This window comes from Gymnodraco acuticeps, unplaced genomic scaffold, assembly GCF_902827175.1.
Source record: "Gymnodraco acuticeps unplaced genomic scaffold, fGymAcu1.1, whole genome shotgun sequence".
Taxonomy (NCBI): Eukaryota; Metazoa; Chordata; class Actinopteri; order Perciformes; family Bathydraconidae; genus Gymnodraco; species Gymnodraco acuticeps.
The window spans coordinates 369845-441297 of record NW_022991286.1 but is presented as its reverse complement, the minus strand read 5'-3'; the positions used below and the strand labels follow the sequence as shown (position 1 = coordinate 441297).

Here is a 71453-nt window from a genome sequence, read left to right as displayed (position 1 = left end):
CTTTTTAGAAAAGCAGTTTTAGTCTGTGTCTCTTGGACGGAAACGATCATAACAAAGACCAAAAAGCCAGTTTGTTGGATCAGATTGGTTTGGAAGACCCTCTTGTTCTACAGCTATCAGCTTGAGCTGTACAACTAGAAGGTTGTGCTCTGCCTAGTGCCTAGTGACCAAATCTTCATTTTGACTCAACGGTTTTCAACATGGCGGACGGATCACAAAATGTATCTTTATGCTCCCTGACATGGATACATTGCAGTTTCTGTTTACATCAACCAAAGGATAATGAGAAGCCGGTTTTAAAAAATCGAATTAAGTGTTTTTTTCTCACCATTAAACCTTTTCCCCTCTGTTCCTCCCCAGAGTAACGCCAATGTCCTCCAGCCAAGTGCGCAGCAGCGACGCCTACGTCTTGTTCTACGAGCTGGCCTCCTCCTCGCGGATGTGAAGCCTCCTGGAAGACGACGGGCCACAACACCTCTCTGACCGACGGACAGACTGATGGGGAAAATAAAGAGAGCTGGTGGAGCTGAGCCTATTTTGGACTTGTGTTGGGACATATATCACACACAAACACACACACACACACACACACACACACACACACACACACACACACACACACACACACACAGACACACAGATCCCTACCAGCCTGGAGGCCAGAGAGAGGAACCCTCTGGAAACCACTGATCCACCAGCCCTGCTTTCTCTCTCACCGTCTCTACTCTCGTGTTCTGGGTGGAAGTGTGTGTGTACCGTGTGAGTGAGTGTGTGAGTGTGCAAGGCTGACAAAGGGCAATAATCCCATCTGACGACCTTCCAGTAAAGCTGTCCCTCTCTATGCACTGCGAGCATCCTGACCGCGCCTTCGCTTCTCTCTCTTCTCGTTTGCCTCGAACCATTAACACTCACTTGTTGCAATTTTGACCTTTTTGCTTTGAATTTAGTTTTGAATGTTTTTTTGGGGGGGGGGTCATCATCAACAGCACCCACACTTTGGACTGTGGAGAGTGACAGTAACAGGACTGCTGGTGGTTACAGGCGCCTGCAGCCCCCCCCGGCCCGCTCGCTGTTCACGGCCTTCCCTTCCCCCGACACCAACACACTCCCAACGTCTCCGCCCGACATCCACCTCTCGCTATTTCTCCTACGGTGGCTGGGAGGCCGATGGCACTGTGAGCGTGACATGTTTCAGAGGACGACCCTCCGAACTTGTGTTTTCTTTTCTTTTGTTTTCTCCCACGTGTGGCTGCTACTGATGTTTTGAAAGTGCTGTGAGCGGATGAAAGGACAGTGGAGTACGGATCTGCTAAGGATTAATAATATAGACGATAACCACGCTAACAATCCTCATTGTCAGCATGAGGTATTTTCTTCCTCTCTTGTTTCATGCCATTGAACAACACGGAAAGAATGTTTTAAAGAAGAAGAAGAAAAACACTATATCTGTATATTTTTATATCCTGATGCAAAATAGAGAATGTACTATTCAATGGTGCTGAAAATGACCCATAACTGTTTCAGTTGGTTTATTTCCCAGGTTTCAAGAGAGAAAAAAAATGATTATTTATGCTTACAGGTGATAATGTGATGAGTCACACTTTTTAACAGTAATATATATATGTATATATATTCATATATACACATATATATGTATGAATGAATAAAAGTTAAAAAAAAAAGTGGTTTTACTTGGAGTGTTTGTCTCTTTTTAGCTTCTATGATAGAGATTCAGCCGATTTAGATGACCACTTGCACATGAACGAGGACTAGAAAGAAAAACTTGTGATTGCAAAAAAAGACTGTTATCCCACCCTAGGGCAGAACCCCCAAATTGATGAGTCAGCTAAATCTGAGGGGTCATGAGGGGGGGGGTCTTCTTTGAAATGTATTAAAATGTTCAAATCAATCAATGACAATCGACTGTTTTGATGACATGATAACCTGGTCATAAGCAAACCATTGATCAATTAATGAAGCTATTGGAAAGAAATAAGAATTTTCTTAACAAAAAAGCAGAATTTTCAACAAATATTCATAAAAAATAGAAAATATATTTTAGAAAAATGCTATTAAAAGACGTGTTACCTCCTCAGCTGCATTGATTTGGAGTCAATTGTTCACATGACATGGAAGCTATAGACAAAGCAAGACTTCAAGAGGAATGGTTAATTTTCAATAAAATATTCATATAAAAAATGTAAAACACTAAAATCCATTTAGAAAATCCATATATCATATAGTGCAAAAATAAAAAGGTGTGTCCTGCTTTTCAGGAGTGATATTACAACTTGTAAAACCGAGTTTTGCAATGATGTGTTGATGTGATGTCACTTGGTCACATGACATGGAAGCTATTGAGAAAAAATGTACTGCAAAAGAAAAAAGGCTGAATTTTCAATAAAATATTTTAATTTAAAAAACACTTAATTTCTATTAAAAAAGGTGTGTCTTACACATGCAGCATAGTATAGCAATGCTGCATAAACGTGTAGTGACTTGGTCATAGCACATGGAAGCTATTTTCAAAAAGCTGGGAATTTTCCTTAAAGGTCCTGTCACACTGTCCCGAAATTAACTCCCGATGGACACACGAATATGGAATTGTGAATTTCGCACGAAGATGGCCCCGAACCACACACGAAGGCAACATTTACATTACATTTAAGACATACAACTGCAATGAAAGTACCAAAAACAATTATGTTACAGTACTATGATACTGTACTGATATCTTCAGACTTTGTTCTTTACTTTATCCGTCTTTATATGTAGAAAATATTACGTTTTCTCCGTAATGTTGTTTCCATAGAAACAACAACTTCCTGTCAACTCGCCTTCAAAATAATATATTATATCCTTTTTAGTTTCATGCCAAAGATTTTGCCACCGCTCACGAAGTTGCTGCCAGAGCCTGAGAAACTCCACCGGCAGTCATACGATGGCTTAAGATGCCCTCACGAATGGCCCGATGTTGCTACGATCACAGCCGAATTTGAACATTTCCTTTATCGTGTGTCCATCGGGTTGTTTTATTGCACAACAAAATCATGTAAACATATTATGTAAATAACCCAATTTGTGTTCTGTGAAACTAAAAAGGATATAATATATTATTTTGAAGGAGAGTTGACAGGAAGTTGTTGTTGCTATGGAAACAACATTACGGAGAAAACGTAATATTTTCTACATATAAAGACGGATAAAGTAAAGAACAAAGTCTGAAGATATCAGTACAGTATCATAGTACTGTAACATAATTGTTTTTGGTACTTTCATTGCAGTTGTATGTCTTAAATGTAATGTAAATGTTGCCTTCGTGTGTGGTTCGGGGCCATCTTCGTGCGAAATTCACAATTCCATATTCGTGTGTCCATCGGGAGTCAATTTCGGGACAGTGTGACAGGGCCTTTAGGGAAATGCTGAATTTTCAATAAATATTAATAGAACATTTTTTTAAACACTGAAATCCAATTCAAAACGGTTTGTACTGCTTGTCAGGAATATAATTCCATGCTTGGTCAAATTTCATTGAAACTATTTGACTTTTCTATTTGAAAAATGTTGAATTCTTGATAACAAATAATAATTTAAAGAATAAAACACACACAAATCAAATTAAAGAGGTGTGTCTTTGTCTTCAGAGTAGTTTACAATGCCACATTAATTTGGGGTCACTTGGTCACATAACATTGAGGAAAAACAAGACTTTGTAATCGAATTGGACGTGTTTGCCTCCAGGAAATCAAGCTCTCAAGTACATGAAAGCTTCTCTTGGCATAATATAACATACTGTTAAAGTCATATCATTTGTTTAAGTGTGTCCGTGTCACCTTTGAGATAACACAGCAAATGTGTGTGTAGTATATGTTGTAAAGCCTCTGTTTATGTGTGAGTCATTTTATTACCAAAGCCACTTCTCAGGAACTTCTCTTTGGTGAACTTTGAAACTCACACATTAAGTAATCGTGTGGGCTGGCTGCTCCAACCCTAATGCTTTTCCACAGAACAACAGGAAGTAAATTCAGAGTCACTTGGAATCACTTGTGAAGAAAAGATTGTGGAGAGACATTTCAGACTGTAGCTTGACACACACTGCGACTGTGGATTATATAAAACAGAAAACTTGACATGGCAGCCTCTTGGGGTGAGTCACTCTAAAGAAATGTAAGAAAGATGATGGGATAGATTATGTGTATGATCAGGGGATCCTTAACTTTTGTCAGGTCCAGAGTCAAGCCTGTCCCAGCTGGTGGTTCTGTTACTGGGTGAGAAACAAAGTGGGAAGAGCTCAGCAGGAAACATCATCCTTGGGAAACCTGCCTTTTGCAAAAAAACAACTCATAGCTCCAAAGACACCGGCACCATCTTTGGAATACAAGTAAATATACAATTTTAAAGCTTTGATTGACTAATTTTACCTCAAAATCTCCTCTTCACTCACTTCATTTGATCAATCAGGTGACAGTGGTGGACACCCCAGGGTGGCTGACCAGCTGCACCACTCCAGACAGGGTGTCCCAGGATCTGTGCAGAGGGGTGTCCCTCTGCCAGCCAGAGCCCCATGTCATCCTGCTGGTGCTGCCCACCACCTCCACCTTTGGCCCGGAGGAGTGGAGAGCCATGGAGGCCCAGCTCAGACTGCTCCAAACCCCCATCTGGCAGCGAGCTATGGTCCTCTTCACTCATGGAGACCTGTTAGGTAAACTAATAAACATTTTATATGACATAATGCTCACTGTTCATGTGACTGAGTCTAAATGCTAATTGGCCAAATGGCAATACGACTGACTACTAAATGTAGAGGCTAAGCCAACACTTTAAACCACTGAGGACCCGCTATATTGACGTAATTGACGCACACTTAACTCGCCAGTGAATAAAAGTCAGATAGAAAGTTTCCAGTTAAACACCTCTGCCAAGGAGGTTTGTTTGTCAACAAGAGTAGCAAAATATTACTGTCATGGTTTTCATAAAACTTGAAAGAACAACAACTCTAATCCTATACCATTTTATTACATTGCATTTCATTTAGCTGATGCTTATATCCAAAGCGATTTACAATAAGGGCAAAAACCGTAAAGATGCAAACTCTGAACCACAAGGAAAGTGCAGATATATTCACTTCATGCAAGATCATACCATAGTAAGTGCTGGTGAATTAGTTACAAGCCTAAATTAACTCAACAAGTACTTTGTGGGTTTTTTCCCCCAGCAACAATTGTATTGCCAAGGCAAGGCAAGGCAAGTTTATTTATATAGCCCCTTTCAACACAAGGCAATTCAAGGTGCTTTACAAAAATGAAAGACATTCAGACAAAGGCATTTAAAAACAGTAAAAGATAATAAAAGAAACATTAAAAGAAAAAATACATGAATAAAAAGTACTTGAATAAAAAGTTACAGAGCAGTTTAAGATATGAATAGTTCACATAGAAGTTCCACTTTACTGATGAACACAACGGCTCAGTTTCAATTAAAAGCAGCGACAAAAAGAAAAGTCTTCAGCCTGGATTTAAAAGTAGTCAGAGTTGCAGCGGACCTGCAGGTTTCTGGGAGTTTGTTCCAGATATTTGGAGCATAATAACTGAACGCTGCTTCTCCATGTTTAGTTCTGACTCTGGGGACAGAAAGCTGACCAGTCCCTGAAGACCTGAGAGATCCGGATGGTTCATAATTTAGCAGGAGGTCAGAAATGTATTTTGGGCCTAAACCATTCAGTGCTTTATAAACCAGCAGCAGTATTTTTGAAATCTATTCTTTGACACACAGGAAGCCAGTGTAAAGACTTCAGAACAGGAGTGATTTGATCCACTTTCTTAGTGTTAGTGAGGACTCGAGCAGCGGCGTTCTGAATCAGCTGAAGCTTTCTAACATATTTTTTAGTGAGACCGGTAAAGACACCATTGCAGTAGTCGAGTCTACTGAAGATAAAAGCATGGACAAGTTTTTCCAAATCCTGCTGTGACATTAGTCTTTTAATCCTAGATATGTTCTTTAGGTGATAGTAGGCTGATTTAGTAACTGTTTTAATGTGACTGTTGAAACTCAGGTCAGAGTCCATGACTACACCTAGATTTCTGGCTTTATCTGTTGTTTTGAACATTGCAGGCTGAAGCTCAGCGCTAACTTTTATACGTTCTGCCTTGGCTCCAAAAACCATTACCTCAGTTTTATCTTTGTTTAATTGGAGAAAGTTCTGACACATCCAGTCATTGATTTGTTCAATGCACTTACTCAGTGTTTTAACTGGAGAATAGTCTCCTGGTGAAATGGTTATGTGAATGTGTGTGTCATCCGCATAGCAATGGTAACTTATTTTGTTGTTCTTCATTATCTGAGCCAGTGGTAGCATGTAGATGTTAAAGAGAAGAGGCCCCAAGATGGAGCCTTGAGGTACCCCACATGTCATATTTGTCAACTCAGATGTGTATTTACCTATAGAAACAAAGTTGTTTCTGTCCTTTAAGTAGGATTCAAACCAATTTAGAACTGTTTCCGAAAGTCCCACCCAGTTCTCCAGTCGGTCTAGTAATATGTTGTGGTCAACAGTGTCAAACGCAGCACTGAGATCTAATAATACTAACACTAAAGTTCTGCCACTGTCTGTGTTTAAGTGTATGTCATTAAAGACCTTTACAAGAGCAGTCTCAGTGCTGTGGTTTGGACGAAAGCCTGACTGGAACACATCCAAACAGCTATTTAAATACAAGAAATTACTCAACTGTTGAAAGACTACTTTTTCAATGATTTTACCTAGAAATGGGAGGTTTGATATGGGCCTGTAATTGTTCATTACTGAAGCGTCTAGATTATGCTTTTTTAAGAGCGGTTTAATGACTGCAGTTTACAGGGCCTGTGGAAAAATACCTGAGTGAAGAGACTTGTTTACTATATGAAGTAGATCTGAGGCCATGCAAGGAAAAACATTTTTTAAAAACCCTGTTGGAATAATATCAAGGCAGCAGGAGGAGGATTTCAGAAGTTGTATAATGTCCTCTAGGTTTTTATCATTAATCTAATGGAATTGTGTCATGGTGTTTGAATTGATATTAGGTGGACACAGAGACAACACATTTGTTGTACCTGATGCAGAGGCACTGACTGCTTGTCTGATTTTCTGAATTTTGTCAGTGAAGAAGGAGGCAAAATCATTGCACTGACACTGGGGGGTTAGTTAGTCTGTCGACGGTAGCGAACAAGGCATGTGCGTTGTTTTTGTTTTTGGCAATGATATCAGAGAAGAAAGACTGTCGGGCAAATTTCAATTCCATATTATAAAGGCCAAGTCTCTCTTTATAGATTTCAAAGTGAACCTGGAGATTTGTTTTTCGCCACCTGCGTTCAGCTTTTCGACATTCTCTTTTTTCTGTTCTCACGGTCATGGCCTTTCTCCATGGAGATATTTTCTTGCCAGACACTTCCTTTACCTTAGTTGGAGCAATGGCATCTATAACATTTTTAATTTTTGAATGAAAATGATCTACTAGCTTATTTACTGAGATGTTAGCAGGGGCAAGTGTGGTAGAAAAATTCTGAGTAAACATTTCCCTAGTATTTTCAATTAATTATCGCTTTGTGGTTACCTCTTTTTGAACATTTTTGTGAACAGAAATAGAGCTCTCAAAGAAAACACAGGAATGATCAGAGAGTGCAACATCAGTCACCACAACCTTAGAGATATTCAGACCCTTTGAGATAATTAAGTCCAGAGTGTGGCTCCGTCACATGCTGAGTCAGTCCATAGCTATCAAGAACACAAAACAGTTATTTTGCCCCTCTGTCCTGGGGGTTGTCAACATGGATGTTAAAATCACCAACAATGACTAGACGGTCAAAGTCAATACACACTATAGACAGCAGTTCGGTAAAATCATCAAAAAAGCTTGCACAGTATTTGGGTGGTCTATAGATATTTAGGAACAGAGCTCGAGAGGAGCATTTCAGGTGAAGGGCCACATATTCAAAAGAAGCAAAGTTCCCATAAGATGTCTTCCTGCATTGAAGGGAATCATTGAACAGAATAGCAACTTCACCTCCTTTCTTATGCATTCTTTCCTGACTCATAAAACTAAAGTTGGGAGGGGTTGATTCGATAAGAACAGCTGCACTGTTATTTTGTTCAATCCATGTTTCTGTTAAAAACATAAAATCGAGATTGTGCTCAGTGATAAAATCATTGATTAAAAATGTTGTACCTGTCAAAGACCTGACATTTAATAAAGCTAGTTTAAGTTTGTGGCTAACATGGAATCACTGCTAAATTAGATAAACTCACACAAACTTTTGAGCGCTTCCTGTGTCTAAGCTTATTCACCGCTCTTAATCTATTACCTATCAACACAGATATCGGCAAAGCTACTGGCAGGCTGGGCCCCGGCATGTCCTGGAAAGAGTTGAGAGTGCCATACGCCCTTGAGCCTGGACCCAGCATATATCAGTCAGTGTTTGCGTTTTTTACACACACATCCTTATCAGGCTTCGGAGACAGCAGTCTTGAAGGGGGGGAGGACGTTTTGGTCCGGATGATTGTGGTAGGCATGATGACGGGAGTGTTGGTGCGCGTCCAGGGGGAGGAGGTGGTTGACGTAGGCACGGTGACGGAGACGGGGGAGGTGGTGCGCGTCTCTGCTTCTGTGATTTTGATGGCCGTCGTTGAGGAGCGGGGGTAAAGGAAATGCTGCCAGCCTTGCGTATCGCCTTAGTTTGGTTATTGAACTCCAGGAAGGAATCGGTGCCAACCCTTTGTATCTCCTTCATGTGTTCAGCGATCTCCAGAAGGGTGGGCGAGGGTGAAAGGGTGAACGGAGAGTAGAGAGAGCTGTGGGGTGAAGGAAGAGTATCCTCAGAGGTGGTAGGGGGGGTGACGGGCAGTGGAGACTCCTCCATGTGTCTCCCATAATCAGAAGATTCCTCAGGCGGGTGCAGTGATAGATTTTCAAGGTTTTCTGAGCGATGTGTTGTGTCTTTCTCTTTTGATTCCTCTTGTTGCTTATCCTTGGCAGAGGGAACTGATTGATGACGCAGGCAGACGAATATGTTAGAGATAAACAATTTCACTCCTGACTTGTTCAGACAAACTCCATTTGCCTTGAAAAGATGTCTGCGATCCCAGAAAAAGTTAAAGTTGTCAATAAAATGGACAGAATGGTCAGTACAGACAGTTGAAAGCCAGGTGTTCAGTGCAAACAATCTGCTGAATCTCTCCACTCCTCTTCTGACTGGCGGTAGAGGGCCACTGATGAACACCTCTGCATTTAGAGAGCTGACAGTTTCCAACAGACATTTAAAGTCTTTTTTCAGTACTTCTGACTGTTGTTTCACAACATCATTTGTTCCAATGTGCAGTACCACATTTTTTACAGTCTGATGTTCAGACTTGCCAAGGTACAATCGAAATAAAATTGATCAGAAACCAGGGGGGTGAGGGTATACATAAATCATTTTGACCTTTTATGAACATTTCAGATCAAAATATTGCAACAATATCATTGATTGGATTGAAACTGGGTTCAGATGTTTATTGACTTTGGTGGCCCCTAATCTGTTAAAACAGATCTCTGCATAAGAATGCAAAAATATGTATGCAACGGATCAAGATTTAGATACTGGAAGCTTTTTGGTTTCTGTTTGTAATCTGAGTAGTATTGACCAATCGTGTTTGATCAGTCCATGCATTTAAAGGTCCTTGTTGAAAGTAAAAAAGGCGGAACATATTGGCCAAAATGCAATGTTGGAACCCAACAGCTATTGTATTTTTATTAACTTAAAATAACCTTAAATATCTTGATGTTTGGATAGATTGACTATACATTTGGTTTAGATATTTGCGATATTCATCTCAGAATGAATAAAAGCTCCATAATCCAGTCAAAATGTCATCGTTTTGAACCAAATACTGCAAATCAGACTAAGCTGTGTGCGCTTGGGCTAATTAGCAAATGTTAGCATACTAACACAAAGTAAGATGGTTACCATAATACCTGCTAAACATCATTTTCATTGTGTCTTGCTGACTTTAGCATTAGGCTATAGACTTTCCTTCATAACTAAAGTGATGGTCCTTTGGCTCTGTCCATTGATATTTGACTCAACCAATGAGGTGATCTCTTCTGCAGGAGACCTCCCTATCAAGGAGCACGTTAGGCGCCAAGGTCAAACTCTTCGTTGGCTGCTGGAGCGATGTGGGAACAGGTACCAGGTTCTGAGCAACCAGCCTGGGGCCTCAGAGGCTCAGGTGGCAGAGCTGTTTCAGAAGATCCAGAAGATGATAGAGGCGAACAAGCGTCCCAGAGGAGTTCAGGACAGGATGTACACGCAGCTCAGACGAGAAGTGAGCTTAAGGGAGGCGAGGAGGTCGCAAGGAAGACAAGAAGACATAGAAATGAGAGTCATGCATGATATGCATGATGGGAGGCCATGGCAAAGAAAGCAGATGGCCTCCAAACAACTACAACTAATACCCAGAGGTAAGCCGGGTTCAGCGTTTTCGTTTCAATTTGTTGACATATGAGTTAAATGTTTTTTCACACTGATATTTTGTTATCTTCTTTTTAAATCATCTCTTTGTATCACTACAAAAAGCGTTACAAATAATATTCACCTGACTAAACATGATAGTGAAATAAATCAGGTTATTAATGATAATTGTATAGGATACAGTATGTGCTACAAAAGTGGCTGACTAATTTGTAAGAAACACTGTATTCACAGATGTGTTAAGGTAAGGTCATACCTTTTGCAAGAGACTAGGGGAGGGACATCATTCTAGATAATAAATATCACCATGAAACCCCCCTAAATCATTACTAACATTGAGGCGATATTTTTTTGTAAAACAAGTTTTCTGGAATTGTATATAATTTAAAATATGGAGATATAACGCTAACTTTTTGTGAACTCTACCGAGAAAAATATAAAGAGTTGCAGTGTTCGCATACTTGTTTCTAAATGTGTCTAATCTGAGATATTTCTAATTCAGCCCTTGATCGGAAAGGAACAAATATTTTAAATGTAAAAATCGCTGCACTATGTCATTGCAGGACTCCCAGCAGGGTCAGCTGGTATCAAACCTGCTCTTGCCCTCATCCTGCTGGGAAGGAGCAAGTCAGGAAAGAGCTCAGCAGGCAACGTGATCCTGGACAGTGAAGAGTTTCAGACCGACACAAAGACCACCAGGTGCTCTGTAAGCCATGGGGAAGTATCGGGGTGGCCTGTGATCGTGGTGGACTCCCCCGGGTGGAGCCTGTTTGGTCTGGCCAATTCCAAGCAGGTCAGGACGGAGATCAGTCGAAGCGCTTCCCTTTGCCCCGTGTGGAGCAAAGTCATGTTCATTCTGACTGTACCGGTGGGCTCCTTCAGAGAGAAAGACAGGAGAGCGGTGGAGATGCACTTCAGCCTTTTGGGGCAGGATGTGTGGAGAAGCACTGTGGTGTTGTTCACCTACGGAGAGGAGCTGAGAGGAAAGACAGTGGAGAATCACATCGAGCAGAGTGGAGAGCCTCTGCAGTGGCTGCTGGGCAAATGTGGACAAAGGCACCAAGTGTTTTGCACAAATACAGGAGACCGGACTCAAGTACAGCAGCTGCTGCACATGGTGGAGCAACTAGAGCAATGATATAGTTAGTGGTGCAAGAACGAGTCCGAAAACCTGGAAATTAGTTAACATTTTACAACTTCCAGTTCCCTTGTCTTGAATCAGACCTTTTTTGAACGTGTTTTTTGTTAAATGCCTGAAATAAGGTCTGTGGTTAACACAAGCTGAAGATATTTTAATACTTTGTTTTTACGACATAAAAGATGTCGGTAAATACCCAAATCGTGAATTTCCCAAAATGTCTTGTATGATAAAAATGGCATTTGCTAACAAGTGACTAAATAAACTACTAAACGCCATCACTAGTCTGCCTTAAGCTTAGCATGGGTGCAATTGTGATGCAGTTAGCCTAGCGTTAGCTTTTAACTTCTGGCATCTGCATTTACGCTTTAAAAAGCACAAAGTAGTGTTAATATGTAAAGATTATCCTGCTGAACAAAACGTTGTAAGTATTATAAAGATGTGTTAGCCAAACAGCATATTTCTGCAATATAACGAAATCCAATGGGAATCCATATAAGATATTTGTCATTATTTTAGAGAAAGTCTAGAAAAATGTAAATGTGTGCATTTTATTATAAAGTTGTGTATATTTACAGATTGTTGCAAAAACTAAGAAGCTGTTAGTTTTTGCAAAACCAAAAGAGCTTTACAAAAAAGTAACACAATTAAAGATGTTTGGAGTTTTATTTTAGTTATTCATTGTAATGTTTTGTCTAAAGAGATGCTGATTTGAAACCGTTGTTACATGTTACATGTATACAGTTACGGCATTTCCTGTTTCTGCCGGAGAGAGGGGAGTTTGTCCCAAAGCTTGCCGCTGTATTTACTCCCTCCATCTGACAGGAGGGAGCCTCGTTGAGCTGCGTGTGTGTAGGGGTAGGGTGTATGGCGTGGTTTGGGATTGGGCCATCCTGAATAATCATTCGAAGTCGGCGGCTACAGGAAGAGGAAGAACTCGGCTGAGACCTGAGACATAGGGCTGAGATCATGTTGACCGCCTTGCTTTGCGGAGCTGTCGTGTTTCCAGCACTTTTCTTTAGCTTCAGGAAAGGACTGAGAGACAGGTTCACACACTGGAATGAAGCTGACGTAGTTTGCGTCAGTGAGAGGTCAGCACACACACCGAACTCCATTAAGACATGCGCCGATGTAATGAGTTCTTGCTTATCTATCAATATAAATGCGTTGTGGAGATTTACTAACTGTTTGTTATTAGTTTATATAAAGAGCTTGTGAATTCGGCACGGATTTAAAATAATCATAATTGTCTTACAATACACAGGCTACACATGTTGTTATGAACCGTATGACAAGTTAGAATTTTCACAATTATTCGGTCTTATGTGTGTACTATGTTGGCCGAAGATATCACATTCAACCTCAGAAAGGAATAAGTACTAAATACATTTTTACTTATGTATGCACTCTGCCAAAAAGCAATACATCTATTAAATTCGCATGTATTTCAATGGAGTGTCGTGTCATTTTCCACAAGCCATGTGTTTGCTGTCTCTTTTTTTCTGCATAAGACTTACAAAGAAGAATTTATTATTTTAAATGTTTCTTCAGGCTGGTTTCCGCCATCCATGCATCTCTGGCTACTGCAGCTGGAGTCACAGTGGTGGCATCCTGCAATGACGTCATGACTGACAGGTTGGAGAGTCATGTTTGAATTAATATGATTTCAATATTTTTTTTTAATGCAGTTTGTATCACCATTAATATCATTTACACTGCTGCAATTAAAATCATTTAACCAGTATGGGTTTTTGTCGTCTGTGTCTTTTTACGTTAGATTTAAGGTTTGCATAACACTGTTATTTAAGTGCAGATGCTCTCTGTGTCACCATGCAGTCACTGGCTGGTCAACTGGTTTGTTTTGTTTGGAGCTCCCTATATGGCCTTTGACATCTTCGCCATGTATCTGAGCCACTACCACACTCAGAGGGTCAGAGGTCATTCCAGCTCATTGAGCGGCCACTCTCTTCAGACGGTGAAGGCCTTCCTCAGTAAGGGCTGGATGTTGGTCCTCCATCACCTGGCGCTGCTACTCATTTTTATGCCCATCACTCTGGTGAGTCTGCAGGAGGAATCCCTGACGTAGTGTGTTTGACCAGTTTGGTACAAACACTGATTCCTGTGTCTCATCTGATCTGCAGTTCTTCAGGAGGGGACTGGGGGATTTCTTCATCGGCTGCTTGTTCACCACAGAGTTCAGCACACCTTTCGTCTCTGTCGGAAATATTCTCATCCAGGTAAACTATTAAGATATCAAAACATTTTAGCCATATTTAGCAGTATTGCTACAATCAAACAAACTATAGATTATAGTCTCATGTTTGTGCATCACCACCGCTAGGCTAAAGGCGGCTAATGTTTGGCGTGATGATGTTTAGTAGTTTATTTATTCACTTGTCACTAACCGCTGTTTTTATTTCTTTATCTTTATCCATCATAAAGAAACTGGGCTTCCATACCAATTACTTTTCCACATCCAAGTATCGCACACACATTTTGAAGCGTCATTTCCTGTGTGAACATTTCCCATTACTGAATCGACTTTAGTGCCAAAACTGGCAGTTGTGTGAGGTAGAAAAGGAGGAGGTGGAGTTTCCGCTCACCCTGCTGTTCTCCTATCCACCTGTTGAAGTGGGCAAGACCTTGAACCCCAGATAGCTCCAAACGCGCAGATCAACACCCTGCATGCTGGCTTGCTACCATCTGTAGTGACTGATATGTTAATTGTAAAGAGTGTTAGATAAAAGCTATTCAGCTCTTCCAGAGGGAATTCATTCTTGTTCCCTGATCTTCAGCTGGGCCTCGATGACACCAGGCTGCACCGGATCAACGGCGTCATCATCCTCTGGAGCTTCTTCTCCTGTCGGATCCTGCTCTTCCCCTTCATGTACTGGATGTACGGCCGGCAGTTTGGGGTTCCCCTGCACAGAGTGGCCTTCCATCTGCCGCTGCACTGCAACGTGGGTAATCTGGCCATCCTGGCTCCTCAGGTCTACTGGTTCATCCTGCTGCTGAGGAAAGCTAAGAGACTGTACCTGAGACAGAGCCGAGGGGGGGGGGGGGATGAAAAGCCATTAAGGAGGAATGAAAAGTGATATAATGGGGTATAACATCTATTATAAAAATCTAATATATTCAGGAATGTGGTCTTTCTTGGACAAAGTGTTACTATCATGCGGAAAAAAGTAATAGTTTGAGATTTAAGTTGTAATATTTTGAGGAAAAAAGTAATAGTTTGAGATTTAAGTTGTAATATTTTGAGAACTTCATTTTTTTCCTTCTAATATATTTAAGGTAATATTTGATCTGAGTTAAATGGAAGAATTTGAAATATACCGAGCAATAACTTATTAGGTATAGTAATACTTAATTACTATTTTTCATTACATTCTATAATATGTATAATATTTCTATGTCTGAAATGCTGTTACTTTCTAAACACTCGCCAACTTTTCATTTTTCTGAAAATGTAACTTTTTAGAGATTATTCTGGAATATTATCACTTTATCAAAATAATACTTTTTTTCTTTAAATGTATGACTTTCAATGACTGGCTCCAATATTCAATCACCATGCACTACGGCATAATGTAGCTTTAGAACTGGAAATGATTTGTTTGTCTGCTGTATGTACTTGAGAAACGACCTTAAATGATGTTATTACTGTAGCTTTACTGTTTGCAGAGAATACTTTTGTACCAATAAAACAAATACTCTTTACTTGATAAAATATGTTTTGCTAATTCTGTGGTTGAGAGTACTAATGTATACATGTCCTAAACACAGCGAGCACCAGGTAGAACAGTTGATCTAACATTAGTTACATCATTTAATGTAAATATCGGAGCCTCAACATCTTGTTCAGAACCCTTTACAGTTTGAGAGAGGAGCAGCACAAAAAGACATTTGCTGTGAAATATCTTTTATTCTCTCAAACTCCTTTCCCATCACCCTCATAAGTGCAGTGTATGACATCATCATTATTTCACAGGAGCTCGGTGTGTCAAGCTGCCGCTGACACCAGCTGAGCGATCTTCTGCTGCAGCACCGCCTTCATCTCCTGGCTCTGCAGGTTGTCAGTGATGGTGGAGAAGAAGTGGCGGGTGTTGTCGCTCTCCAGAGAGCTGCTGCTGTGAGGGAACGCCGCCATGATGGCCTCGTAGTGGCTGAGGATCTCCAGGCTGCACAGGAACAGCGGCTCGCACTGGCCTCCTGGCATCATCACCTGGAAGAGGAGGGCCAATGAGACTTTCAGTCATATTTAGAAACATTACAGGAGTAGGCCTACCACTCAGTCACATCGACATGAAACACATTTTAAGTGAGTGTTACTACACAGAGAGGAGATTCTTAGCTTTCCAATTATATCCTGATCTTCAGATAAATTAGTTAATTAGAAAGTAACAAGGTAAATATACTTAGGTATTGTTCTTAAGAATGTTTTTGACATTTGTACTACTTCAGTATTTCCATCAAAAGCTACTTTATAGTACTCTACTACATTTCAGAGGTTAATATCATACCTTTTATTTGATTTAATTTAACACTGTATTTTGTGCATATAAAATATATGATATTCTGTAAATGTATGGTCCGAATATGGCTATAACAGTATCATATTCTGACACCCAAAAATGGGTTTGTTTGAAATCAAACACTAGGTTGGAAACATAAATCCACGATCATCTCAGAATGAGCTGCTTTAACATCCAACTATTTTTGATAGAGTGGATAGAGTCACTTTAACAGTTATAATATCATCGACTTGCATCAAACGTGAAATATTTGTTTAGTCACAGTTATTTAAACTCTCTAAAAGTTGTTAGCAAACAGCTATACATGTCTTTATTGGTGGTTTTCGACCTTCTAAAAAGAGACATCTGTGGTGGGGGCAACGCTCATAAACCCCAGCTCTGTGATCTTTAGCTCAACCTCCCAGCCAATCAGAATCCAGACTTCTCCGTGGCAGCGGTGTTGATAACTCTTACCTGGATGTGCTGCACATGGCAGAAGAGCTGGCTGAGGACAAAGAGGACCTCTTGGCAGGGAGCTGTCTCCCCCTCCTCCTCCATGTGGGACTCTTTGGACTTCAGCGGGGATTTGGACATTTTAGGAGGCGTGGAGACGGTCAGAGGAGCCGAGGCAGGAAGGGGCAGCTTGGCTCTGACTGAGTTCATCACCTCCCTCACGGCGTGGGCGTATAACCTGCCGACGTGCCCCCACCCCTCAGCGGACAGCCAGTCAGAGCAGCTGGACCCACAGAGCAGCTGCAGGACCCGGAGCAGGAGGACGGACAGGCGCAGCTCGCAGGAGAACCTCCTCAGGTCCAGGAGGGGCAGGTACTCCACGTACTCCAGCGAGAAGGGGACGTAGAGGCGGGCCGAGGTGATGAGCTCCCTCAGGACCCCCAGCAGCCGTCCCCACTGGCTGACGGAGCACCAGGGCAGCGTCTGGGTCACGGCCACCAGCAGGCCTTTGCTGAACATGCCCACATGGTCGGCCCGCCGCTGGTCCAGAGAGAGGCGGGACAGCATGGTGGTCCTCAGGGAGTCTGACGCACAGCAGCACTCCATCCAGGCCAGCAGCCCGGTGCCCTGTCCGTACTGAGGCAGATCCACCCCGGACCACTCCTACGGGGGGGGGGGGGGCAGATGTTATCAGCAGGAGTAAAGCGTGGCAGAACTGACAAAATGATGTTATCCCCTTTAGCAGTAAAAATGTCACATTTCAGCTGCCACCGCAGTTACTGTCATTAATTGTTGGTCTGGTCTGCTGAGTCTCCAAGAACAAAGTTCCCTCAGTTTATTGTGTAAAGATTTTTGCAATACAAATGTTACTGGAGAACTTGATTCAAGAAAAACCTCATTGGTGTGAACCTTTGTGCCTCAATCGCTTGGGGAGTAACCGATACATGGAACAGGATTACGTAATGAGGATACAAAAAAAAGTTATTGTTTTCCCTTACAGTTAAAACATTTTTTATTATATTCTACTTTTTCAAAAATGGGGATCACCAGCAGCATAACAATGTTACAATTAGGGATGGGTATCGTTTGAAATGTATCGATTCCGATTCCGGTTCCAGTTCTTATCGATTCCCCGTTTCGATTCCAAAAATAATAAAAGAAAGAGGTCAAACGTTTAGATAACAAAAATATCTTTATTCTTTTAAGCTTTAACTGACATTTTTACAAATAAAAAATATACATGCAATACAAATGTATTGCACAATAGCTGTGCTCTATTGTAACTGAGCTATGCCTGTGGCGAGCTATTAACAGGCATTGCACTGTGCCTTGTCTTTTTCTTTTTTAGTGTAGTGGAGCCTCACTTCAGAGCGTTTACCGCAACCCATCTTTGGTGTTATGAAGTGACTGAGCTCGTGAACTGTCTGGAGGGCGGGGGGAGCCTCGCAGCGGGGCAACTGTGGACCCCTGTCGCCTGTCAGCGCAACTTACATGATGCCGTTTAAAAAAATGAATGGCGGTGCCGGCCGTCAGCGTACCGAGCCGGCCGTCAACAGCCCGCTGACGACCGGCCGTCCTGTGATTCTCCAGAACACACAGATGGCCAGTCCGCTATGTATTCCACCGGGTCACCGCGGCGCAGACGGGCCCGGTGGAATACAGGGTCTACCGCGTTTAGGAACCGTTAAGCAGAACCGAAATTGTGTATTTTGTATGGGTACCCGGCATGTTCTTATCGGTTCTCATCTGGAACCGAGTTTCGGTTCCCAACCCTAGTTACAATACATATACATTTTAATGTAGTAGGTGATCTGATTTTGGACGTTCGGCTCCTAGGATAACTCAAAAACAAACTGTAGCTAAAGTACAGTGACCGTGGAGGATACAAATGTCCCAATTGAAGCCACATTTTATATCCAACGGCCATTCTATTTGATCTGGTTTCACTCCAGAGCCCTTGCTTTTAGATTGCAGTTTTGTACAGTTTTTCACCAGATTGAGACGTTTTTGCCCTTTGGGGTCAATACATGCCGTTTTCCTGGTTTCCACTATTGCTGCTGTATTATGTTTTTGCTAATCATTAATAAATCTCAGTTTTTTTAATCAGGAAAACTGAGGCATTTAAATTATTAATAATAAAAGAAAATTGAAATTCTGATTGGACTGAGGCCGATTTAATTTAGATTATTATTACCACTTGTTTCAGCACCACTCAATAAGATACAGAAATATCCACAGAAGGTCATATACTGTATGGTCAACCAGATCCCTTTAAAGTCCCAGAAGCCTTAACGTAGAGTGACCAAGAAAAGATAGCGACAAGCTGCCATTGGGTGAAGCGGCATGCACATATGCGGCTTTCACACCAGCGCTTTTCCCTTTCTAGCTCCGTGCTAGAGCTTTTCTGTTTCAGCTCCGGTTTCCCTTTTCTGCTCCCGCTCTGTTCACACCGCCCAGAGCCCAACTGGTGCTGCCGCTGCTGCGTCATGACGTCACCGTTTACATAGCTGATTTGCTCCCCAACGGCATTACGGCGCTCACAACAACAACGGGGAACTGCGTTGGGTCGATGATCGTGTTGCTTTTAATCACACAAAGCCAGAATAAATTGAATAACGACTTCTCCAACCTTATACTTTGCTCCAGAGTGCCGTGGTTCATTGTTTATTAATGTGTTTCTGCAGCTTTTACCGACCGCTGCCGTGTTGGCTGCTCTTCCACGGGAGTTTATTCTCCCGTTAGCTCCGGGTTAGCTCACATTGCAGCGGCCGCTCTAAAGTATTCACTGTCCGACTCACACAAGCAGCTGATACATATCCCCAGTTCCCCTTAGCCTAAGTGAATGTGTGTCAGTCTGAATTGACGCTGTTTGGTATCACAACGCTGTTTTGAAAGTTTCTCTGGTATAAAATGGGTGATGTTAGCATAGCAACCGAAGCTACACTGACTACTTGCTATTGCTATCCTATTGTGGCATAAACCGTTTTCTACAGGCACATTTTACCGGCGTATTTTTATTATGATTCTACTTGTGATAGTCGGACACGACAACCTGTGCAGCCCATGTATTGATTCCATCCGATAGCTGCTATAATACAAAACAAAACGTCTGCCTCTCTCCACAATGATCAATAACAGTGAACGGATGGTCAAAGTAAGGTACAAATAAACAGAATCACACGAAGCCTGGTTAGTGTTGCCTGACTTTATAAAGTGTGTTTATAAGCACTACTGCTTGTAGGCAGGCATGACAGTCGACCCATGTTCAGGGGAGGTGGGTTTAGTTTCCTGCACGCCTCGACGTAAGAGAGACGTAAGCGACGCCACCTCTTAGCTCCGAAGCTCTTGCCTAGACCGACAATTTTTTGGAGCTGGAAGTGAACCGGATTCCGGAGCTAAGAGCCGCTGCGGTGTGAACAGGAAAAACCGGCGCTTTTCAGGCTCCGAGCCGGAGCTGAAAAAGCGCTGGTGTGAAAGGGGCAATAGAGACAGATCATCTTACCTGCTCCGGCAGATCACACACAGTCAGCAGAGAGGCGGGAACCTCGTTTTTGAAGTGATCCCTCCAGACGGGCTTGAGGTGGAAGCGAATGGTCCAGTCCAGTCTCTCCATCTTGTGGTAGAGCCAGAACAGAGCTCTGGACCAGCTGCTGGGGGACGCTGCCACCTCTGCCCCCACCAGCTGCCCCAGCCGGGTCAGCAAAGCCTCCAGCAGCTCCTTGGTGTCCATGGACCAGCGGTGCACAGCGCCCTCTGGTGTCTGATCCCAGCACCTAGCAGAGGATGGAGATATATCAAAATCAAATATTATATAGAAAGCGATTAAGTTATTAGGTCTTTTTTAAACAAGAACCATGCATAACATTCAGATTAAAAAAAAGATTATATAGGGATACTTGTGTGTAGAGCGAGAGAGAGAGAGAGTGAGTGAGCATATTGTGTTTCTGGAAGTGAACAGGAATAGCAGCTGTATAACAAAGTCACAAATATAAACAACGGCCACCTAGGAACAATGAATGTTGGACTTCATTAACCGATCCTGAAAACATTCGCTATACAGGGCCAAAGTCCTGCAGCATGTGTCCCTTACTGGTGTATCTGCGCATCCCTATGAAATATACCATAGTTTTCACAGTCACTGAGATCATTGAGCCACTTTGTGTAGCATTACTACTGAGAGCTAATATGAATGTATATGACCATTATCATTAATATATATGCTCAACAACAGTGGTCCAAGAATTAAACCTTGTAGCGCTCCCATTGAAATGCGTGCACGCATCTTACAAACCTGAGAGTCTGGTTTAGCAGCTGGGCGAGGACATAGAGGAGGGGGAAGGGAGAGCAGCCCAACACCCAGTGAGGAGAGACGGGAGCGTCCACAGACAGAGCCGTGTGCAGGAGCTGCAGACTCAGCTCTATGTCGAAGCAGCGGTGACCTGGAGGAAAAGATTACATTAGCAATGGGTCAAACAACTGCATGTGTTAAAGGGCCCATGTCATGCTTTTCTGGTTATTACCCGTCCCTTTGTGTGTTATGAAGCTTTTTCTGCATGTAAACGGTCTGCAGAGTCACAAACCCTCAAAGTACACCCTGTAGCGAGTAAAACTCTAACACAGAAAAGACCTGTCTATGCTGCCCCAGAACGCCTCGTTGGAGATTTCTCTTTTTCTATTGTTTGCTTCTTGGGTTCTGTGACGTGTGAACACCCAAATCAACAACAAATGACCGGATTGGTCCATTTGGGCGGAGCACCTCACACACCAGGATCCCTTGGCTAACTAACAGGGAGTCCCTGAACGCTGGTAATAGACGAGTTGGGATGGCGGAGAAATGCTCTCCGCAGACCCATTCTCACAGCGTTATAAACCTTTTTCTTTCTCAATATCAAGCTACACTTATTGTTTTTACTTCGGCTGTGAGTGTTTGTGTGCTCAGGATGAGTTTCGCTGTGTCTCGCTGTATCACTGACCCGGAAACCTGTCCGCTCCTCGCAGCAGCGATCCTTGCAACGTCCCGACTAGGGCTGAACGATTAATCGATTTTAAATCGAAATCGCGATTTTAAATGATGCAATTATCGAATCGCGAAGCCTGCGATTTTTTTAACTATTTTTTAATTTTTTATTGTGTGTCAGTCATCCACACCAATCAGAAGTGCTGTGCTCCACATGTACCAGCCATTGTTAATCAATCAGAAGTAGCCCATGATAGGGCCAATCACCTGCCAAGTGCTTCTGAAAGTGCCTGCCCTTTCCAAATGGCTTCCAATGGAGCTTTAGATGCTTTGGTGAAACCAACCATCTGAGTCAGGTTAGTAATGCTCCATCACATGTTTCTATTACAGGGTGACTCTTAAACTGAAGCTTGACTTTAAAGCAACCCAACGGAAGTTTCATGTAAGTTTAGTTCTTTCACTCGTAGCTCGGGCTGCGGGGTGCTAGAGACGGGAGCACGTTGATACGACCTTCCTAGCCGGAGTTATGGCCGCATTTTACAATAAACTTCCGTTGGGTCGCTTAAAAACAAATATCGCAATTCGAATCGCAATATTTGTCAGAAAAATCGCAATTAGATGTTTTCCCAAAATCGTGCAGCCCTAGTCCCGACCAATCAGAGCACACTGGGCTCACAGGGAGGGTGGGGGTCAGGAGCTCCAACAAGCCGTTTAGGACAGAGTGAATACACAGACTATACAGAGATACTGTATGAGAAACCAATGTGATTTTGGAACATTACACAGTATAAATCTATTCTAGTAGACCTCAACAATCTTAAGTGTTGTTTTTTGTGTCACTGTTGAGGTTTAAGAAAGGGGACGGGGCTGGGAGGTGATTTGTTGAATTTGCTCATTCATGTACATAAAAGTATAATGTTTTAAGAGATTCTTACACTATGATTGCAAACCTGCCTGGAAAACAGATTATAAATAGGACAAAACTCTCACCTGTGGTGGAGAGGTTAGGCAGGACGAAGACGTTCACGACCTCCTGAGGTGTCAAAAAGCTTTCCATCCTTTCTTCTTCTCCCTCAGCGGCCATGACAGGCATCATCAGCAGACCCAGAAACTTGAGCAGCTGCTCTCCCTCATTGGCTGACAACGATTTGGTCTTCGTCATCTCCTGTAGACACCTGCAGAGCAGAGCGCTACCACTCTGAGTGTCTTCTTCTTCTTCTGCCTTTTTGCTTGCGTCTTCATCGTTTTGTAGTTCATCTTCTCTTCCCCTCGGTCCTCTGAGTCCTGGCAGCTGCTGCAGGATCTTGGCCATCAGAGTGAAAGCACCTTTATTGAACACAGCGGAATGACAACAAGACCTCAAAGCGGCTTCAGGGTTCTGGAACACGACTCTAGCTACCAAAGACACTGCTGTGTTAAGATTGGCCTGCGACGCTGCTGCCGACGCTCCGCCCCTCCCTTGGATGATGCAGTTGAAGGCCATGTTAAGCTCCTGTTCGAACGCGACGGTCACCGCAGAGGGGACGGAGCCGCCAAAGAAGCCCCGGCTGGACAGTCTCAGCATGGCAGCCAATGCTTTGTTCTTGTCTTCTAGTGAAAGTGCTGAGAAAATGTCCGCGACCACTTTCATCAGCTTCCTGCACTGGCTCACGTTGGAGCCCTCGCTGTGGAGTTTAGTCACGATGGTGGAGGTCAGATTGATCAGCGTTTCCTGCCGCTGGAAGGCTGCCTGGTTCTTCTCCAGGCAGTCGAACCAGAGCTCATCTTGGGCAGCCCAACTCTTCTCACTGGCAAATAACTCTGTGAAGTTCTGGTAGTCGTCCAGACGGTGTTTGATGATGACTGCTGTTACCCGGGCGTTCAGCTCAGGGGTGCTCTCTGCGGCGGGGAAAGATAGTGACTCCAGGAAACCGCTGAGACTGTTTTTCTCAGACTTCTGAAGGTCTGTTTCATTCGTAGTTTCAGGCGCTTCGGCTTCTTGTAGAGCCGTCAGGACTCTCTGGACACTTTGTTCTAGTTTAAATGCTGAGCCGCTAGATTCAGAGGTGCCCAGGAGCCCATTGCTTTGCCAGAACTGAGCCAGATCTGTTATAATCTTCGAGGCTTCACCAAGCTTTATCCGGGTGGGTTCAAACTGAGATGGTGTGTGAGACGCATGTAGGTCTCTCAGAGCCTCCTTTAAAAGTTCAGGAGTCAGTTTCTCGCCATTCTGTTCTCTGATGCGGACCACTTTTGACAGGATATGCATCTTCTCTATCGCAGGAAGTCCGACTGCTCCGTCTATTAGGAATGCCGTGTAAAGAGTATCTAGAGCAATGGAAAGAGCCTGAAGGCAGAGATCTGTTGTAGATATCTTATCTTTTATGTCTTTAAGTGCATGAAGGAGGATGTTTACGACATCAGCGGTTGGCGGCGATGCAGGTAGATCTGAAGCGTCTAGCTTGAGCCTCTTGGCAGCCTGAGGGGAAAGACTGGAAGATTTAGACGAGAGCCGAGCAAACTGTCCGGCAAACATCTTCTCTATGCTATCCTCTCCTTCCTCTTTCTGCTCATCTTGCCCTTTCCACAGCTCCCACCACACCTCCAGGAGAAATCGAACATCGTCCTCTCTAGTGGGGCCGCTCCTCACGTGTTGCACCAACCTTTCAAGCTCAGTAGCGATCTGAGACTGGGGAAGATGCAAGAGGAAACGGGCAAATATCGGAGCAGCTGCTAACGACCTCACCACTTCCAGCAGGACAACATAGTTGACTTCGGGGAGGCCGTTCTGGAGGGGGAAGAAAGGGTTCTCCCTCCAGGACAGCTCTACGTCCGTTACAGCCTCCCTGCAGAACACCTTCAGCCAAATAGCACAAATTAATTTCTTTATACAGCTCACAGCCGCTGCAGGGAGGTGAACACCGAGTTCTTCCTGTCCGCAGATTTCCCGCACTGCTTCCAGGACCAGATGGCCCACCCTGCTCCAGTCAGCCTTCTGAAGAGAGGACAGGGACGAGGGGAGAGACAGTTTATCAGCCAGGAGGAAAGCACCCTGAAGAACCGCAGTATCTGAAAGCACAAGAAAGCAAGCGTCAATACTAATTAAAAAATACAATCTTTCACAAGTACACATCCAATTCTGACACTGGATGTTAGCTCCTAGAAGGAAGATAATCTGGTCTCAGTTAAGTGTTTGACCAACAAATAAGAGCCCAAGCTAGCTGCATGTATTTTATTATTGTTTAGCGTTTGATCTTAATTATCCAAAGATATTCAGTTTAATATCAAATTACAAATTAAAGCAGCTGCATTATTATACTAGAAAAGGGATAGGGTCAATAACATTATCCCTTACTTAATATCTATAATTGGACTAATCCATTATTGAAATATTGCATTTCTGATGTAGAACAATACATGTTAAAGATAACTTCTATCAAAATATAGAACATGATAAAATATTTCTTAACATATTTTGGAAGATGTTTATATTACATGTTCTGGTTTCTTGTCATTCAATCAATCCTTAACCCCGGAGCAAGGTAGACAACAGCATTAACCATTTATTTATTTTAAACTCTTTGCAATTAGGCTTTGCATATGTCGCATTATTAATAGCAAAATGTAAGACCATTTTACGAAAGAACATACTGTATTTCCCTTTATTTTCTGCACATTGCGTTTCAAATGATGATAATGAGTGAAGCTTTAAAGACTTTGAATAAACTGCAGTGTCACATTTACAATATTTAATACATTTGTGTATGTCTATATTGTACAAAAGGTGTACATTACCTTTGTCCATCAATGCCATAACTGCCGAAGTTAGTTAGCAGGTTAGCTATTGTGCTAATTTAGTTCGGTATTTCAATTCCCATTCATGAGCTGTACCACAACAGGCGGTCAGTATTTATTTCACAAAAGCACCAGTTCTGCACATTATACCGGAGTATAGCATAACAAACAGATAAAGTCTGCTAATATCATTCGTTTTTCACACGATTTTAGAAGCATGTTTTGTATCAAGCGCTTCCGCTGGTCACATCAACGTGTGGTGACATGAAGAGGGACCCGCAGAGTTCAGACATCTTCACAGCGACACCGCAGGAGGAGGCCGGTACTGCAAGTGTGGCGCGGTGTAAAAACGAAAAATGATCAATAATAATAACTCATTGCAGAATTAGCTGTAATAAGGACGTTAGCGATGTATGTGTGTCTTCAACATAAATGCACCCACTTAAACATCAGAAAATGTCTTCTCAGTGACATTCAATCACGTGATGTATAAGAGTCAGGCAAAGCAAGAAATATTCCCTGTGAAATGAAAGTGAAAGTCAATTTTCAACCGTAGAGAAGTCTTTGTTGGGCTCGAGCAGCAAGTATATAGTTCTACCAATAGATGATCATGTATTTCATCTTAAAAATACTTAGTTTCTTGTATCTTTGTGCAGGTAAGTTATTTTCTTTAGCTTTTGTACATATTTTTGGCTTGTGAATTAGCCCATAACTCATGAATGACGTTACTATACTCCTACGAAGTACTGCACTGTAGCCACAGTATTTGACTATATTACACAATACTATATATATATATAATACTATCAGTAAACTAAACTGTGCTACACTCTTCTACTCTATACTCTCCTATGATGTACTCTACTACAAGTATAGTATATTTGGACTTCTGGATAAATCTGACTTTTTCACTGCCTAAAAAACTAGTATAGCTTTAAAAGCGTTCTTCTGTTGAACTCTGTTGTTGCGAATTGTTGTAAATAAATTCTGCTAAGGTTAAACCATGGGTTAAACCTAATTTCAAGCTTTCAATATTGAACTTTAGTTTGGATGTTTTGGACTGCAAAGACTAAAAATCCCTGGTTACACCTGTTAACAGGCCGTTGTTTCAGGTGAGGGCAATTTGCATCCTGGGAGGTATGGTGAGCACATTTCAGTTAAATGTAGAAAAATGACTCAGCTTGCATTTGAAATTCTAGATAAATCTGACTTTTAGACCCCAGAAAAAAAAAGAATTGACTTATATCAAATTGTTTAGCCCAAGTGAATAATACTTTCTGTCTGTTCTGAGTTATATCGTAATGGTTAATTGCACAAATTGTACTTTTTTGCACTCTACTGTTCAACACTGTACTATTAAATGTGTTATACTACTGTATACTATACTATGCTACACTATACTACTCTTCATCATAGTGTATTATTTTTGTACTATACTGTACTATAATTAAATAATGTGTATACGATTTTAAACACTATACTAAACTGTACTGTAATATACTATGCAAAAGGGACCATTTTCAGAAGCCTATATTATACTACGCTGTATTTAACTTTGTTATTCTGCAATATACTACTCAAAATTCTGGAAAGGAATCTGTACCCTATTCTAAGGATCACAATAAAACATACTTTTGGATTACCTTCATATCTAATGTAATGCAAATAAAGAATAACAAATTATTATGTAAGACAACAGAACAATGTCAACTTAAAAAGCAAGAAACCAAGATACTTTGTTTAAAAAAAATGTCCTCTGTCTGCACAGCGATTCTTTAAAGCTTTCCTCCAACAAATTCAGGCTATAGACCAACAATTAAACACATGAACACATACTACAGTTTAAAAGGCATAAATAAAAACCTTCGCAAATAGGAAATGCTTTGTTTTTGTTTAATATACAGTTAGGCTCTATCGAGACGTGTGCCTCTTGGTGTTGTACTTCTCGTGAAGTCTACAAAATGATATATTGTTTCTTCATTTAAAAAATGCATTGTAACCTTGTAGTCTTGCTAATAATCCCCAATTTTTTTAAATGTAACAGTAATCTGATTACGTCTTTTACTTATGTAACTTTAAGGGAATAGTGAAATGTTTTCGTTTCCTGATTCATAAATCCTGTTACATGAACTTCCTTACTCCCCAAGCCTGAGTATATCACTACATTATACTGTACTATATGTTTGTAAACTACACTGACTCCCTCTGTGTCTCTCAGGTGTGCAGTGTGTCCATCAGGTGTCATGGCTGCCCTGTCAGTTCACTGATGAACACGTGTTTAAGAATGAAGAGGGTCACACGGAGACTCAGCTCATCCACAGAGAGGCCCTGCTGCAGTTTGGTCAAATAGGAGATGCTGCTGTTAATCCACATGGAATCACTTTCCTGATTACTGGTAAGACCTGCAGCCGATTGAGTTACAGACTAAAATCTATTGTTTTATAATGTAATCTTTTGTGTTGTAGTCTCTAAATTGGACCTGCGGCGATACTTGGAGGGAGTGGAGGCGGAGCAGTTGGAGTGTGAGCTGCGTAGGTACAGCACAGCGGGCAATCATGTTCGCTGGCCAGTGCTGGGGGCCCGGGAGTACAACCACTGGTTCATCTGCACCCTGAAACACACCAACGGCCTGTTCAGAATCACAGGCTTCCTCAGACACCCATCGGACACAGCAGCCCCGGGACAGCAGGACTACAACAGCTGGACTCCCATCGGGGACAGAGAGATGCTCGTCACAACAAGTAACACTCAACACATGTCTTTCTATTCAATCATTTTGGGATACAACCTTGTATTGTAAATTCACAAGTGAAAGTTTTGGTACAACTTTATTCATCAAGTTTGTCATCATGGTAATGATGTTTATAGGCAGGGGTGCACATAACTTTTTGGCCCTGGTTCTCAAAGGAGCACCTGGAGATGTTGCTTGGTGCTCATCCTTAAAATGAAATAAACCGTAACTTTTGAGGGGGTTTTACTTTATTTGCCAGACACACGGCACTGAACACACAGAGGTGAACACAGAACACACACACAGAGGTGAACACAGAACACACACACAGAGGTGAACACAAGACAACATTAGCACAACCAGTAATCCTACAAGCTGTCATCACTACCCTCCTGACTGTTCTCCTCACTGTCTTCCTCTCTGTCAGACATGGTAGCTGATGATGTAGGCCTACTACTTTCTCTCTGGTTGAGTCTGCAATTAGCTGCTTGCATCCACAAGTCAACAGCTGGGTTTGGGTCGAAAGTCTCTGTTGTCATCTTAGACAAGTGGATGTAATCAAATAAGTATGTGAACATAACCAATAACCTATAGCCAATAACAAATGAATGTAACTTATTTTATTTGTGTTGTTCATTCATATCTTATTTTACCTTAACATTTATTTATTTATGCATTTTTTTTATCTCTCCAGTTTTAAAGGATATTTTTGGTTACTGTCTTATACATTGAAATGATTTGAAACCTGTTTATCCCAATAATTATAAAGGAGTGCCTTGGAAATATGTGTTTACATAAATTGTGACCAAACCGTTTGAACTTAGACTAAGATTCCTTACCTCACTGAGCTGTAGTATCAGCCTCTCAGTCTGACTGGAGAGGACTCTCCCTCCACATTATTGTAGAAACATCTTCTTCTTATATCCGTTAGAGCAGCTAGCACGGCACCAGATTCTAATAACAACAGCGCTGGTACCGGTGCACCCTCCCTCTCTCCCTCGCATTTTGGCTGTGAGCTGCGGGCGCCAGATAAACCAACATCCCCCATTTTCATCACTTACAGCGCCCATCGTACAGGGCAAATGAAACGTGTAACCGGGGTGAAAAGGGTGTTACATTTACTTAATTATGAATATTGTTACATCAAGGCCGAAAATTAGGATGAGCCCCAACGGTCAAAATGTTTTGTTCCCTCCCAGAACTGCCAGCGCAGCGACTCCCCAGATCTGGCGCCCTAGGCGAACATCTAGCCAGTGCTACGGGCCAACCCTGAGTTCATATCATGGTTCATATGCAACTCGCAAATATCTTTCTTTCTCTCTCTCTCTTCTCTCTCCTCTATTTTCTATTTTCTCTTCTCCCTTCTCTCTCTCCCTCTCTCCCTCTCTCAATGTTGGTACGCAAATGCGCTTTGTTTCAAATGACCCAGTGCTCTTTTTTTGGCGGAGGTGCGCATGCGCACCTGCGCACCAGTTATGTGCAGCCCTGTTTATAGGACACTCTCATGGATCTTATGAGATCTGCTCGAAACGTCATGTTAGCAACCACTCAAAAGGTGGAGTTTTCACACAGTTAAAGAAAAAAATGTACCCGCTACATTTCTGTTGGTTAGCACTCCAACACATGCACGTGATAAGCTAAGGGACGGGACATCTTTAACCCTCCTATTGTCTTCGTTCAACACATCCTCACTCCCAGGTCGGCCTATGTTGACGTTATGTCAAGTCCCCTGTGTCAGCTTTTTCCAACGCAAGAGGGGGGCGGCCGTGTCGGCTTTTTCCAACGCAAGGGGGGGGGCGGCCGTGTCGGCTTTTTCCAACGCAAGGGGGGGCGGCCCTTAGCGTACATTTTCAACTTTGTCCAGGCTTCTATATAGCTACCTAAACGTATGTTGTAGACGACTTGAGATCGCGAGCGAATGCTACCTGAAGATCCATTCTCACAGCGTTTATCAACCTTTTTCTTACTCAATATCAAGCCACACTTATTGTTTTTACTTCTTTATTTTAATTGAATAATGTAGGACTTTTGTTGCCGTCAGTTATGGGGAGAGTAGGGGCTCAGAATACTGAAATCTGTATTGTTTCATCGTTTTTTCCTTCTAATTTTGTATTCTTTTCTAAACCACACACTGTTTTACTCAACAATAACACATAATTATCCTTGTGTTTATTTATTTGTTTGATTAATAAACACAAGTTGGAGTCCGTCAGGACCGAGGGTCGGAGCAGCTCATAGTAGCCTAGTTGCTTTAGAGAATTTTACACCCGGAAGTAAGTATTCTCTCCACTTCGCTTGACAAACCCCGTGATAGTCCTCAAGCTCTGTGATTGGATGTTTGAGTGTGCGCCGAGGGTTACGCCGAGCGTCGAACAGCACTTTGAAATGGGATGGAACCACAGCAGACTGTCCAAAACTGGATTTTAACGGGTCCACCCCATCCCCCCCTCCCCCACCCCGTCCCCAGAACTACACATGCTGGCTATTGTGTGTTTCGCAACATGTTTAACTTCTATGGCACGTCTCTACTGGGAATTGTAGTTTTAAAAGACGTTTTCATATTTCCCATAATAAGAAGTTGCCAGTATTAAACTGTGTACATCCCTGGAGGTTTAGGGGATAGGAAACACTCAAATTTAAAACATATAATTAATAAATGGGTGAAAATTGCATTAATATATACCCACATGCCAGCTAGGGTCAGAAGAGCTTTATTTAACAGCTGGTCTTATGTCTGTGACCCCTCCTGTTGTTAATTGATAAGCCTGAAACATGCACTTGTCAAGGTTCAGAGCCAAATTTTGCAAATATGGCAGTCGATCATCTTAAGATAAGATATACTTTATTGATCCCAAGTTGGAAACATTTGAGTTACAAGAGAATGTGTAACAGTTGTAAATATGCAGTGGTGTTTATTTGTAAATTATTTAGTATAATCACACAAATTCTGTGTTTTATTTAATAATTCTGTGTTCTTTATTTATTGAATGTTCAATACCTAACATGGTCGGAGATGAAAAACTTGGGTCGCAGGTTCCTCAACAGTGCATTACAAGACATCGATCAATATGTGTGTATACCTCCACCATTAAACTGTCATATTCTGCACATTTCTTATACTATCTACATACATCTTATAAGAGTATAATACATATGTATAATATCAGTTAAAATAAGTGCTTAAACATACAATAGTAAACATTGCAGGAAAGCAATATATTAGTACTTTGTCAGGCTTAATATTTATACCGCCAAAGCTTTTTTCTTATTCAAAATAAGACCTTAACCTAAAGTATTCTTTAATGTTTAAATAAAGCCTTATTAGTTTGTCTGTATGTGTCTCCTATTACTATCTAATAATACAAATAATACATTTGAATAATGTGCTTTAACCACCAGGTGTCCCTTTCTATCAGCTTTGCACCGGTATGGTGTAAATATACCAATATACTGATTGGATCAAATCTAAAAGTCAGCCGAATTAGTATTGATACTGCAAGGAGACTTATATTGTGAAGAGAAATTGAAGATTTTGTTTAATTGCTGATATATTTATGATACACGTCACATATTCAGTTTCGGCGGAAGTTGTTCCTGTTTGTCTAGAAGTCTTCTCATCAGGGCTCTATAAATAGCGAACGGCAGATATGTAATATTTAATGCAGCCGAACCGTGTATTACAATGCCGTTATGTGATGACCTCCTAAGAGAAAAGCAAGCAAACTCGGAATAAAGTATTATTTTATTTTTTTTAAATGTTTTCGTATTTCACATCAACAGGAAGTCCGGTTAACTAAAATGTCCGTGCGGAACAATACCCCAACCCATAGATCCGTGGGTGAATAATGTCAATCACCACATTACACACATCCCTTCACATTTACATTTTAATTTACATTAAAGTATTTCGTGAGGCCTTCTAAAATGTTTTTAAATATAATTAGGGTTGTAGTTGAAGAGTTTGTAAATTATTGTGTTGCCTAGCAACGCAATCGCACAAGGGCACGTCCATTAATACAGATAGCCTAGATACAGATTTCAGTATTCTGAGCCCCTACTCTCCCCATAACTGACGGCAACAAAAGTCCTACATTATTCAATTAAATAAAGAAGTAAAAACAATAAGTGTGGCTTGATATTGAGTAAGGAAAAGGTTGATAAACGCTGTGAGAATGGATCTTCGGGTAGCATTCGCTCGCGATCTCAAGTCGTCTACAACATACGTTTAGGGAGCTATATAGAAGCCTATGGACATCCCGGAAAGTTGAAAATGTATGCTAAGGGCTGCCCCCCCTTGCGTTGGAAAAAGCCGACACGGCCGCCCCCCCTTGCGTTGGAAAAAGCCGACACAGGGGACTTGACATAACGTCAACATAGGCCGACCTGGGAGTGAGGATGTGTTGCTTCGTTCCCCCCCCCCCCCCCCTTACTTTGGTGTTCGCGGTCAAATTTGACCGGTCCTATTTTAACTGCTATTACATTAACACAAAAAACATTAATCATCACCACATTTCATTTAACACCCTTTCAAACTGTACATATTGTATCAGACTACTGGTATACATGAAAAACTGCAGTAAATATACAAAGAATAGACACTGAACATGTATTGCGTGTGCCAGGTTTGATCCATGTGGGGGGATGGGCACATAAGAGCGGGAAATGTGTCAAATTGTTCTGTGTGTGTGTTTGTGTGTGATTCACATAGGGGGATGGGCACATAGGGGGGGGGTGGTACATCTAGAGTATGTGTTAGTGATGGGAATTCCGGCTCTTCTTGGTGAGCCGGATCATTTGGCTCGGCTCACCAAGAAGAGCCGGCTCTTTCGGCTCCCAAACGGCTCTTCAGTTTACCACATATTATACCTTTTATAATTAAATCAAATGGAGCCCTGTTTTGACTAATGATTTATATGTGTACACATATATCACTTAAATTATTCAATACATCCTTTGTACTGAAGTATTCAAAAGTAAAAATTACATTTTTAATATAAATGATTTGCTGTGGCCAAATGTTTTCATTGCATTTACAGACCCGTGTAACTCTCTGATATAGTGCTGGGGGGAAACGATTATTTTGAAAACGATTAATCGGGCGATTATTTGATCGATTAGTCGACTAATCTAACGATTATTTTTCTGTTGCTCAATTCATAAAAAACGTAATGTAAAAAAAACGTAATGTAAACATTTTTTTTTTCACGATACTGTGTCTCAGGGGATCTTAATATTTAAGAACCTATTCATGTGTTATACCAGATTAACGGAAATAATCTCAGCTAACTGACGATACAAACCATGTTTACCAAAACAAAACACAAGTCTCATAAGAAGCATCTAAATGACCCCTGAGCGAAAAATGCTAACGGACATTGGCACAGAACTCAAGATAAAAGTACTCTTATTACTTATCGTAGCTGCACATACAATATATCCGATTAAAGCTGAGACTCCACAGATTAAGTAGGTATATAGTATCATCACTGAGTGATCCGGACTCGCGACAGGGGAAGCAAATACAGTCATCACAACACGTACCTTCACAGAGCTTCTCGGGAGATCGTCTCACCACCGTAATCTGATCAAAAGACGTGTTCAATGGCAATAAAATGAGAAAAAACGCGGCTGAATCGGTTAATCCATAGGTTTTTAACGTCTATGTATAAAAAAATTATTGCATTTATAATCCATAATTCCATTTTATGTAAAAATCGGAGAGCAAATGCTAGCTGCTAATGGTAGCCACCACAGCTAGCTGCTGCTTCTGCTAGGCTATGCAGCAGTCTCAGTGAGATATAAATATATAAATATCTTTGCGTTTTGGACTAACTTTAAAATATTCCCATGCTTTTGAAGACCTAGGGCGAGATGTTTTCGTTTGGGGGCTTCGTGCGCAATCCTGTGAGGAGGAGGTGGTAGCCGTTTCAGTCTCCATTGTGTTTGAAGTGCGATTGCGAACTGCTTGTTGCTTTGGGTGACCCATGTGTGTGTAGCGACGTGTCGACGCGGAAATATGTCGTCGACGATATTTTGAAGTCGACGCGTCGCTACAGCACTACTGATACCACCCAATGAATGCACTGACTTGCTTGTAGAACCACGCTACACAAAGCAGATAGCAACACCTATACAAACTTAAGCATAGACATTTAAAAAAAGGGGCTACTGTATCGACATTTTAAAATTATATTTAAAGAAAAGGCCCTGACAAAACAGCAGGGCTCTATTTCAGTAACTATTAACTATAGAAAAAAAGACAGCAGCAGCTGACATCAAATCTTTGCTGAGCCTAAGGGTAATCATAAATAAATAACAGTGAAAATAAATATATTGAAATGCTCAAAACAGCAGCATCCAACAGTCTCTAATCCTTGGATATTATGTCACTGCATGCATGCACGGAGCAGCTGTAGTGTGGAAATCATCATATCATTCTGTCTTGTATTACTTAACAAAAAACGGCTCGTTCGCGGGCGCGAGCCGGCTCCCGTCGTTCACTTAAAAGAGCCGGCTCTTTGAGCCACATCACTAGTGTGTGTGTGTGTGTGTGTGTGTGTGTGTGTGTGTGTGTGTGTGTGTGTGTGTGTGTGTGTGTGTGTGGCCTAGTATTACTATACTTGTGGGGACCTAAATCTGTCTACACAGTCACGTGTGGGGACTCGCCTCCCTTATGGGGACAAAATGGAGGTCCCCATGAGGGGAATCATTAATTTTAGGGTGAGGACTTGGTTAGGTTTAGGATTAGGGTTAGGGTTAGGTTGAGGAAGAGCATAGGGTGGGGGAGGAGAATGAAATCAACCTCAGAAATCCAAGGCGCCTCCCTAGTTTTGGCTCTTTTGTTGAGATTTGTGTGGACCAGAAGGTCCTGGAGATTTTTGTTCCTCCGGTAGGCGGAGATCAGCCGGCATGGCCGCAGCGCGTCACAGTCCCCCCTAGCCCCCTCAAAATTGGCCCTAAGTTTACGCAAGAGGTTGCTCATAGGGTTTAGGGTTAGGGTAAGGTTAAGGGTTAGGGTAAGGGTTAGGGTTAGGCATGTGTTGGTTATGGTTAGCATAAGTCTCCAGGAAATGCATGTAAGTCAATGTAATGTCCCCTGAAGTGATGCATACATGGTATGTGTGTGTGTGTGTATTTCATCCATACTTGCCAACCTTGAGACCTCAGAAATCGGGAGCATTTCAAAACCACCGCGGGGGGGGGGAGCTGTTAGATTAACATTAACATGCTTATTGTAGTTCTGAGTGCAATGCCTTGCGGCCTGTAGCAACATCCTCTTGATGGAGCATATGTGTGGGCTGGACCAGGAAAGGAGTGAGCAGAGGGTCGAGTTGTCATTCTTGTTCTGTTTTTCTGTGACTGTCTAGTTGCGCACGCTACTAAAGAGACACGCTACCATGGAAACCAAACAATGGTGTAGCTGTAATAAAGTCAGAGTGGAAACAGTCCTGAGTAAATCTGAATTTGTCAGAAATCGGGAGAAATGCGGGAGAAATATGACCCCGGGAAGAAACCGGGAGAGGGCTATGAAATTGCGAGTCTCCTGCGAAAATCGGGACGGTTGTTAAGTATGATCCGGATGGTTACTAATTCCTTTTCTTTATGGCGGTCATTTTTGAGCGGGAACACCATGAGTGTTACAAAGTTGACTAAATCATCCAAAATGCAATGAAAGTGGTGATGAGCAATTGTATATGTTCAAATGTCTTCTGTGAAGGATATCATAAAGCCTTAATGCAATCGAACGTAAAACAAAAAAGTTACAGTATGATTGATGAAAGTAGTAAATCGGTCAGATTTGACCCAAAGACAACAGGAGGGTTAAGCGGTTGACCAATCGCAACAGAGCATGCCAGCTAACCAATCAGAGGATACTGGGCTCTGGTTTCAGACAGAGGGTGAAAACAGGTGTTGCAGCACAGGCAGAATGAGAAAAAGCAAGAGCTTTCTGAACATTAAAGCATGTAAACATGTCACAGTAGAGGCACAAAACACAGATATTAATTATTATTGTTACCTTCAAATCCTGAGGGAAATGTTGTTTTTATTGCATGTTTTCTCTGTAAAAGAGAATCCACAATCAGAGAAAAAGTCCTGTGAGTGGAAGTGAATGGGGGCCGAAATTAACAAAATCAAAATTACTCTTAAACACTCTTGCAGTGAACTCCAAGATCAGTACCGTTGTGTTTTGAATAGCAAGGTTTCAGTGAAAATGCATGTGTTTGGGTAGTACTGAGCATATGAGACTGTGATGATACTGCATGAGTTTCTGTCGGTTTGTAAATGGATGTTTTGATAACGTTTTGTTGCTGTGAAACGTTGGCCCCATTTACTCAAAATCATAACAAATTATCTTAGTTTTTGGATTATTTTGTTACCTTGAAGATATGTAACAAATAACACTTGTAACTTCTAATTTAACGTCAGTTCCATATTGAAATGTAATTCTGGCTAGTTTTCATGTTTAAGAACTAAGTGTGTCTCTGTGTGCCTGTGTCTTGTCTCTTCCGTGTCCATAGCTGCCATGGTAATGAAAACACTAACTCCATCAGTGAGAGCAGGCCTGGGCTCCAAACAGAAGCTCCACTGCCAGTTTGCTGTCGACCACCATGGACCAAACTTCGATGTGGAGTGGCTCCTGCAGCAGCGTGGAGAGAGAACCAGCCTCTTCAGTCACAGCAGCCGCTCAGTACAGAGCAAGGGGTCCGGGGTCCTACATAGGAGCCTGGCAGACGGAGATGCTTCCTATACCCTTCCCTTCACCAAGTTGAGCAGTGAAGGGACGTACATCTGTTCAGTGTCCGTGCTTCAACTGCTCGTCAGTACGGATATTGTTCTGCAAATCGAAGGTAAGGAAGAGTCAAAGACAGGATCAGACCAGACTGACATTTCTGGGCTATTAATAATGTGAGTTACCTTTCATAGTTAAAGAGTATCTGTTTCAGAAATAAGAAAACTTGCAACTTGCCAGCATTCTTTTAAAATTGATTCCAATGATGATTCAATGATTCCAATCCATGCTTCACTTTTTTTGTGTGTCCCTTCCGAGCGCTTCGAGTGTCAAATATTTAAACTTTTCATTGAAAGCACTAGTGACGTCACCGTAGTAATTGGTAGGGAAGCCTGTTTTGGACTGTTTTTGTCACAGGGATAAATAATATATATAATAATAAAAACAATGTGACAATGACTTAAGAAGAGAGGGGATTTACAGTGACAGACAAAACTAAGTTACAATGAAATACCTGTGCTGCCTGCTTTGCTTGTATGTTTCTTCTAGGCTAGCTGTTTCAAGTGATGTGCTAAGCTAACAGTTGTATTCACACCAGTTTATATTAAATGTACAAACATGGTATTGACACTGAATTCAGTGGTGCAAGAATGAGTCCTAAAACCCGATTTATCCTCTCGAAGTCAACGTTTTTATTGTGTTACTTTGTAGTTAGAAACATCACATAAGGTTTTGGCTAGCTTACAATATTTTCCAGTTATGTTCTAAAACATAAAATACTTCAGAAAATAAAATACTCAACTCATGAATTATGAAAGCTATGTGTCTTGAAAACGGCGGTTGCTAATCAGTGACTAAATGAGACTACTAAACATCATCACGCTGACCCGAGTCCTCCTTTAGCTTAGCGGAGGTGATGTGCAGCCATGCGACCCTGATGTACAGTAGTTTGTGAATAGCATGACGTTAGCTTTTTACTTCTGGCGATTGCTTTATGCTTCAAAAATCACACATTGGTGTTAATATATGGAGATTATTCTGCTAAACAAAATGTATTAAGTATCATAAACGTGCATTTGCCTCAGTTCTTATTTTATGCAATACACCTAAATCCAATAGGTAAATCCCATTGCTTTTTGTCAAAGGAGCCCTTGCGATGCTAACTTTCGAGTCGGCCTATAAAATCACGTCATCCCTGCACTACTCTATTGAAGTAACTGTACCACCTAAAACATACTTGCTTTTGCACACAAGATTGGCAGCTGGAGTCAAACTCATAATGGAATGCTTTTGCTGAGATGATCTGACTTTATTCTCTCCTCAGAGGCTCCCAGGGTCTCCCTCAACGTTGGACCCACTCTGACGCTGCTGGAGGGCGGGGAGCAGAGGGTGACATGTGAGGCAGACAGTTACTACCCTCTGGATGTGGAGATCGAGTGGTACATGCAGGACCCGGCGGTGGCGGGTCAGAGGGTGGGCGCTCCTCTCCCCGAGAAGCTCCAGAACGTTCTGCTGTCCAGCCACAAACACAACAACGACAAGACGTACTCGCTGACGGCCTTCTTCTACCTGCGGGCTGCACTCAAGCATTCAGGAAGGGAGTTCACATGCAGAGTATCCCATAAGTCCCTGAGGGTGCCCATCAAAAAGAGCTTCACCCTGACTGTGGAGGGTGAGTGGAGGAGGGCTGAGTTAATAAGCTTATTAGGTTTATTTGTAATGATGATATTGATTATGAAACAAGACAATCCGGATAAAACGATTATTGTGCCACATTCTGTTTTAATCACACAATTTGTTGTTGTGTTATTAATCCAGTGCATCCAACCTTTCCTTTACAGTTGTGCACTTACATCAGAATTACCTTTTTTATGAAAAAACATAACATTTCAATATATTTCATCCATAAAAACCCCCCAATATATGTATTTAAATATGTGCATATATGTATTTTGTCGAGCATATATATATGTTTTTAATATATATTTGATCTCTTTTTAAATATGTATACATTAAAAAAAATCCACATTATATATGTATATATATTCAAAAAAATTATGTATGTATATAAATGTATACCAAGAAAATCCACATTATATTTGCGAAGTCAATGAGCAATATGGTCAATGTGTCAATATTGACCAAAATAATATTTTGTATGACTTTTGCCATAATGTAGCAGCCCTCGTCAGGCCATAACACACTAGTAACACCTATTACACTGCAGTTTTGTGAGCTACCACTGAACATCAACAGAGGAGCATATCTGACCCTAACGTCATGTTTATCAGAATCAGAATACTTTTATTCATCCCACAAAGGGGAAATGTATAATTGTTACAACAAAAAGCCAAAGACAGTTTAATATCTCTTAAGAAGCATGCATAAAAAAAAATTTGAAGTAAAAAAAAATAGAAATTACACAATTTACAAAATACACATCCAGTACCAAGTACTGCTTTCACACCGCAGTACTTTTCCCACAAAGGTTCATCAGAACTTAGTTCATGAGAACTAAAGAGTTCTCATGAACTAAGTACAGATCGCGCTCACACCGGAATAAATCCCTGGGGGAGGATTAGGCAAATGAAGCCGCTGACGTCACTTCTTCTTCTTCTTCTTCTTCTTCTTCTTCTTCTGCTTTGGGTTTAATGGCAGGCCGCAAACCACTTCACGGCGTATACTGCCACCCGAAGTCCCCGGCCGGAAGTCCCCGGAGTTGGGGACTGGCTTCAGTAGAAGCTGCTGGGACTCCCAGCAGCTTCTACTGAAGCCTTCCGAGTAAATCGCCAGAACGCCGACACCTCCTTATCTCCACCGCTCCCATGTTTTCTTTTGTGTTGCCATAAGTTAGTCTCTCTGCGTTTCTGCGCTGGGCTAATGCTAATAATGCAATGCGAGGATAATAAAATGGCGGCTTCACAAAACCTTTTGGGAATTTTACGGGCCGTGGTTTGTAATCCACCCTGGCAATCAGAAATAGGAACCTTTTTCTCCAAAACTGGGTAAAAAGGTTCTCATGAACTCATTTTAGTTCCGGATTTTTTTGGTGTGAACGCAACATTTCGGAACTATATCAGAACTAAAGTGGGAAAAGTACTGCGGTGTGAACGCGCCTAATAACAGTTTAGCGAAATAGCAGCCAGGTGAAAGTATAAAAGGTGATAATATAAATTGCACAGCTTTTTACGGTAGATATACTGTATATATATTGCACATAAGTAGTATTGGACAACAGGAGTGTTATATTCTTTGTTGTTATATGTGTGTGGGGTCTACCAGGGGCCGTGGTGGTTGTAAAGTCTGACAGCTATAGACTGTATATAGACATTTATATAAAGGTCATGTTGGTTTTCTATTCTCTACTCAGAGCCAACCGGCTGGATGCTTTACATTGTGATCTCGCTGCTGCTCACCCTGTGTGTGCTGCTGTGTTACCTGTACTTAGGTGAGTGTGGGGTCCCTCAGACAAAGTCATTGAAATGAGCTCCGCCTTACCTTTATTAGCGGCAAGGTGATAAGCACATAAACGCATCAATAAACGTATTCCATCAATGTGATATGTACTCTGAAAAGGACCATTCTGCATACCGTTGTACTTTTACTTAAACATGAATGCAGGACGGGCTATTCATACTTCATGAAAATATGTTCTTTCCACCACTGTTGATATCTTCAAAAATGATTATCATTTGTTTTCTTCACAGCAAGAAGACGTTCACGATAGGTAAGATGATCTTAAAACAACACTTTTTTTTATCTAACCGTTGCCATCAACCAATATTTCACGTGTGTGTGTGTGTTTGTGTGAAGGCCCTCTGCAACAGTAGTAGGATTAGAACATCTATCTGGGGTAATAATAGTGTTTTACCACATTTATATCAAATGTAGTCCCAACAGACTTATCCCACTTAAATACAATGATTTTATTTGATCGATTTGCATTTTTAGCTTAAAATTATATTGTCTATCGCTGTACCCCTTGGGCTCAGATCGACTATGTATAGGAAGATGACGTAGTTGCCCCTTTCGACCCTTTTGGGTTTGTTTTTGGCAAGCAGGAGTGACACTTGGACCTTTCCTGGGCACAAAACCCACAGTGAAAGGGTTAATGTTCGGAGACAAAACCACAGACAAGACCCAAACCAGACACGGTAGTGACCTGTCAATCATAAGGTAGCCATGCCTTAAAGGTCCCCTATTATACTTAAAAAATAGATATATATTATAGGTCTCAGATGTATAGAAAACATGTCTCTGAAGTGTTTGGCTCAAAGTACCAAACAGATCATGCATTGTTGCCATAAACCCCTCTGTTTCAGACCTGTTTCAAAAGTGCTGATTCTGTGCCTGTAGCTTTAAATGGTAATGCACTGCTGCTAGCCACACCCCTCTGTGAATCGATTGGTTAAAACAACCACAATGGTGCTCTAGGAGTAGATTCAGGTTATAAGGTGGGCGTGTGTTACCTTGGTTGGTTATTGGTTAATGGTTGCACAACCCAAACATCTGTTGTGATGTCACACCATTGCCAAATCTGATCAGCTAATTATCAGACAGGTTTTTATATAAATGGGTCAGTAGTAAAAGAGAGACATTGCTTTTTTCTGAAACTTTCTGAATCTCTTAAGACACTGGGGAGTGGGGATGCATATTTATGTATAAAAGACATGTAAAGGTGGATTTTGCATAATAGGTGACCTTTAAAGCATACACTATCTTTTTCTAAATCAGAGCATCATTTACGAAACCAACATCATTCTGTATTGAAGACTTTAAATTATAATTGAGACCATAATCACAACAGTTTAAGGTCCCATGTCATGCTTTTCCGGTTATTACCTGTCCCCTTGTGTGTTATGTAGCTTTTTATGCATGTAAACGGTCTGCAGTCACAAACCCTCAAAGTACACCCTGTAGCGAGTAAAACTCTAACACAGAAAATACCTGTCTACGCTGCCCCAGAACGCCTCATTGGAGATTTTTCGTTTTCCAATGTTTTCTTCCTGAGTACAGTGACGTAACCATGCCCAGGTCCAAATGGACCAATCCGTGGAGCTCCTCACACACTCTCACTCAGCCTTATCTTTTCTCAGCCGCTGCTCCGCGGATTTCTCAGCCTGAACTCAGCCTGAGCACACACACAAACTCTCTCAGACCCCACGCAGCAACCAGGAAACGACACCAGTAATCCAGCTCACAATGTCCGCTCAAAGGGCGCAGCAGTGAGCCCCGCAACATCCCGCCAACATGGCACCCAGACCCCACGCAGCATTCTCATCTGTTTGTCATTACTGGTGTCATTTTCTGGTTGCTAACGCCATTGTAACACATAATCACTGATGTTCCGCTGTAACGGTGGTGATGGTGAGTGGGCGAGCTGACCAATCAGAACACAGTGGGCTCATAGGGAGGGGGCAGGAGCTCCTACAAGCCGAGAGAGTGAATACACATACTATACAGAGATGCTGTATGAGAAACCAGCCCTGAGTTTGGAACATTGAACAATGATTCTAGTAGACCTCAACAATGGAATTATGATCAGTAGAAATGGCCATGTCATGGGACCTTTTAAATATTTCCTGAAGTAATAAATCATGTGAGAAGTAAGATTATTTTCCTATAGACTTTTATACAATCTGACTATTTTTCTTTGTGTGTGTAGAACCGACTATACTGAGCAGCAGCCTTGGAAGAGTGAGAAGATTGAGTGGTAAAAGCGAACTGTCCCCCTACCTCTTCAGTTTGTTTCAGAGACTCATTTGATTGGTGTGTGTGTGTGTTTATTTTAAGATGAATGTTTGTATTGATGTTGCATTGATTTTGCTAATGCTAATAAATAAATGTAATTGCATTATCAAACTCGAAAATACAACAGTTTACAGGTTCATGCATAGTAGTTAACCCTTAGATGCATAAGTGGGTCTTTTTTGACCCGGTGAGGTGGTTTTCTTGGAGTATCTTTGTAATTACATTTTTTTATCATTTCATATTCCAGCTATTCCTCAAAAAACATGTTTTGGATATCATGCCATTCAAATGTTTTATTTAAATTTGAAGGAATTGTAGTTTTTGTATTACTACCCCAAGCTTCCATAAGTGGGTCAAAAATGACCCGCATGCATTTTCTATGGAATTATGTTTTTTTTTCAAAATGTAAAAAAATGATAAATACTGAAAAATTAAATATAAAATATTTCTAGTGTGAACAACATATAATACAAAATATTATACAAGTGATTTTTCTTAACCAAAATGACAAAAATGGCATAAAAACACGTATTATTCTAATACAGGTCCTTTTTTACCCACTTATGGAAGAGTGTAAGGTCCAGTCACTCGTGCATCTAAGCAGTGTGAGAAAAAGTTTTTAGAGAGTACTTGTCCATGGACAAGTGAGTTTGGCAATTTACTTGTCCGAATACATTTTTCACTTGTCCAGAATGGACAAAAATTTGGGGCCACTGGAATCTTCTTCTTCGTCATCGTATTTTACATTTTCCCACGGTTTTTACGACACCGCTAACGTAAGTGAGCGGTAAGATTTTACTGCATCACACATAGGGTTGGGTATCATTTGGATTTTAACGATTCCGGTTCTGCTTTTCGATTCCGGTTATTTTCGGTTCTCGATTCCGGTTCTTTGAGAGGGTAAAAATAAGTCCCATGACAAACTGGGAGAAAAATATATTTATGAAAACATTAAGTCAAATCTGTATTCCTATTTACAAATCACTTCATACTGTTGAATTTCTTACGGTTATTGAATACAATTATATAAAAATAATCTCTGCATTGTTTAGTTAGTTCTAAGACCACACGACCACACGAGGACGAAAACGGCTAAACGCATAGGATTAACGCAAACGCAATTGCAAACAAGCTTCCGTCCACACGCAATAGTTATCCGGATAGTGTCTGCTCACACGAGACCGCTCCGTTTAGCTCCAACCGCTGGAGAAGCTGCAGTACATATGCAGGAGCCTGTACGTGGCGCTGTAACTTCCTCCACAAAAGCAGCGAAGAAGCATGGTTGTCATGGTTGCCCTTCTGTTTATTCTCCGCGGTGGGGGCCGAGGGAACCGGGCAGAGTTTTTCGCCAGTCAACGTGTATTAAAGTTTAAACCTTCCGACAAAATTATAAAAGTGCCGGTCAAAGGTCTTCTTTGTTATTTATTGAGCTTTAAAACAAATGAATAACGACTCTATATAATATAATAATAAAAATACACGGAGCCTCTCCTTTTCCACCCTCTCTTTGGACAGCGTCAGTGTCTGTTTCATGCAGCAGCTGATCCAGTAATGAGTGACCCGGCCGACAGTAAAAATAAACATATTTATAACTAGGTAGTTTGAGAGGTGTCTCCGTCCTGTCAGATTAGACTTCACTCGCGTTTATGTCCATATCGAGAGAAAGATAAATAATCTGAATTCAGTGTGCAGTTTACTTTGACGCGGGGTGAGCAGCAGAGGTGGGGAGAGGCGGGGCTATTGCGCAATCATTATCAGAAAATGATCGCTGAAGCTGCAGTACATATCCACAAAAGCAGCGAGTAAGATCCCCCCGGATGTGTAAGTCTGCTGTAGATGTTGCACAAATAACTGTAGCATGGTCAGTAGCGTCCGGAGCACGATAGCAACTCTGCGATCCGCCATTGTTGTTGTTGTTGGTGGCGAAACACATCAGCAATGGCGCGGGGTACGCGGAGGTGAGCAGCAGAGGTGGGGAGAGGCGGGGCTATTGCTATTGCGCAATCACTATCAGAACATGTTCGTATAGGGCGTACACACAGAGCCGTTTGACCCCCCAGAGCGTTGCGTATGCCGTTCTATCCACCTTGGGACCCGTTGTCGTTTCCTCAGTCGTTTAGTGCCGTATGCGGTCGTCCTCGTGTGGCCGAATGGTCTATATGACACTAAACAGTAACGCACACGTTTTCGTCCTCGTGTGGCCGGGGCATAAGTGGTGCAGTTTGAGAATGTACAATTGGCCCAGTCTCCTCTGATGTTACACTGCAACCTGCCTGTGAGACAGAGTCCAACCACACATGTCCAACACATAGGCCTAATAATAATGACACATTAGATGTATAGCCTATAGGCCTAGCGTTTTTCTACAACTCAAAGACGCTTGCTTTACTTCATAAAGGAAATGGTGGTCAATATTAACAACATAGGAGTTAAAACGCTTAATAACCTTCATTATGTGTTAGAGAAAGAACATAAGAAAGTTTGACAAAGATGAGGCTGTTAAACGGGCAGCGGATCCGCTGTATGTAGAGAGAGAGAGAGAGAGAGAGAGAGACGCTGAGCTGCACGGCTGCACCATGCAGCGATCAGCTGATACGGAGCATAGAGCTGCAGTCCGCGGGGCTCGGCCTCGCCTCCTGTCCTCACAACTCTTATTAATCCCTGTACCGGACAATTGTTATTTTTTCCTACTCGGAACTAGGGATGGGTATCGTTTGAAATTTATCGATTCCGATTTCGATTCCGGTTCTGCTTATCGATTCCGGTTCTTATCGATTCCCCGTTTCGATTCCAACATTGTAAAATAAAGAGGTCAAACGTTTAGATAACAAAAATATATTTATTCTTAAAAGCTTTAACTGAAATTGTTACTAAAAAATATACATGCAATACAAATGTATTGCACAATAGCTGTGCTTTATTTTTAACTGAGCTATGCCTGTGGCAAGCTATTAACAGGCATTACACTTTGCCTTTTCTTTTTCTTTTTTAGTGTAGTGGAGCCTCACTTCAGAGTGTTTACCGCGACCTATCTTTGGTGTTATGAAGTGACTGAGCTTGTGAAATGTCTACGGGAGGGCGGGGGAGCATCGCTGCGGAGCAACTGTGGACATTTGTCGCCTGTCAGCGCAATTTATATGATGCCGTTTAAAAAAATGAAGGGCGGTGCCGGCCGTCAGCGTACCGAGCCGGCCGTCAACGGCCCGCTGACGACCGGCCGTTCTGTGATTCTCCAGGTCCGCCCTGTATTCCACCGGGTCACCGCAGCACCGCGGTGCAGACGGACCCGCTGGAATACAGGGTCTACCGCGTTTAGGAACCGTTAAGCAGAACCGAAATTGTGTATTTTGTATGGGTACCCGGTACCCGGCATTTTCTTATCGGTTCTCATCTGGAACCGAGTTTCGGTTCCCAACCCTACTCGGAACCGAGTTTTGCTTCCCAACCTTGCCATAGTGCTACACTTCTCACCACGCTCCGCCCCGCCCCCGTCTAACAGTACAGAAAGCGGCGATATGCATTTCCTTAGGAATCGACAAGCAGAACAGAAACTAACACTTCTAAACGAACAATGGCGGACACGTACAATTTGCGAATGAGTTCTGCCTTTTGTAAACTGAATGTATCAATAATTTGTCAATAAATCAGGCCGAAAAACGTCACTTGTCCGCCGGACAAGTCAATTGAAAGATCTACTTGTCCGATATTGTAAATAGCACGTCCCGGACGGTGGGACGTGTACTTTTTCGCACACTGCTAAGGGTTAAATAGAGCAAAGCTTTTTGATGCACATGCAAAGTTCTGTACACAGGCAGCACAGCAAGCAAATACTCCAATACTGAAGGACAGCAAACATCGATGTAAATAAAACATGATTTGAAGACTTAAATAATAAATAATGAAACTCTGAGAAGGTAAATATATTCAACACATTTGTTAGACTTCAGCGATACACTTATTGAGAAATACTGAAACTAACTATATTTGGGCACATAGGACTACAGTGTTTTATCTATATTGTTCATATTATTTTATTGAAAATAAGTGTGTGCTCAAAGACAAAACAAAGAAGAAAATCTCTGTTACCTCAGAAACAACAAGGAGCCCTATAAAGTAACATGTATCCACTGTATGAACAAGATGAACATCAAAGAAATGCACAGTGTAAATACAATATTTCATATTGAAGACATTTAATAAACACGGTACTCTGGCGACGAAGGTACGTTTTAACCGTCTGTTTTTTTTGTATAATTGAAAAAAACAAACGTTTTTTTGTTTTTCAATTTTTCCCCAATTTAGTTCTTACTGTTAATACTAGTATACCACTCAATGTTTCGTTTCCATTTCCAGGGCACCCTTGCTTCTGATTGGCTAGTTTGCCCCATGTGTGCGCTGTACTTATAGGTTCATAATCTTTGCTTTTAGACGGTGCAAAAATAACACACTTCTGCTATCTTTGATGAGCGATAACATTATTACGTTCTTCATGAGACTGAAAATGTTGGACTCAGTACTAGTTAACTACCAAAAATACAATACTACTTAAGAGTACTTTTACTGTGTACTTTTTGAGTTATCCTATGTCCCCTCTTGAGTACAACAATTAGCCACTTCTGCCAATTAAGACGAGGGATTAAAATACTTTTGCTAATCAAATCAAGTTTTATTTATATCACATTTATAAACGATTTTTGGTCGAGCCAAAGTGCTGTACATATAATAAAAATGGCCTACAGTAGAGACACTTTACAGCAAATACAACAGCACAGATTGTTCAGAATATCAGTATGAGAAAAACGACACCCTCTGTCCTTAGACCCTCACATCGTACAAGGAAAAACTTCCAGAGAAAACCCACAGTTTAAGGGAACATGGGAGAAACCTCAGGGAGAGCAACAGAGGAGGGATCCCTCTCCCAGGACGGACAGACGTGCAATAGATGCCGTGTGTAAATCGAAGAGATAATACATTTTACAGCATATAGACCGAATATTAGGAAATGCATGTGTCTGTAATAAGAAGATGAATCCACGAGGATGTAAGTGCAGGGGGAGGTTGGAGTAGTGTTTTATTTAAATGAATGTTTTTCAGGTTTCAGGCTCGAAAATGACCATATCTTCCCTTCTAAAAGGGTTACATTAATAATCTTTTTTCTCAAAGTAATGATAAACCTGTGAGTTGGATGTAGAAAAGTCAGATTCAATATAGATGTTTTTTATTTTAAAGAAAATTCAGATTGAACATGGTAAAAAACTGTAAATTATAGTGTCCGTCCAAAATATATTTTGTATTTATAGTGAAAACTAACCTTGGATGATGGGTTAGTAGACTAAAAGCTTTAGGAATCCAAAGTACAACATATAATAAGTACCCTGTATCAAGATTGATGCAAAACAAGTGATATTTTACCTTTTTAGACAGATTTAGCAAAACAAACCCTCTTCTGGGGCCATTTGGGTGGATTTTTCATATCTCTGGCCGCCCTTGCTGGATTTTGACATGTGACATCTCTTTCTGACCGTCAGAGCCAATGGAATCGAGGGGAACTCCCACATAGTCCTTATTTGGTAATGTGTGTTTGTGAGACTACCGCATAGCCAAGACCGGAAGCAGCAGCCACTCTGGTGACTACCATTAGCAGCTCACTTTTGCTCTCCGATTTTTACATAAAAATGGAATTATGGATTATAAATGAAATATTTGTTTTATACAGAGACGTTAAAAACCTATGGATTAACCGATTCAGCCGCGTTTTTTTTCTCGTTTTAATGCCATTGAACACGTCTTTTGATCAGATTGACAGCTACGGTGAGACGATCTCCCTAGAAGCTCTGTAAAGGTACGTGTTGTGATGTCTGTGTTTGATTCCCCTGTCGCGAGTTCGGATGACTCAGTGATGATACTATATACCTAAATAATCTGTGGAACCTCAGTTTTAATCGGATATCTTGTATGTGCAGCTACGATAAGTAATACGGGTACTTTTATCTTGATTTCTGTGCCAATGTCCGTTAGCATTTTTCGCTAAGGGGTCATTTAGATGCTTCTTATGAGACTTGTGTTTTGTTTTGGTAAAAACGGTTTGTATCGTCAGTTAGCTGAAATTATTACCGTTAATCTGGTATGTATAACACATTAATAGGTTCTTAAATATTAAGATCCCCTGAGACACAGTGTCGTGGGAACAAAAAACAGGGTCCCCGCCGACGGGGACCTTCGGGCTTAACAGGGAAATACGTTTATTTTCTACATATCTTTGCCATTTATTGTCTTGCTTATAATAATGATTTTAGAGCACACATTTGAAATCGAGAATCGGGCTCGATATATGGTTACATTAAAATCAGTAGGCGAGGCTGTAATTTCGCCAGCTGTTACTCTCATGAGCGAAGCAGAACATAATTGTTTTATCATGCCAAGAAGCTGCTGTGTCGTTTATTGCACCTCAAACATTAAAACAAATCCAGAGTTACGTGTTTCTGTACTTCCTCTAAGAAGAAAGGACAGTACAAGAAGAGCTCTGTGGCTTCAGGCTTGATCGCCGTTCAAATCACAGCATTGGTTTCCCCAGTGGCGAACCGTGGCCATCACAACTGGACCTTCTGTAGACACACCCACCCCCCGCCGCCGCCGCCGCAATTTCACAACAACTTCATCTTCACCTGTTGCACTTGTCATTTCAACGTTAAAAACAATAAAATGGCATGAATTGCTTCGTCGCATTCATCTAGATCAGGGGTGTCAAACTCAATTTCATCGCGGGCCACATTAGAATTATTGTTGCACTCAAAGGGCCGGTGGTAACTTTAAGACTATATAAATATACATAGATAAATATACATAATAAATATAAAATAATGTATTATTTTACAATATTTCCTCTGCATTGGATTATTATCGGATAGGGTGATAACTTCATAATTAACTACGTCTGAAAGCAGAAGTCTAGGGAAAATAATTGCAAGTCTCTTCATTGCGCATGTCACAAAATGAGATGCATTGTGGGACATGTAGTTTATGGGCAACGTTCTCCTGTAAATCGGCACGTAACATTATAATACACTTATTATATTCTTTGCAAGCTCTTGTGGGCCACATAAAATGAAGTGGCGGGCCGGATTTGGCCCCCGGGCCTTCAGTTTGACACCCCTGATCTAGATCCTCTGCATCGAGCCAGTTAACTAGCGGGCCTTCTAGAATACCCTGGAACCGAAGGGAACTCTGAAAGAATACGCCCATTGGCTACAAATCAATATATGATTGGTTGATCAAACTGTCAGTCCAAACGTACGCTCTCATTCAGTGCAACGGCCAGGGCATTCTATCAAGGATGTAGAATACCTTGGTTGTAGGATATTCTACCCAGAGACCCAGAACAAGATCTGATTGGTTGCTTTCTTTTCTACTGAAATGCGTAGTGCATGGTCCGAGAAGGACAAACAAATCAACGTAACACTGTAATATTACAGATCAACAACACAGATACGATTCTCATTTATTCATTTTATATACATTTTATTTATATAATTAAATCAATTTTTTGTTTGTTTTATCTGAGTGTTCCAGGGTATTCTCTGAATACCTTGAAGGCCCTGACGGTTCGCCATTGGGTTTCCCCAAAAGTGGACGGGGCTGTAAAGTGACGTAGATTTTACTCTCATCTATTATTCAAAACCATTCTATTTATTCTAACGTAAATTACATGCCAGTGTTTTATCTTTTTATTTAGCGATTTGTTTTTGCATGTTTAACTCGGAATGTTTCATGTTCGCTGATTGGATGTTTTAGCCGCAATGCACGTTGGGATGTGGTGTTGTTAATGCGATATGATATCCGAAAAAAAATCTGAGTTTAGGATGGCCGAAGACACTACACTACCCATAATCCCCAGCTATCGGTTGTGACTACAGCCCCGTTGACAAACCCCGTGATTAATCTTCAAGCTCTGGGATTGGATGTTGGAGCCAAGCTCTTTGAAATGGAACGAAACCAAGGCAGACTATTCAAAACTGGACTCGAACGCCCCCCCCATTACACATGCTGGCTATTGTGTTTCGCAACATGTTCTCTATGGCACGTCTCTACTGGGAATTGTAGTTTTAAAAGACGTTTTTCCCAAAATTAGAAGTTGACAGTATTAAACTGTGTACAGCCCTGGAGGTTTGGGCGATAGGACACAAATTGGTGTGTACAAATTTAAAACGTGTAATTACTAAATGGGTGAAAATCGCTTGTATCCATAATGGGCAGCATTAATATATACCCACATGACAGCTCATTGTTACTTTGTAATTCTACTCCACTACAATTCAGAGGTTAACCTGGTATTTTTACTCCACTACATTTATTTGAGTTACATTGCAGACTCTGATTAATGATGTGAAATATAAACAACCCTTTAATGAGACTTTAGTTACACCTGAGTAAAATTCAGGGAAGGTGATTGTCAAGTGCCAACAATCAGGAGAGATATTTGATAGTTGGTGCTTGAGAAGACTAAACATTTATCTGCGATCTCTATAAAGTATATTAATTACTCGTTATTCTCTACTAATAGTTAATTAAAAACTGTATATAATTGCTATTTTGCACATCCCTTTCAAGATTTCAAGATTTGTTTATTGACATATCATATACACAACTACTGTGTAGTTATGCAATGAATGAACAACTTGGGTCACAGGTTCCTCAACAGTGCATCACAAGACATATATCAATATGTGTGTATACTAGGGATGTTAAGATTCACCGATTCACATCGGTGCACCCAGGGGTTAAATTGGGCCGGGGCTGTCCGGGGCTCAGCCCCGGCACATAGGACGATGCTCTGACGTCATCACCCTCGCTCATTTGTCATTTGTTTAAGCCATATGTTAAAACATCTCTCGTTGTTATTATATACTTTATTTAGGGTCTGTAGGAGCCAAAACATTGATTTATTATTTTGATTATTTAATAATTTAATGTATGTAATGTAGTATAATTGATTGGTGTCATTTGATCGGGATCCGCAGCCACGGCTGGGCGGAGCGGCTGATTGGTGCTGCGATTGCCTCAGCTGGTTAAAGGAGTCCTGCTGATTATACTCTGGGTTCTAGTTTGGTTGTGAAGCCACACGGTTTTTTGACCGCTGCATTGCACTGCAGAGAAGATACGATTTGTTTATTTAAATGACGAAAACTGTTTCAATATCGTCTGGTAAGATACCTTCATTTGTGTGTTTAAAGAAGAGAACGAACAGTGCTGAAATGGAAACGATAACCTGGAAATAAATGTACCAAAAACAAACAATATATCTCTGAGTGATGCGTCGGCCAGGCGCTAAAACCAAAGAACAGAAAAGAGCTTAAGAAAGGTGGAAATAAGGCTCTTTTATTCGTCAAAAAACCCAGCTTGATGAGCGCTGGTCCGTGGAAACGTTTGTTTTGAAAACAAGAACTCAGAACTCATAACAGCGTGTCAAACACTCGCCTTCATTTTACTACGGATACTACTTCCTGGGACGACGGTGTTGTGAAACGTGAATGACTGAAGGCAACAATCACTCCTCCTCCAACTACGTCTGTGACGTGTCACTGCTGTGGAGCGTTCAAAGACAGTTGGAAACGTCTCAACTCGCGCAACTCACGCAGTACAAAAACGCAAGGGAAATCAAGGCAAGACAACGAAAGTCCACAAACAATGAAGTAAAATTCAAAAGGAAATGTGTTGTCTTGAACAAAAATGGCAGGCTTGGAAAGTGACATTGACTGTGTGTACATGGGAAGGCTCTTTTAGGGTCGATATGTGTTGACTTCAGGGCCGTATTCACCATATACATTGGGGGGGACACATCCCCCCCAATATTCAGATACACTCAAAAATGTCCCCCCCAATAAATAGCAAAAAACGATTAATTTTTTAATTAAAAATAAAATTGCTATTCTATGACTTCTTTATTTTGGTTATTTGTATACTTGAAAATCTGTATTTTCTGTTATTGTGAACTTCACCAAAATGATATTTCTTTTCATATGTAAATTGGTTCCTTATTTTGTACCCGGGGGTGTATTTCGCTGTTGCACGTCTGAGTCCACCTTCAGTTAGCTTGATGCTCCAAGCAGGTCAGTCATGTTTTAATTTGCCCTCCATTAGTTCTGGTATCTTTTCTAGTTAGCCCTAAAGTAATCTATATTTTATTTCGTAATGTTAATTGTTAGGGAAATAATTGTCCAAGACTCCTAGATATGACGTACAGGACCAACCCTGACGTCTGTTTATCTCCTTTAAGGACATAGGCTGCTTGAGCCATAATGTTATTGTTCCCATTCTGTGACCGGTCAACACTAGGTCACAGATGGTCTGTTGTTGTGGGTGCACTGGGACATTTCCTTCTTTGTTGTTTGTGGACTCCAAGGTATGACATCTTCGAGGCCATAAATGACGGACGCAAGTAACTCAGTGTGCCCAAACTGTCTAAAGCTATCTTATCAAAATATGTTGATTACTCTCTGTGAAACCAGTTAAATGGGCTAACAAGAGAGAGGCGCTCTAGAATTGACATGGCAACTCTACCGTGAAGTCAGAACCTCTGGCTCTTGGACTTGTGATGTGAATCTCTCCGGCCGAAACTCCAAATAAACCATCAGTGTTTGACATCAAAGCTCCTGCTCCACCGTGTCTCCTTCCTGAGTCGGTGACTCCCACTGCATTGCTACACCGAAGTTTCTCTTACATTCATGAACCCTCCGGTTTAGCTTTTTTGTGTAAGTAACTTGTAGTTCTCATGTTAAAACTGAACTTTTCAGGAATAGTAGCTAACTAGCTGTGGGCTAGCTGGTTTCAGTTGTTAGCCAGGGTTTGGCGGGCTAGTGTCAGCTATGTGGAAAATGACGGTATCGTTTTGGATGTAATCCAATAGATATTTATTCATGTGGATTATTTCTATTTTATTTTGTAATTTGTAGGGTGTGGAAAGATTTAAAACTGTGATGTGTGACACCTATGGAATACCAAAGGTGCCAGAATTAATTAAATAATAAATACTCTACAATTATTATGAAATAGTATTTCATAATCGTCAGAAGCATTTAAAAGATACTCACACGCAGGAGGTTTGCAGTGTGCATCATACTGTAGCTTGTGCTGGGTTTAGAACGCTCAGAATTGCTAATAAACATGTTTAATTATCTTATATCCAGTGCTGCTGACCCGTATTCATCACATCAGCAACTGCAGATCGCCGAGGTCAAGCTGTAAGTATGAGCAAGAGGAAGGGTGGCACTGGCAGTGACATTAGACAGTTTTTTGGGCAGCCTCAGAAAAGAAAAAAAGTAAGTTAAGAGCAGTGAGAAAGTGAGTATTGTTACCAGTCAGATAGCTTGTTTACTAAAGCACCCAGATATTGTTCTAAACTGTATTAAAGTAAACAGGTATTATCTTGAACTGTATTGAAGTGAACATGTATTATTTGGGACTGTTTAAAGTAATCCTATATATCTAAACCTTCTTACTTACACTCCATGACCCAGAGACCCTGACACACACACATACACCTACTGTCTCCATGCAGCACACACACATAAACTCCTTAACCCAGATATCAGCAACACACACACATATGCCTCTGCTTATCAGCATGCACACACACACACACACATACATTTTCCCTCACTAACACACACACACATGTTCTTTTTCAAGGTTCCTCTGAGAATAATCCCAAGCACAAATATATCTGTGTACAATGTTTGATTGTTTTAAAAGAATAATTTGTGTGAAGCCTTCCCTGGGAAATTAAAGGAGTTGGGTCCGGTGGAAGATAAGAAGTGGCTGTCCACCTCAAAATATATCCATATATACTGTTGTGTAGTCATGCAAAATGCCCCCTGTTTCTGACTGGCTGGTCCCGATACCTGTATCGCACAGCAGTAGAACTGGGAGTCCGGAGTACTCTGTAAACTTGTATTGGTGTTTTTTACCATTAAAATCAGATTATTGTTATAACTTTTATGCCGGTGTGTTGAACTCCCTCTTTTATCAATCTGACCAGGCTCATCTAACGGACGGCGCGGAGCACAGGTGGGCTTTGAGCCACCACTATTGTGTCTGCTCCTACATTACTGATAATATTTCTTCCATGTTCACTCTGGTGTGTTCAGAGTAAAGAGAGAGAGGGAGAGAGAGAATGTGAGCATGGCGACCAGACAGGGAGAGTGTGCGCTGGTGACATGGAGGTAAGCCAGAAAGGAGCTATATTGATGGTTAAGACAGAATAATGACAACATAGCAGTCTAATGTTAAAGGGGACCTATCATGCAAAATGCACCTTTGTACGTCTTTTAAACATGAATATGTGTCCCCGGTGCCAGGCTTGGAATTTCGTCATTTTAGGGGCAAGGCCATTTGGCCTTCCCGTTCACATTTTTTTCAAGGGCACAAAGGCCACATGACAGGGCACAAAGGCCACATGACAGGGCACAAAGGCCGTTTGGTTAAATTACGCTGGTCAATCAACATGACTGAAAAGTGTAGCACTAACGTCAACACCAGTCGTTTTACAAATGGCTGAATAGCAATAGTGTTTCTTTAACGTATACGTTAAGTTCAGCCATAAACCACATAAGTCAGTCATGTATTATATCAAAACCGCTTAGCAAGAAAAATACTAGATTCAAAGGTGACAGCTATCTGCTAGCTTGTAGAAGCAACACTAGATGTAGACCCCTTGAAGGGAAGACGTTAGCGCTATCCAAACTAGCTAGCTATCGCTAGTTTTCATGACAAAATGTAACGAGTCGACTTTAAATAGGCTAATACAATGGTAATTACCTATCAATAGTACTTTCTATAAACACGTAAATGTTAAGTCCTTTCAAATACTACCACATACTTCAGTTAAATCATATCAAAACAGCTTGGTCCGCTTGCTTACCTGTGCTTGTCTTGCTCCCGCGGCTGAGGAGGAGGCTGTCGGGCCCCTACAGGCATTTCTGACGGAACAATCACAGCAGAGCAATCGCTCTGATCCACAGGCACGGGACTATCCTACTGCGCGCACTAATATGACTTTACATTTACAACATGGCCGTCGTGGCCGTCGTGAAATTCCCACCCTGCATTACACTGTGCCTTGTCTTTTTATTTTTTAGTGTAGTGGAGCCTCACTTCAGAGCGTTTACCGTGACCCATCTTTGGTGTTATGAAGTGACTGAGCTCGTGAACTGTATACGGGAGGGCGGGGGAGCCTCGCTGCGGGGCAACTGTGGACCTCTGTCGCCTGTCAGCGCAACATGATGCCATTAAGGGCGGTGCCGGCCGTCAGCGTACCGAGCCGGCCGTCAACGGCCCGCTGACGACCGGCCGTTCTGTGATTCTCCAGAACACACAGATGGCCAGTCCGCTATGTATTCCACCGGGTCACCGCAGCGCCGCGGTGCAGACTGACCCGGTGGAATACAGGGTCTACCGCGTTTAGGAACCGTTAAGCAGAACCGAAATTGTGTATTTTGTATGTACCCGGCATTTTCTTATCGGTTCTCCTCTGGAACCGAGTTTCGGTTCCCAACCCTAGTCATAACGTTATAGTATGGACTGTCATGAAGCTAATTGGTTAATAAGTTGCTAGCGCCATAGGAAGTCGAACAAGCAGATATCAGAATTAGTCATTGATAACATCACAGTGAAAGAGATGAATGGAAAAAAACAAAAGCTTGGAGCAAAAACAAGTGAACGATTTAGAATTTAGAATTTAGAATGATGACATCAGCAAAGCATGATGACACCATCAACTTGTGACTCGATTATGGAACTGTATGATGTCATCATTCGCTTTGAAGATGACATCATCAAACCTTAGTAAGAACTCAGGGATTCAGACACTTTCATATTGTTATAACCTCAGGAAGAAGACAGTCCAACTTTAAATCTGCTCTGCTGGGACATCTTACAGGAAAAATGAGTTGCTCAAAATCAGATAAGGATGGGCCTGATCCCACAATATTTAACAGCAGTTCCACACGCTTCATTTTATTGGACTTTGTAGGAGAAGGGTGTTTTGGAAAAGTTGCCAAGTGTGTTAATTTGAAAACATCTGAAACAACGGCAATCAAGATCCTCGAAGACGGAAGAGATGCAAATAATGAAGTGAGAATGCTTCTAAAAATCAAGGGACTTGACCCAGATAAGAATAACTTAGTGAGATACATGGATAATTTCATGTTCCAAGACAAGTATTGCCTAGCCTTTGAAATGCTGGACATGAGCATTTGGGACCTTTATTCGCAAATGCAGGAACCATTTTCCCTGAACGAAATCCGCCCTATCACACAACAGCTACTTGTAGCTTTTGAAGCCCTGAAGGGAATTGGCATTATTCATACAGACCTGAAACCGGACAATGTCATGCTTGTAAACCACAAGTCTCAGCCCTTCAGGATTAAATTAATTGACTTCAGTTTGGCCCTCCCAGCTTCCGTAGCAGAGGTTGGTATGGAAATGCAACCTATTTCTTATAGAGCTCCAGAGGTGACCTTGGGTCTCCCTATAACTGAAGCCATCGACATGTGGTCATTGGGATGTCTCCTGGGTTCATTGTATTTTAATACCAACTTTTTCCCTGGAGCATCTACATACGACCAGATGAGAGCTATTTGCCAGCTCCTTGGTCAGCCAAAAAAACACCTGCTAGATGCTGGGATAAACACTTGGCAGTATTTTATCAAGGGAAGGGGCTTGACTCCAGGATGGGAGCTAATGACGCCATCTCATTACAAGATGGTGTCTGGTGTCCAGCCAGAATTTCCAAGTTGGTATTTTGATGATGTTAAAGATTTGACAGGTGCAGTAATGGAGAAGCCAGAGGAACATGACTATGATAAGTCTGAAGACAAGATTACATTGTCAGAGGTTATGCGTGAAGACAAGATGGCATTCTCAGACCTCTTAAATGCGTTGTTCAATCTGGATGGTCAGACTAGGATTACGCCCGGACAAGCCCTAGAACACAGTTTTGTAACAATGGTTCACCTAGAAGATAACATGTATTCTAACCCTCATGCATCAGAGGCCTTTGAGATGATGGACATCTGCACCCTGGATCTTTCAGATGCAATGTGTGATCCTCTCAGCAACCCTGAAACTGACATGAAGGCAACTGACGGTGACTCACCCCCTGAGAGTTCTCGATGTGCTGCCAATTCAAACACTGAGAGACCTACCAATGACACAACCTCTCAGGCAGACCCCTGCAATCCTGAACCCCACAACAACGAGTCAGCACCCGCACCACTTCAGGCACAAAATCCCACAATACTTTACAGCAGTTCCACACGCTTCATTTTATTGGACTTTGTAGGAGAAGGGTGTTTTGGAAAAGTTGCCAAGTGTGTTAATTTGAAAACATCTGAAACTACGGCAATCAAGATCCTCGAAGACGGAAGAGATGCAAATAATGAAGTGAGAATGCTTCTACAAATCAAGGGACTTGACCCAGATAAGAATAACTTAGTGAGATACATGGATCATTTCATGTTCCAAGACAAGTATTGCCTAGCCTTTGAAATGCTGGACATGAGCATTTGGGACCTTTATTCGCAAATGCAGGAACCATTTTCCCTGAACGAAATCCGCCCTATCACACAACAGCTACTTGTAGCTTTTGAAGCCCTGAAGGGAATTGGCATTATTCATACAGACCTGAAACCGGACAATGTCATGCTTGTAAACCACAAGTCTCAGCCCTTCAGGATTAAATTAATTGACTTCGGTTTGGCCCTCCCAGCTTCCGTAGCAGAGGTTGGTATGGAAATGCAACCTATTTCTTATAGAGCTCCAGAGGTGACCTTGGGTCTCCCTATAACTGAAGCCATCGACATGTGGTCATTGGGATGTCTCCTGGGTTCATTGTATTTTAATACCAACTTTTTCCCTGGAGAATCTACATACGACCAGATGAGAGCTATTTGCCAGCTCCTTGGTCAGCCAAAAAAAACACCTGCTAGATGCTGGGATAAACACTTGGCAGTATTTTATCAAGGGAAGGGGCTTGACTCCAGGATGGGAGCTAATGACGCCATCTCATTACAAGATGGTGTCTGGTGTCCAGCCAGAATTTCCAAGTTGGTATTTTGATGATGTTAAAGATTTGACAGGTGCAGTAATGGAGAAGCCAGAGGAACATAACTATGATACGTCTGAAGACAAGATTACATTGTCAGAGGTTATGCGTGAAGACAAGATGGCATTCTCAGACCTCTTAAATGCGTTGTTCAATCTGGATGGTCAGACTAGGATTACGCCCGGACAAGCCCTAGAACACAGTTTTGTAACAATGGTTCACCTAGAAGATAACATGTATTCTAACCCTCATGCATCAGAGGCCTTTGAGATGATGGACATCTGCACCCTGGATCTTTCAGATGCAATGTGTGATCCTCTCAGCAACCCTGAAACTGACATGAAGGCAACTGACGGTGACTCACCCCCTGAGAGTTCTCGATGTGCTGCCAATTCAAACACTGAGAGACCTACCAATGACACAACCTCTCAGGCAGACCCCTGCAATCCTGAATCCCACAACAACGAGTCAGCACCCGCACCACTTCAGGCACAAAATCCCACAATACTTTACAGCAGTTCCACACGCTTCATTTTATTGGACTTTGTAGGAGAAGGGTGTTTTGGAAAAGTTGCCAAGTGTGTTAATTTGAAAACATCTGAAACTACGGCAATCAAGATCCTCGAAGACGGAAGAGATGCAAATAATGAAGTGAGAATGCTTCTACAAATCAAGGGACTTGACCCAGATAAGAATAACTTAGTGAGATACATGGATCATTTCATGTTCCAAGACAAGTATTGCCTAGCCTTTGAAATACTGGACATGAGCATTTGGGACCTTTATTCGCAAATGCAGGAACCATTTTCCCTGAACGAAATCCGCCCTATCACACAACAGCTACTTGTAGCTTTTGAAGCCCTGAAGGGAATTGGCATTATTCATACAGACCTGAAACCGGACAATGTCATGCTTGTAAACCACAAGTCTCAGCCCTTCAGGATTAAATTAATTGACTTCGGTTTGGCCCTCCCAGCTTCCGTAGCAGAGGTTGGTATGGAAATGCAACCTATTTCTTATAGAGCTCCAGAGGTGACCTTGGGTCTCCCTATAACTGAAGCCATCGACATGTGGTCATTGGGATGTCTCCTGGGTTCATTGTATTTTAATACCAACTTTTTCCCTCCAAAATCTACATACGACCAGATGAGAGCTATTTGCCAGCTCCTTGGTCAGCCAAAAAAACACCTGCTAGATGCTGGGATAAACACTTGGCAGTATTTTATCAAGGGAAGGGGCTTGACTCCAGGATGGGAGCTAATGACGCCATCTCATTACAAGATGGTGTCTGGTGTCCAGCCAGAATTTCCAAGTTGGTATTTTGATGATTTTAAAGATTTGACAGGTGCAGTAATGGCGAAGTCAGAGGAACATGACTATGATACGTCTGAAGACAAGATTACATTGTCAGAGGTTATGCTTGAAGACAAGATGGCATTCTCAGACCTCTTAAATGCGTTGTTCAATCTGGATGGTCAGACTAGGATTACGCCCGGACAAGCCCTAGAACACAGTTTTGTAACAATGGTTCACCTAGAAGATACCATGTATTCTAACCCTCATGCATCAGAGGCCTTTGAGATGATGGACATCTGCACCCTGGATCTTTCAGATGCAATGTGTGATCCTCTCAGCGACCCATCTGAGAATGGTGAGACTGATATTGGGGTCACATAAAATCAGCAGTCTTTAGAAACAACCACCAAGTGTGCAGGATGACCTTTAAATACTTCAGCCTGTGCAACCAGGGTTTTCTCCGGAACTCCGGTTTACTCCCGCTATATAATGATTATGCAAAAAAAAACAATTGGTGATGTGAAATTGTCCTTGTCCTTGTGAATGTTAATGTTTTAGTATGCGTCAGCCCTGTAACATTGATATGGGTTTGATTTGACCCTAGTGTTTTTATTTAACGTGTTACTGCAATCAATAAAAATGCAAACATTTAAAATGTAAATATATGATTCAATATTTGTCTTGAGAATTGAGGAACAAATTATGATGTAACAACAAGTGATAGTGTAGTATGTCATGAAAAAGTCATGGTAAAGTAGATCATACTGAAAATAAAGATGTTTAAAATATATGTTTTCACAGCAATGTAAAACAGCTTATAATACAAAAATGAAATTACCAAAGCATTTCTTTCAAATCATATATTTGTTTTCTGTGTTTTACCTTGGTATGGAATAGGACTGATTTCAACTAATAGTATTGGTTTTGACTACTACAGTTCTGGGAAAAATCTGGGTGAACTTCTTGGTGTATAATATAATAAAAATGACATTTCAAAAGACTCTCAGGATAAATCCATGAAGTCATGAGATTGACTGATATTAATAGACCCTCATGGCAAAAACACATGTTTTATTAATGAGGCCACTCCAGAGAAAGACATCTTTGAGGATCCTTACCTTCAAAAAGGAAGATAATCAGTTTATTTTCTAAATCTATTCTTGTGTTTTTTCACTCATATTGTTCTCAATGGAGTTATTATATAAGATACAGGGAAGAAACACAGACACACTAATAGACAGAACATTGAATGTCCTGGCATGAAAAGACTGATGAATATTGACATGCAGCAGACAACAGTGTACTTTGTGTTTGTGATCGTGTGCCAAGTCCTTGCACTGTACGACTGCCCTCAGGCATACCGTACGCTATTTCCCTCAAGCACTTCATAGTTAAGATGTAAACAGTTGTGAATCACACCTTTTAATGAATGTTTCCGTTATTTCTCACCATTGTCTATTTTTAAATAAATCGTGGAGCTTTTGATTTGGCAGTTGGCATTTATTTTCAAGATACATTTTCTCCCAAAATAATATAATCTCTCCTGGTCGACTCATCTCTTTAACAAGCTCAATTTCTACTTGGCTTTGAGAACCTAAAACATAACTTCACTGAAGGCTGGAGTATGCCTTTCTAGAGCTACAATACTATTTGGGTAGCGGATGAAGGAAAGTAAATACATATAATGTTACCAATATTACCCAATCATGTTTTACAGAGACAAATAATCTTACAACCCCGAGCAAACAGCACACAATGACGAGTATTATAATTATCCTCAGTAATTATTGTTTGTCTGATAAACACAAGTTTGTTTTCCTTCAACATTTTCATTGCATTCCTTTGGCAATAAAATATATTCGAAAATGTTAGAGATTATCTTTTGTTGAATTAAACAGCGAATTAGCATGACCAGCAAATTATAAAGAAAAATCTCACTTTACCACGTTCAGCAGGGTCGTTTTAAGAACTTCTCATGTTGGCTTGAAATGTCAGTAAATGCTCAATAGATGGCAGTAATACATCATTTTTTGATGGCTGAGGTGAATCCATGGGCGATGGCATCAAAGAACATAATGCAGGGGGACAAGTGTGCAGAATACAATATAATGTTTTTTGTACGAAATATTATGCACCTAAGTAAAATACAAGTACTTTTAATCTGTAGGTAGAGTAAAAGTACTTAGTTACGTTGTATGTCTCAAATTACAGGTAGGTTATTCCTGCAATAGTTTCCTTTGTGTTTTACCTCCCATGGATTTACTGAGAGTAACCCGTTAAGCAGCTTGGTTAAACCAGCATGACTAGTCATTTTAAGAAATGTATAATGAAGCTAGAGATTAATAAAAGAATAATATATATATTGCACATCATACGAAACATAGCCTATTGTATTTAGGCCTAAATCATCTGTTCAATTCAACTTCAGATGTGTTGTACTGCAGAAACGGGTTGGTAAGTAAGTGACATATTCAGAAGAAAAAAAGGCAATCCCACACAAACTGAGATTATTAGAGATTTGATTCGTTTCCAAAATTAACGAAAGCGGTAGAAACAAACAAAAAGGAGCAACACAACGAGAGAAAAATAAAACACGGGATGAAGCTGCTGTCGGCTACTATTACAAGGAAAATAAAGTACTGCACTGAAAGTTACTGCTACATGGAAAAAATAAATCCTAGTAGCTTTTAATTTAACAATCAATATTTAACAACTATGAGATTTGGTAAAAGGCCTCTCTAGCTCACGTACGTGCGTCATAGTCATGGAAACCGAACGTTGGGGCTGCAGCTGCTGACCGCTTTGATCTCACTTTGCACTTGGACTCTGACCAGAGCACACCTTTTGCAAAACTCACCTGTGGAGAGAAAACTCTTTGAGATTCAACCTGCTGGAAAACAAAACTTCTGAAAAACAATACTATCAAATCTGCTGTGGAAACCCGGAGACGCTGAACAAGACCCCCGGCCCCCAGAGGAGGAGCAGCACCTGCCGCTGGCAATAGGCCGTGTTGGGAAACTACACTCAAAGTAAAAAAAAAAGAAGACGTTTACAAAACATATTTTAAGCCTTTTAATTGTTCATATATCCCCTTAAAATCATACAAAGCTGTTTATGTGTGGAAATTAATGCGATTGGTTTAGTTTAAATGTTTGGTTTAGTTTAAATGTGAAAAGTTCATAGAATGTTAGAAATGTTTGGGAGGCATTGCGTCAGAACTTCATTCCAAGCTTCCCTCCTGGACATCCCTGTTCCTTCCTTTTGGGTGTTGCCCCTCTGGAGGTTTCTTCACCGCAACTGGAACGTCCTGAAGAAGCTCCACCCTCAGCCCCTCCAAGGTCAGGAGTGTTCACTCCAACAACAGCAGGCCTCGTCTTCTCCACAAAGAGGATCAGGGAAGATGACTCCAGCGACTCGGCACCCTCCACCTTAGGGCTCTGCTACCCCATGGTGCCCCTTCTTGTCACGCAGCGCCCACCCGTGAGTTTTTGGCAGACATTTCGCCCTTTTGGTGTTGCCCCTCCGGATGATTCTGCGCCTCAAGTGGAACGTCCAGAAGCAGCTCCATCCTCAGCCCCTCCATCGACATCAGGCCTCGGCTTCTCCACCAAGAGGACCTGGGAAGAGGCGTGCAGGGCTGAGGACTACACTTACACTCTGAATTCCCGCCCCCCACCAAGCTCTGAGAACTCCGTCATGGAGCGTCCTGCAGGCGATGAAGGTAATCTCCCTGTCTACAACGCTCCTGATGAGGAAGAGGAGGATGAAGAGGATGAGGAGGAAGACTGGACATCCGAAGATTCTGGATACGGGCCCTTGTCCTCCGAGGAAGAAGACGAAGAGGAGGAAGCGGACACTGAAGAATATTCTGATGACAGTGATGACAGTGATGACAGTGAGGACAGTGAGGACAGTGATGACAGTGAGGACAGTGATTACAGTGATGACAGTGAGGACAGTGAGGACAGTGAGGACAGTGAGGACAGTGAGGACAGTGAGGACAGTGAGGACGGTGACGACATCATCGACGTCGTCACCGTCGTCGTCACCGTCGTCGTCGGTGACGACGGTGACGACAGTGATGCCGGTGATGACGGTGATGACGGTGATGACGGTGATGACGGTGATGACGGTGATGACGGTGATGACGGTGATGACGGTGATTACGGTGAGGACGGTGAGGACGGTGAGGACGGTGAGGACGGTGAGGACGGTGACAACGGTGATTACAGTGATTACAGTGATGACGGTAATGTGGATATCAGACGTCTCTCCTCACTCACCCAGCAATTCCAACCGGTACATTTTTGGGAGGCATTGCGTCAGAACTTCACTCCAAGTTACCCCCCTGGACATCCCTGCTCATTCCCTTTGGGTGTTGCCCCTCTGGAGGTTTCTGCATCCATACATCCTGAAGAAGCTCCACCCTCAGCCCCTCCAAGGTCAGGAGCTTTCTCTTCAACAACACCAGGCCTCGTCTCCTCCACGAAGAGGATCAGGGAAGATGACTCCAGCGACTCTGCACTCTCCACATCGGGCCCTGGCTTCTCTACCAAGAGGATCAGGGAAGATGACTCAAGGGACTCGGCACCCTCCACCTTATGCCTATGCTGCCCCATGGTGCCCCTTTCTGTCCAGCAGCGCCCACCCGTGACTTTTTGGCAGACATTTCGCCCTTTTGGCGTTGCCCCTCCGGAGGATCCTGAGCCGCAAGTGGAACGTCCTGAAGCAGCTCCATCCTCAGCCCCTCCATCGACATCAGGCCTCTTCACCAAGAGGACTTGGGAAGAGGCTTGCTGGGAAGAGGACTTTAGGGACTCGCCAACCACCACCTCAGGCGTCGGCCTCTCTACCAAGAGGAACAGGCAAGAGGACTCGCCAACCCCCAACTCAGGCGTCGGCCTCTCTACCAAGAGGAACAGGCAAGAGGACTTTAGGGACTCGCCAACCACCACCTCAGGCCTCGGCCTCTCTATCAAGAGGAACAGGCAAGAGGACTTTAGGGACTCGCCAACCACCACCTCAGGCCTTGGCCTCTCTACCAAGAGGAACAGGCAAAAGGACTTTAGGGACTCGCCAACCACCACCTCAGGCCTCGGCCTCTCCACCAAGAGGAATAGGCAAGAAGAATCGCCAACCCCCACCTCAGGCGTCGGCCTCTCCACCAAGAGGATCAGGGAAGAGGACTTTAGGGACTTGACACCCTCCTCCTCAGGCCCCTGGCCCCCCATGGACAAGAGATACCGTCCAGAGGACCACAGGCTCCCTGAAGGATTTGAAAACCTTTGCGTTTGGCAAGACAGATGAAGCCCCAGGCAGCTTCAAATACATCTTTCTGGGTTGGCGATAGGCTTTATTTTATTAATATGTAGATTTTCATTTTGACTTTATTTTCTTTTGGATAATAATTGTTGATGGCCGATGTTCATACCAGCTACCCCCCTCCCTCAGCTGACACGTCTTGCTGGTTTTGTGATAGGTCAAAACTTGCATTGGGTTTTATATTATATATTACTGTCTTTTTTATATTATTTGATAATGGTCAATACTAATACCAGAGGTAAGAGGAAGAGGACGTTGTAAACGATGGTGATGCCGACATCGGACGTCTCTCCCCTCTCGTCCAGCAGCTCCCACCTGCAAGTATTTGGAAGGCGTGGTGCCAGAAATGTTCTCCTACCTATCCCTCTGGACCTCCTGCTACAGGATCTGAAATCCTTTGCCTCGAGGCTCTAGCAGGACTGATGAAGCCCCAGACAGCTTCAAACACGTATTGCTTGGATGATAGGTCAAATCACCAGGGCTTTTATACATACATTACTCAATTTTATATATCGTTTTTACTTTTGGATAAAATGTGATGATGGTCGATGCTGATACCAGAGGTAAGATAACATGGTATGGTTGTGTGATCTTTCTTTTTAAAGTATAGATGGCTTTACAAGACAGGTAAGTACATAGTTTAAGACAGTGGTTAAACTAATTCAAGCACATTTACTCAAGTCATGCTCAGTTTTTTCTCGGTGCAACATATAGTGCTAAAGCAGTGACTACTAACGTCACGAAAAGTCTCCAAGTCTCTTTCAGGATTTCGAACAGGTCTCCAGCATTACACACGCTGCATCAACCTCCCTACGAGAAGAAACTCCGTGGAAGACTGAAACTCAACGTCCAGGATGTTCAGAGGAAGAGGATGAGTACTGCAGACCCGACCAAAAGAAAGGATGACAACTGATGAAGAGCGGGGGTCGTGTTTTGGGGCTTAGTAAGTGATCTCCTCACAAGGATTGTATTTATTATAGGAGCTTTATCACATTTTTCCATCATTGGAGGTTACATTTAACAGCTTGCATATTTGAGTAATTATTATTTGTGTTTCTGTCTCACAGGGCAGGACTCCTGTTTGTGTTTTTGGCTGCTGAGAGTGGGTCACCAACCGATGATCCCGGAAAGACCCAGCACCACAGCAGCCCGCTCTCTGCTTAGTGCCAGACCCTGTGAGTACAGTAAGGACCTCCATGCCCTTCACCCCAGCCCCCAACAACCCCCGCTCCACCCACCAGCCAAGAGGAAGAGGAGCTCCCCAGCCCGTCCAGCACAGATGAAGTTGTTACATCTTCTTCTTCTTCCGTGCTGGTGGGATCGGGAAGCTCCTCAAAGCTCCACATCTGTGCTCAGGAAACAAGAAGGGAATATGACTTTGAATGACATCTTAAATAAATAAATAAACATTTAGCAAACATGATTTTGTTTGTTTCTGATTTTTCTTTTACTCAAAAAGTATTAATGATGTATATTCATAATATAACATGCTTATATCATGCTCCAGATTATTTCCCGCAATAGTACACACTGCTGGAAAATATCATAAAAAACATCTGCATTATCGTATTATTCTGGCATTTTATCCAGGTTCATTAACTGTACAAAAGACTTTGTTTGATTTTTATTTGTGCACATTTTTTTTCTTTTTCAAATATTCTGGAAAAGTGTGTTTTAAATGGTATGTTTTGAACATGAAAAAGGAAAACTATATTTAAGAAAACATTTCAATTATACTCAAATTTGAGTGGAAGCAATGCAATACAAACAATCTGTAGTTTAACCATTAGAGTGACTGTTTTATAATGTATTTATTTAATACATTAATATTAATTAATGTATTTTAAAGGTTTGTGAACTGAGATGCAGACAACACTGTTTGATTGATTTGCCATATGTATCTTCAAGTTTAAATTATTTTTCTTGAAATAGAAGCTAGAAAGCTGTGACAGTTTTACCTAGTTACTGTATCATATTTCTCTCAAGCACTTCATAGTTAAGATGTAAACAGTTGTGAATCACACCTTTTAATGAATGTTTCCGTTATTTCTCACCATTGTCCATTTTTAAATAAATCGTGGAGCTTTTGATTTGGCAGTTGGCATTTATTTGTAGGCTTGTTGAGATGCTGCACATTTTCAAGATACATTTTCTCCCAAAATAATATAATCTCTCCTGGTCGACTCATCTCTTTGAGCTAGTGATTGTGCAGAATGCAGCCGTTCCTGTCTGACTAACACCGGAACGAGAGCACACATTTCATCTGGTCTGAAGTCCCTTCATTTGGTGCCTGTCAATTTTAGAATAGATTTGATTAATCTTTGTTTTGTGTCCAATCCCTTGATGGAGTTGTGCCTGGCACATTATACACAAACACTATCCATTACATGAATGCACATCATGTAAGCAAATCTAGTTCATAGTTGTATCCTAATCTCCTAATACCTTTAAAGTAAAATGAAAGACTTATCTCTTTCCCCTCAAATTTTCTCTTTTCATTTTCTTCCTGTTTTAAAGCACATGGAATGGTGAGTTTGCACGAAAAACACTACATTTATTGATAAAGTTTAAAATGTTGTTTTTTCCATAGCGAAATAAACAGTAATAAGAGTAGGGTATTTATTTATAACAGCTTATCACAACCAAATGAAATATGTACAGGAAATCAAACTTTGCTGTTAAAGCACAGTACTCGGTTTTCACACAGGTACACTCTTACACCGCCCTCAGCAACACCTCAGGGTCAAGAACTAATAACATGTTGGCTTTTCAAAGATGCACTTTTGCTCTAAGATTTACAGTCTTGAGATTCCAAACTCCTGACCTTTGTTCATCTTCAACAGGAAAAGCAACTTAAAGAGATGCATATAACGTTAAAATTAAACCTGGACTTCTTTGCCTGTCTTCAAGGGAAAAAAGTGTCTTCTACAGTAGAGAAAAGTAAAGTATTAATTTAACCACCCATTGTAAAGGTGGGCAAATGGCAGAATGAAATCCTATTGAGCAAAGTATCCATAAACCAATGCAAAAAAAGAGTAAATGTTAATATTCTGCTACAAGTAAAAGTCCTTTTTTTTTAAATGCTCACGATTAAGTAACATTTACACAAATGTTTTGTATCAGAAGTTATGGAGATTTGTCCTTTTGGAGTGTTTTCATTATATATTTTAACTAGATAATCATTATTGATATTGTGGCGATTGAAAGAGGGGAAGTAAGGTTAGAAAAACCTTTCTCAGGTCCCGTTTGGAAATTCAGTTTTCAAAACAGCAACAGCTAATAGGATGAAACACACGGATAATAACATTTAAGAACAATAACAAATATAAAAAACCTTATAAACAGTATAAACTGAAGTAATAATAATAGGATTAGAAGGAGAGCTGATTAAAGTGAATGCAATTTTAGGTTGGATTGGGTCTTAGTCTGTTTGTAAATAATTTGTAAAGTGACTCACAGCGATTGCTGTCATTTAAATGTAGTGAAGTTCCAGTTTAAAGCGTAAGGCATGCTGGATAGTTGTGTACAGGTGTGGGCGGCGGTGCAATCCCCTCCCCTCCACACACCATAGCCTGTAGCTGCCCATCCTGCTCCTACTGCGCTATAAAAGCTGCATGCAAAGTCACTCACGGCCCGTCCACACAGCGGCGTGCGTTGAAGCTTCCAAAGCTTCTGCCCATTCACTTTGAATGGGGTGACGTCACTTTTAGCCGAACTGCATTTTGGGAAGCGACGTGGAGCGTAGCTGGCGTCAAAAGTTGAGCAATGTTCAACTTTTGACGCCTCGATGGAGGCGTCAGCCAATGAAATCCCGTTTATGCAAATCTGCCAGTACAAGCTAGCCAATCAAACCGCGTGTATGCTGGGAGAGACTACGCAGGTCATTTCTTCATATTCAAAAAAATGGAGGGACAATTGATTATAGCGGTAGTGAATCACCCGGTGCTGTTTGATCAGTCTCTGTTCATCTACCGGGATACAAACCGGAGGAGCGAGGGAGGTGGCAGAGACAGTGGGTGAAACTGGTAGGTTTTCGCCTGTTTGGGGATTTTATATCCAGTTTACTTCGTTTTAACATTGCTATTGCTTTGTATGTCGGGGGCGGGAGATTCATGTGATTGGTTGTTGGTCGCGTTGCTCGCAAAAAATCCCCAAGCTTCAGATACGCCCAGCTCCAAGCGCCAACGCACGCTGCTGTGTGGACGCTCCGTCATACTGTCTTTGGTGTGAGCAGTTGCGTCAGGGAACTCACCAAGAGTCAGAAAACACAACCCTCTCTATTTTCCTCCGTGCCCAAATCTCTAAAAAAGGGGCTGCAACGGATCTGAAAAAAACGGATCCAGATTGAGCACCGTCCTGACGTCAGGACGGTGGCGCTACGGCTATTTGGCCAACTCCACCAATCAGGAGGAGACAGCCACGTGCTTTGCCGTTCTAAAGCGCTGGAGAAGCTGTAGGAGCTGTAGTACATTTAAAAGGCCAAAAGATGGTGCTGTTCTCACTGAATCCAAAATGTCAGGCTCAGTGTTAATTTGAGCGAAATGGCGAAAATGCATGATCTGTTTGGTATTTTGAAAAAATAAAAGTATAAGTATGCCTTATATAGGTATGGTCCTACACTATATTATTCAAATATAGCATGATTGGTCCACTTTAATGTACAGACTCCTGTGTCCCCCCATATGTATAATGTGTATCAACAGTCTTTCTAGTCAATAGTTTACTGATATTTCTTCCATGTTCACTCTGGTGTGTTCAGAGTAAAGAGAGAGAGAGGGAGAGAGAGAATGTGAGCATGGCAACCAGACAGGGAGAGTGTGCGCTGGTGACATGGAGGTAAGTCAGAAAGGAGCTATATTGATGGTTAAGACAGAATAATGACAACATAGCAGTCTAATGTTAATGTTAATTTAAGATGAGATCATCCTCATATGTATTTCAGATAATACCATCAAGCAGGGAGAGTGAGTTTGACAATGAGAGAGAGAGCAGCCAGGCAGGCGAAAATGAAGGTACAGGAAAGGAAGGGGAGGAGCTTGGACTTTGCCCAAATCATCCAAATGGGAAGTCATACCCAGTCAAACCCTATCAAATAGACAACCCAGTCTCACGGCATTTCGTGTTCACCAACACGATTTTTAATCTATTGATTCGTGTTCACCAACACGATTTGCCCCTTTTTTTCGTGTTGCACAGCACGATTTTAAAAGCAATGTATTTGTACTGCCTGCAGCACGTCTTTTTCTCCGGTCGGGTCGAGGAAGACCGGAAGCTGTGTGGTTCATAAAAACATGTTCTTACTCAATATCAAGCCACAGTTATTGCTTTTATTTGAAATCGTATAATTTCGGACTTTTGTTGCCGTCTGTGAGGAAAATAAATGGGGCTCAGAGCCTCAGAATACGGAAATCTGTATTTTAAAATATTTGTTTCCTTCTAATTTGATATTCTTTTCAAATTAACACACTGTTATTTACTCACCAATAACACACAATTATCCTTGCTTTTATTTATTGGTTTAATTCCATAATCTCAGGCTTTTTTGGCGTCTGTCAGTTAGTCGACTTTATTGGTGGTTTTGCTCGACAAAGATTTCTTTAGTCAATTAGTAATCTTTTAATGTATTTTTTCATGGTGAATGACTTATTTGTAAGAAACTTATATCTATGAGTGGCCATTAGGGACATTATTCAGAAATACTGTTCACATACACATGTGAAGCACTCTCACACACACAACTGAAACCAAAATCATTTCCAAATACAGTGGGGCAAAAAAGTATTTAGTCAGCCACCAATTGTGCAAGTTCTCCCACTTAAAAAGATGAGGCCTGTAATTTTCATCCTAGGTACACTTCAACTATGAGAGAAAAAATGAGAAAAATCCAGAAAATCACATTGTCTGATTTTTAAAGAATTTATTTGCAAATTATGGTGGAAAATAAGTATTTGGTCAATAACAAAAGTTCATCTCAATACTTTGCTATATACCCTTTGTTGGCAATGATAGAGGTCAAACGTTTTCTGTAAGTCTTCACAAGGTTTTCACACACTGTTGCTGGTATTTTGGCCCATTCCTCCATGCAGATCTCCTCTAGAGCAGTGATGTTTTGGGGCTGTCGCTGGGCAACACAGACTTTCAACTCCCTCCAAAGATTTTCTATGGGGTTGAGATCTGGAGACTGGCTAGGCCACTCCAGGACCTTGAA

The 71453-nt window shown here is 41.7% G+C and overlaps 5 protein-coding genes across 12 annotated transcripts in view; 4 read left to right on the top strand and 1 right to left on the bottom strand.

The window, feature by feature from the left end:
* Nucleotides 1-1682, top strand: part of usp2a (ubiquitin specific peptidase 2a) — a 58185-nt gene extending 56503 nt beyond the window's left edge. For all 6 annotated transcript variants that reach the window (XM_034239985.1, XM_034239982.1, XM_034239983.1 and 3 more), the window contains one exon: nt 361-1682. In XM_034239985.1, the coding sequence (XP_034095876.1) occupies nt 361-445 (85 nt within the window). In that variant the 3' untranslated portion in view covers nt 446-1682. The remainder of the gene's footprint in view (nt 1-360) is intronic.
* A 2442-nt stretch (nt 1683-4124) lies between these two features.
* Nucleotides 4125-11617, top strand: LOC117562142 (GTPase IMAP family member 8-like). Its single transcript, XM_034239967.1, has 5 exons — nt 4125-4147; nt 4227-4381; nt 4462-4702; nt 10119-10469; nt 11043-11617. Exons 1-5 carry the CDS (start codon nt 4132-4134, stop codon nt 11615-11617), a joined length of 1338 nt encoding a protein of 445 aa, XP_034095858.1. The 5' UTR covers nt 4125-4131.
* Nucleotides 11618-12442: 825 nt separating this feature from the next.
* Nucleotides 12443-15347, top strand: LOC117562162 (TLC domain-containing protein 3A-like). Of its 3 annotated transcripts, XR_004571504.1 has the most exons (6): nt 12443-12708; nt 13169-13252; nt 13454-13673; nt 13759-13854; nt 14413-14815; nt 14858-15347. XR_004571504.1 is itself a non-coding variant. In XM_034239990.1 (5 exons), exons 1-5 carry the CDS (start codon nt 12587-12589, stop codon nt 14710-14712), a joined length of 822 nt encoding a protein of 273 aa, XP_034095881.1. In that variant the 5' UTR covers nt 12443-12586; the 3' UTR covers nt 14713-15347. The 3 variants fall into 3 exon arrangements, 2 of the variants coding, with proteins under 2 accessions (XP_034095881.1, XP_034095882.1); XM_034239990.1 differs by having other exon boundaries at nt 14413-15347; XM_034239991.1 differs by having other exon boundaries at nt 12602-12748; nt 14413-15347.
* A 175-nt stretch (nt 15348-15522) lies between these two features.
* Nucleotides 15523-25585, bottom strand: gemin4 (gem (nuclear organelle) associated protein 4). The gene is made up of 6 exons (XM_034239989.1): nt 25316-25585; nt 22532-24589; nt 20876-21023; nt 20087-20357; nt 16606-17247; nt 15523-15842 (listed from the first exon to the last, which is right to left on the bottom strand). Exons 1-6 carry the CDS (start codon nt 25332-25334, stop codon nt 15621-15623), a joined length of 3360 nt encoding a protein of 1119 aa, XP_034095880.1. The 5' UTR covers nt 25335-25585; the 3' UTR covers nt 15523-15620.
* Nucleotides 25586-25847: 262 nt separating this feature from the next.
* Nucleotides 25848-42654, top strand: LOC117562109 (tapasin-related protein-like). The gene is made up of 8 exons (XM_034239890.1): nt 25848-25971; nt 27534-27710; nt 27781-28056; nt 36566-36895; nt 38102-38449; nt 40148-40225; nt 40485-40504; nt 42443-42654. Exons 1-7 carry the CDS (start codon nt 25920-25922, stop codon nt 40502-40504), a joined length of 1281 nt encoding a protein of 426 aa, XP_034095781.1. The 5' UTR covers nt 25848-25919; the 3' UTR covers nt 42443-42654.
* Nucleotides 42655-71453: the final 28799 nt, after the last annotated feature.

Excerpts from the sequence above, each read along its gene's own strand:
- gemin4 (XM_034239989.1), bottom strand. Across the intron at positions 21,024-22,531 it reads GCCTAACCTCTCCACCACAG|GTCACCGCTGCTTCGACATA; the intron begins GTGAGAGTTTTG and ends CTTTTCCTCCAG. Across the intron at positions 15,843-16,605 it reads GCCATGTGCAGCACATCCAG|GTGATGATGCCAGGAGGCCA; the intron begins GTAAGAGTTATC and ends CTCCTCTTCCAG.
- LOC117562142 (XM_034239967.1), top strand. Across the intron at positions 4,703-10,118 it reads CACTCATGGAGACCTGTTAG|GAGACCTCCCTATCAAGGAG; the intron begins GTAAACTAATAA and ends TCTCTTCTGCAG. Across the intron at positions 10,470-11,042 it reads ACTACAACTAATACCCAGAG|GACTCCCAGCAGGGTCAGCT; the intron begins GTAAGCCGGGTT and ends ATGTCATTGCAG.
- LOC117562109 (XM_034239890.1), top strand. The coding sequence starts at position 25,920 with ATGATCATGTATTTCATCTTAAAAATACTTAGTTTCTTGTATCTTTGT. Across the intron at positions 27,711-27,780 it reads AATCACTTTCCTGATTACTG|TCTCTAAATTGGACCTGCGG; the intron begins GTAAGACCTGCA and ends TTTGTGTTGTAG. Across the intron at positions 36,896-38,101 it reads TATTGTTCTGCAAATCGAAG|AGGCTCCCAGGGTCTCCCTC; the intron begins GTAAGGAAGAGT and ends TTCTCTCCTCAG.
- LOC117562162 (XM_034239990.1), top strand. The coding sequence starts at position 12,587 with ATGTTGACCGCCTTGCTTTGCGGAGCTGTCGTGTTTCCAGCACTTTTC. Across the intron at positions 12,709-13,168 it reads GTAGTTTGCGTCAGTGAGAG|GCTGGTTTCCGCCATCCATG; the intron begins GTCAGCACACAC and ends ATGTTTCTTCAG. Across the intron at positions 13,253-13,453 it reads AATGACGTCATGACTGACAG|TCACTGGCTGGTCAACTGGT; the intron begins GTTGGAGAGTCA and ends GTCACCATGCAG.